The 69,627-nt window shown below is 45.8% G+C and overlaps 4 protein-coding genes and 2 pseudogenes across 5 annotated transcripts; all 6 read right to left on the reverse strand.

The window, feature by feature from the left end:
* Positions 1-12,339: 12,339 nt before the first annotated feature.
* Positions 12,340-15,703, reverse strand: LOC111151207 (C-C motif chemokine ligand 16). Its single transcript, XM_022509004.1, has 3 exons — positions 15,561-15,703; positions 12,880-13,000; positions 12,340-12,472 (listed from the first exon to the last, which is right to left on the reverse strand). The coding sequence occupies exons 1-3, from the start codon at positions 15,631-15,633 to the stop codon at positions 12,340-12,342; spliced, it is 327 nt and encodes a 108-aa protein (XP_022364712.1). The 5' UTR covers positions 15,634-15,703.
* A 2,004-nt stretch (positions 15,704-17,707) lies between these two features.
* LOC111151646 (C-C motif chemokine ligand 14) lies at positions 17,708-20,498 on the reverse strand. Its single transcript, XM_022509774.1, has 3 exons — positions 20,271-20,498; positions 18,381-18,495; positions 17,708-17,934 (listed from the first exon to the last, which is right to left on the reverse strand). Exons 1-3 carry the CDS (start codon positions 20,467-20,469, stop codon positions 17,832-17,834), a joined length of 417 nt encoding a protein of 138 aa, XP_022365482.1. The 5' UTR covers positions 20,470-20,498; the 3' UTR covers positions 17,708-17,831.
* A 3,572-nt stretch (positions 20,499-24,070) lies between these two features.
* On the reverse strand, positions 24,071-24,442 carry LOC111151725 (annotated as a pseudogene).
* A 2,504-nt stretch (positions 24,443-26,946) lies between these two features.
* LOC111151825 lies at positions 26,947-27,138 on the reverse strand (annotated as a pseudogene).
* Positions 27,139-30,841: 3,703 nt separating this feature from the next.
* On the reverse strand, positions 30,842-34,786 carry LOC111151583 (C-C motif chemokine ligand 15). 2 transcript variants are annotated; one of them, XM_022509659.1, is made up of 4 exons: positions 34,663-34,786; positions 32,438-32,476; positions 31,835-31,943; positions 30,842-31,430 (listed from the first exon to the last, which is right to left on the reverse strand). In XM_022509659.1, exons 1-4 carry the CDS (start codon positions 34,736-34,738, stop codon positions 31,295-31,297), a joined length of 360 nt encoding a protein of 119 aa, XP_022365367.1. In that variant the 5' UTR covers positions 34,739-34,786; the 3' UTR covers positions 30,842-31,294. The 2 variants fall into 2 exon arrangements, with proteins under 2 accessions (XP_022365367.1, XP_022365365.1); XM_022509657.1 differs by having other exon boundaries at positions 32,423-32,476.
* Positions 34,787-63,198: 28,412 nt separating this feature from the next.
* Positions 63,199-67,950, reverse strand: LOC111151720 (regakine-1-like). Its single transcript, XM_022509883.1, has 3 exons — positions 67,822-67,950; positions 63,927-64,047; positions 63,199-63,568 (listed from the first exon to the last, which is right to left on the reverse strand). Exons 1-3 carry the CDS (start codon positions 67,889-67,891, stop codon positions 63,436-63,438), a joined length of 324 nt encoding a protein of 107 aa, XP_022365591.1. The 5' UTR covers positions 67,892-67,950; the 3' UTR covers positions 63,199-63,435.
* Between the last annotated feature and the right edge of the window lie 1,677 nt (positions 67,951-69,627).

Below are 69,627 nucleotides of genomic sequence, written 5' to 3' on the forward strand. Positions count from 1 at the left end.
ATTCACTGTGAAGATTTGAAGAAATGTGTGAGGCATCACAACAGTGTTGTTTGAGTAGAGCTGGCTAAAGTTGAGCTGGCTGGTCTAAAATGAGGGCAAAAATCTGAGGGAGGGAATTACTCTTTGGCTTAGGGGGAAACATGCTTCATGGGTACATTTCATTATAAAAGGGGAGACCCCTTACGTTACCCCCACCTTCCCCTGCATTGCCTAGAGAGGGCTAAATTGTTCTGCACAAGAAGGAAACAGGAGTGGGAGTTGTTCCTGGTCAGTGTGAGAGCCGGTGTGGGGTTGCGAGGGAGAAGAGGAGAGATGTGCAGGACCCCAGTCTTGGGGGAAAAGATCAGGCTGGGGGGAGAGGAATTCCTTCTGGCAGGGAATGGCCTGTGAATTTTTAAGGGAGGGATTTTAATGGCTAATATCTTCATTCAAGTCCTCACCTAAATTATTCTGTGCTACGTTCATGCTCCATCTTATTCAGAACTCATCCTCCGCCCAGATTTCCAGTGAACATCTGTTGACACCCAATAGCCATACATCAGTGTTTTTTGGGGGGAATGAAGGGACCAGGGCCCTGACCCATGTGGGGTGAGGCATCATATGAAGAAATGGAGGATCAGTGGCATGGAGGTTGGGGGAAGGGATGCCAAGATCGGACGCATCCCTTCAGTTCTTCCTGGGGATGTGGATTGGGTGGAACTCATGTCTGCTTGTACCATCTGAGATGAGGAACGGAGCAAGTGTTTTTTGATATTCTGGTGAGGCTCCTGATGACCCCATCGCAGCGGCTCCCAAATGGGTGGCTTAGAAAAGGTGGAGGATGTGCTTAGATTCAGGCTGATGAGGGCTGGATGGGGCTGAAGCAGCGAGGGAGGGACCACAGGCCCTGCCACCCCTAGAGAACAATCCACCAGTTCCCCTAGCCGTAGCACCGTGGCAGTCGGGAGGGTTCAGGGGCAAGGCAAGATGAGCCACATCCCCTTGCGGCACCGGCCGAAGCTGGCATGATGCGAACCTCGTCCCTCACCCCCAACCAGGGCCACAAGGCAGCTTCAGTGCCCCCTGCATCCTGAAGTCATCTTGGGAGGTACGAGGCGGCCCTGGCTGTGAGTATTTCCCTAAAGCGTCACTACTCTATTCCAGGGGAAATGGTTTCCCTGAATTGTCATCATTTAAGTGTTTCTTCCACCATTCCAGTGTGATCAGGTACTGAAAATACCGAGAACTTTCTTTTTAAGGGTATGTAAGTTGTAACGTGTACATTTTTGACACCTCCCTGTGACTGACGCTGAAGCAGCGCCACCACCGCCACATAAACACTCACCACGTCCCATAAAGAAACCACCCTCTCATCTCGCAGACTCTGGCTGCTTTGTAACCTCAGCACCGCAGACACTCAGACCCCCAGGATCTCTCTTCAACCCTGTTCACGCTTCCAAAAACAGGGGGGAAATCTCTGACAGTGGTGACTCTCCCTTGTGTCCTGTAGCTGATTTGATTGCTTCAAACCTCTTAAGAAGGCTTGATTTCTCCCCAGGGACCAGGCAGGAAATGCTCAGAAAGTAGGATGTGGAACTGTTTTCTTAGGAAAAGAGAGAGAGAGAGAGGGAGAAGAAGTAGAAAACAGAGGCTGAGGCTAAGTCACAGTGAGGAGGGGCTGGAGCTTGGTCCATGGGTGTCTGACTGTTTGGATTTTTATTTTTTTAATTAACATATAATGTATTATTAGCCCCAGGGGTACAGGTCTGTGAATCGTCAGGCTTACACACTTCCCAGCACTCACCACAGCACATACCCTCCCTAGTGTCCATAACCCAACCACCCTCTCCATACCTCCTTTCCCCCAGCAACCCTCAGTTTGTTTTCTGAGACTGAGAGTCTCTTATGGTTTGTCTCCCTCCCGATCCCATCTTGTTTCATTTTTTCCTTCCCTACCCCCCAAACCCACCACTTTGTCTCTCAAATTCCTCATATCATGGAGATTATATGATAATTGTCTTTCTCTGATTGACTTATTTAGCTCAGCATAATACTCTCTAGTTCCATCCACGTTGTTGCAAATGGCAAGATTTCATTTCTTTTGATGGCTGCATAGTATTCCATTGTATATATATACCACATCTTCTTTATCCATTCATCAGTTGATGGACATCTAGGTTCTTTCCATAGTTTGGCTATTGTGGATATTGCTGCTATAAACATTTGGGTGCACGTGCCCCTTTGGATCACGACATTTGTATCTTTAGGTAAATACCCAGTAGTGCGATTGCTGGGTCATAGGGTAGCTCTATTTTCAACTTTTTGAGGAACCTCCATGCTGTTTTCCAGAGTGGTTGCACCAACTTGCATTCCCACCAACAGTGTAGGAGGGTTGTTTGATTTGGTTCTTAATTGTTCTGTAGAACTCGTCCTTCCCCACTTCTATTAAATGGGTGTAACTTCAGACAATTCTTTCCCCAAGGCTTGTTGGGAAGTGTAAGTCAGATGACATGAAGAATTTACCAGTACCCAGCACATTGTCAGCACTCAGTACAAAATAGCTCTTAATATTTTGATTTTTCTTTCCCACCCTCTGTACTTTTTCTCCCCTTACACCCAATTTTTCCATCAGTGAGAAGGTGAATAATAGGGCCATTAAGGTTCTGTACTCTCAAGAAATGGGAACTTTCCCGGTGGAAGTGAGGGGCTGGCACATGGAAGCAGGGATCCTTCTGAGTAACGCATTTTGGGCAGCTGAATGTCAAAGCAGAATGACCTTTCTACCTACCCCCTGATCCCTTGAAAACCAGCTCCGCCACTTACTAGCTGTCTGACCTGGGCAAATGGCTTCACTCTTCCGAGTGTGTTTCCTTATTGGTAATATAGGGATGGGTACGGTGCTATGACATAATGTGGTGGGGAGAATTAATTGGCACAGTCTGTGTAATGGGCCCTGCAGGATGCTTAGCCCATGGCAAGCTCACAATACTTGGGCCCCCTCCACTGAAATAATGAAGCTTGTCTGGTCAGACCAGCAACCTAGGAGTCCTCTTGACTTTTCTCCCTCTCACACCTTTCCTAGGCCAGGATTCCCCAAAAGCGGCCATGAAATAGGACGTGATGGCAAGTAGTTTATTGAGAGGTAATTCCAGAAAGTTCCAGTAGGAAAAGCTGCAGCCAAGGAAGACCCTGAGGCAGAGTTGCATGTGCTTGCCATAGAGGGTTTGGCCTGGAGTTATGTGGCCTAGATGAAAACACCAGCTGGGCCAGTTAGATTCCTCTGTTGGGGCCTTGGAAATCGGCAGAGAGGCTGGGCAGAGGGAGCATAGGACCCCAGACGCTGAGCCAGGGGTGTAGATTCTAGGAAAATAGCCCACAAAGCCTGAGGGGAGGGCTGGGTCAGCACTGACAGGTCCCATTTGGGTGTTTGGAGCCAGACACACCCTTGAATTCTGGCTTGTTCACTTGCTAGCGGTGTGAGCTGAAGCAAGTTGACTTAAACTCCCTGAGCTCCCTGTGGTTTTTCCTAGGTGTCCTATGGCTATAATCTCTGCCTGCAAAGTGGAAGTTAGGGTAAAGTGACATGTGTAGACTGCCTGACATGTAAAGGATGACCAGTGAGTGTTTTCTTTTTCATTTCCAACCATCCCACCTCTTGCTGGACAGTGACAGGGTTATAGGGTCAGAAATGAGTTGGGGAACAGATGTTCCACAGGAAGTGACAAGGAGAACTCCACTAGAAAAGGGGAAGTGGAGGCCCTTCTCTGATTCAGAGTGTCCACTTTGGGGTTCTGAGGCAGGATTGGGAGGACAGTTCCCTGCCATCGTGAGATGTAAGCAGACAAGCTCAGAGCTTGCACTCAGGAGGGTGGGGGTATTTCTGGGGGGCAAGAGTTCCCCTTCCCCTGGAGGCTGGCAGGGGTTCTGTTCTGCAGTAAGGCAAGAAAGGACTTGTGTAGGCATCTTACCAGTCCTGCAGCCAGCAGCCACAGGCTTCCTGCTGAGCCCAGGAGGGAGGCAGCTAGAGGTCCCACTGTGGTTCAGCCTCGGGATGGGGTGTGGGATGTCTGTGGTCAGACCAGAGTCACAGGGAAGCCACAATGGGAACACCCTCAGCTGAATACTGCTTCCCTCCTAGGTTTCCACTCCAGGGACTCAGGTAACAAACACTTAATGAGGATTATGCAAGGAAAACACTAACCTAGAAAAGATCCGAATCATTATAACAGATTCAATTAATGCAGAAGTACCCAGAGTTGTAGCTGGAATTGAAGTCTACAAACTGAGGTTCATACGAAAGAAAATTTTAATTCTGTGACTTAATTTGATGTATCTTTGTATCCTGCTCTTTTGCTGGTCTGGTGGGAAGCTTTAACGTCAGCCTTTCTGGGGTGCACCTGGGTGTTTGGAGAGCCCATATGATGATCTGTCCCCACAGGTTACTGCTGAGCCTTCCTACCCAGGGTTAGTATGGTCTATGGGTCTGATGGCATGCTGAAGGTATGGGGTTACATTTGAGGACACGGAGAACTTCCCCAGGACTGCTGTGGTCCACCTGCCTGGACATTGTCTGTAGCCCTTTCTCTTGGGGTCTTCCTGCTTCCTGGCATGCTGCTGGGGTACTCATCCCTTCAGACCAAACCAGGACTCTCTTTGGCTGGGAAGAAATCCACAGTCCTTAATAACTCTGGTGGACATTAAAAAAGATCACTTTGAATCCTCTTTTATCCTTTCTACAAAGGGCTTGCTTAGGCTTTTAGAACACAGAGCCAAAGAGACTCATAGTTTAGTCACTGCCTTGTGTCATATCTCCCCTGGGACAGATGGATGAGCCGTGTGGTGTGGCTGGTCTGCCTGAATGAAGAAAGGTAAGAGGAGATAAAAATAGGAAAATACCTCAAAAATGTCCAGAGACTAAAACTTGGAAGGCTGTCTTCCAGCAGTGATTCCTTGGCCAGGGAAATGTCTGTGAGCAGTCTATTCCGCATTTCCATGCATGCATGTTTGGTACTCTGAGTTAGTCTGTAAGGGTGTGATGTCCTCTACACCCAGGGGGATTTCTCTACCTCCTCCCCAATACCCACTTCACCATTTAAAAAATGCTAGGCTAGGGAGCAGTAGAGGAGAGCCTGTCAGTCAGGTCTGGTTCATCCGTCCCCTCTGCACAACCCTGGCTTTTTTCCTGATAGACACGGAGTTCCCAAGGGAGCAGCATAAAATTGCTTTTTAGCTTTGCCACACCCTAGTTCTCCAAACCTCCAGGTCCTTATTAAAACAAACAAACAAACAAACAAACTGGGATGCTTGGGTGGCTCAGTCTGTTAAGTACCCCACTCTTGATTTCAGCTCAGGTCTTGATCTCAGGGTGGTAAGTTCAAGTCCTGCATTGGGCTCCACACTTAAACAAAAAACTATTGAGGATTTTAGTATTATAATGAGGGGAAGATAACCATAGGTTGCTTCTGACCTCAGTGTATAAACCTTCCTGACAAACTGTACAATCTTTGATATATGACCCTGGCCTGAAGGGGTCAATGGCTTGGTCTTTGGTTTTCCTGCAAAGGTTTTCATGGTCAGCCCTGCACCCGACCTCAAACCCAAACCACAGAAATTAGGAACTTACTCCATGCCTGTTGCCAACTCCAATTTTTAACCTCCAACACCTGCACAGTCTCTTGTGCTCGCAACTGAATTTTAAACATTTTGTCTGGAGTTTATAGCTTTTATTTGTAGAATGTGGTATCCGTTTATTAGATGTGTTTGGTGTGCAGTTCTCAAGGCTGGAAGCCGAACCTAAGGTGACAAGTTTACTAAATTAGGTTTCTTGGTGGGTTCTAGCAAATAGTACAAAGTTTCCATTTGCACACCTCACTGTTACTTTTGCTTTGCTTTGTTCTTTGTAGAATTTTTCACTGCCTGATGCTGTGAATATTTGTGTATGGTCTTTCTCCCCACAAACACGTAAGCTCTGTGAGAGTAGGATCTTTATCTGTTGTGCATTCGTGGGGGCCGAGAACCTTTGCTCCCCGCACAAGGGGAGAAATCAGGGAGATGGGAAGGTTTGGGCACCAGGAAGAGCCATCTCAGCAGCTGGGTTTATGCATCATGCACAAGCCGATCTTGCTTCTTAGACGAGACCATGTGTGTGAGCCCTTTAAGGAATCACAGGGTCTAGTCATTGTGGTTCTTAACCACCGGGTGGCACTGCCCACTAATTTTCCCAAGATCAAGTCAGATTAGACCAGTTTTGCAGTGGCTGCAAACCCTCACCCTCCAGGGCCCAGCTTGACATGCCATCTCCATGGTGGAACTTCCTGACCTGATGCCCTGACTGACAGCCTAAAGGGCTCCTCACATGGACTCCGGAACCCACCTTCTGCCCAGCCAGCCCAAGGCATTTGTGTGAATTTCATGCACAGACATTTAGTGAAACCTACTAGGTGCAAACAGTGAATTCAGAGTGGTGGTCCTTGCCTCCAAGGCAGCCTTTTTAAATGGAGTTCAAAGACATGCACTGGATATAACGGATTCACTTCTCTCCTTTGCATCTAGGATGGTGCTAGCTATGCATCACCCTTGGGAGAAATGAGAAAATAGTCCCTCAGATCAGCTATGTTCTGTGGTTCAGATGAGAAGCGTCATGTTACAGAGTCTGGTGGGGAAGGCTCCTTTTTGGGAAGAACACAAGGGGGAGAGGGAGGGAAGTTCTGAGTGTGTGTTTAGGGTGAAAGCAACTATGCTCACAAACAGCTTTTGATCCTGCCCCTTATGACTCGGTCCTTTCCCCCAGCTACTCCTCTGCTATAAGGGGCAATGTGGGAACTGAAAACGGTCCTCTTTTCCTTACCAGTGAGAACCTGCTGCGTGCAAGCATTCTTTCTCTGACACGGGAGCCCTAAGTGCTGACTCTGCTATGAACCAGGCACAGGACTGGACACTTGGCATATGGTGACCGGTGTGATTTTCCTAATAACCTGCAATTGTAGGTGTTTCTTTTGGTCTCTGTTTTATAGAACAGGAAAGTGAAGCTCGGAGAGGTTGATTACTTTTTTAAAGATTTTATTTATTATTTATTTGACAGACAGAGATCACAAGTAGGCAGAGAGGCAGGCAGAGAGAGAGGAAGAGAAGCAGGCTCCCTGCTGAGCAGAGGGCCCGATGTGGGTCTCGATCCCAGGATCCTGGGAACATGACCTGAGCTGAAGGCAGAGGCTTTAACCCACTGAGCCACCCACGTGCCCCGAGTTGAATACTTTGTACATTCATACACAGACACGCTCTAAATTCTTACATTAAAAAAAAAAAAAATCCTCCCTTGAGCCCATTCCTGCTTCTGGTTCCAACCCTAAGTTCTGTTTCCCTTCACAAAATAGCTGTTAGAAGAGTTACCCATGTAGGGTCCTGGTCCCTACTTCTGTAGCCCTGTTCTCTCACCCCCTTCGGTTAGACTTCTATCTGTGCTAGTCCAGGTCACTGGACATTCATGGGTCAAATCCAATGGCCATTTCTCTGTTCTTCTTTTACTTCTGGCTGCACTCATCATGTTTGATTCTTCCCTTTTTCTTGAATTATTTTCTTTTGGCCGGAGGGTCACCACACACTGTCTTGGATCTCCTGCTGCCCTCCTGGCTTCTCCTCCCTCCCATTTCTGTGTGGCTCCTGCTCTGATCTATCTCCAAAGGGACCCCAGAACCCACTGCTCATCACCTTCCTACCTGACCCTGTCTGGTCCCATGGCTTTACATCTCCAGCTTGAGCTTTTTCTGGCATTCCAGACTCACAACCGACTCCCTGCCCAGGATGGCTACATAGAGGCCTAACAAGTGTTTCAAAATTGTCATATCCCTATCCTGATTCCATTCCCTAACTTGCTTGCCCCCCAGACTTCCCCATTTCTAGAACTTGTGCCAACATCCACCTACTTGCTCAAGCCCAAATCTTTCTCAGTATTTCTATTCTGTTCTGACCCCTAAGCATTTCCTTAATCTGCTCCTTTTCGTCTACCTTCACCACTTCCTCCCTGGCCCCCAGGCACCATCATCTGTGGCCTGGATCGCTGCAGGGTTGTCCAGACGGGTCTCCCTTGCCTCCAGGAATCCATGTCTGCAGAGCAGCCAGGTTTCTTTATTTTTTATTTTTTTAAAGATTTATTTATTTATTTGACAGACAGAGATCACAAGTAGGCAGAGAGGCAGGCAGAGAGAGAGAGAGGAAGAGAAGCAGGCCTCCTGCTGAGCAGAGAGCCCTATGTGGGGCTCGATCCCAGGACCCTGGGATCCTGACCTGAGCCAGAAGCAGAGGCTTTAACCCACTGAGCCACCCAGGCACCCCCGGCCAGGTTTCTTTAAACAGATGGATCAGGCAATGCTCTGTGGCTGCTTAACACCATCCCTAATGGCTTTCCCCTCCCCTGATATAAATCACACTCCCCTTACTCTGGCTCCCAAAGAACCCTGTTCTGCTCTCGCCTTCCTGGTTGCTCATCCCGCTGTCCTGGCCATATGCTCCAGCAGCACTGCTCCCACTCCCCCAGCTGGTTCCTGCCCAGTACATTGCACTGGCCATGCCCCCTGCTTGGAAAACTTCATTCCTCATGTGATCATCATTGAGCCATCAGGTTGCATGTCACCTCCTTGGTGAGGCCTTTCCTCACCACCCAGTCTGAAGGAGCCACGCTGGGCACATCCCTGGATCTTGAGAACTGCTGGGGAGTCCTTTCACTACCCCCCCCCCCCCAACTTCTACTGCCTGGGGCAATCCAAAATTTCTGCAAGACTTCGGTGACTTTCCAAGGACTGACTTCACATTTCTCAATCTCTAATTCCTTGTCCTGGGGTGCTGGCCCTGTCTCACTTCCATGTGAACCTCACCAGGGAGTGATCCCCCTTCTCACTTCCCCCCAAATCATTCACATCAAATATTCTGGGAGCTGCATAATTGATGGGACTCTTGAGGGATTCAGGGAGGAAGAAGGTCCCACTGTTCACTGGCCCCAGCTGCTTCCCCAACTGCTCTCCCCAACCCTTTTCTGGCTCTCAAAGGCAACACAGTCCCTCCTCTTGGTTCACCCCTCCCCCTGGTCTTGGCCCCAGTCTGTAGTCCTGTCCTGGGGGACTTTCCTGTCTTAACTGGGGTTACTGACACATTTCCTTACCAGAGGTTGTTTCCTCCATGAAAAGAGTTCTTGCTCTAGCTGTTAAGAGGGTAAAAATTTTCCATTTTATTATAGTGCTTGTGCCAGACCCTGTAACTGGGGATTGTCACAACAGCTTTGTAAGGGGTCAGCTCCATTTTGCAGATGAGGAAACTTGACTCAAAGAGGAAAAGGCCATCACTGGTAAACACCAGGCTCTGGAGAGATGCACCATCCCTCCCTGCGTCTGCCCATTGTTTCCTCAAAACTTCTTGGCAGCAATGACAGGATAACCACATGGAAGTCAGGGTCTCAGGGTCCCAGATCAGGGAAAAGGAGGCTCTCAGGTCTTGAGCTATTGCTTTCTTGGTGAGGTGGATCTAGTTTTCCCTATACTCACACAGTCCTCAGCCTCATGGAGACCAGAAGCTTCTTCTGTTTAAGATATAGCCCCCATTTTTTTTAAAGATTTTTTTTAAGGATTTTATTTATTTATTTGACAGACAGAGATCACAAGTAGGCAGAGAGGCAGGCAGAGAGAGAGAGAGAGAGAGAGAGAGGAGGAAGCAGGCTCCCCACTGAGGAGAGAGCCTGATGTGGGGTTCGATCCCAGGACCCTGGGATCATGACCTGAGCCGAAGGCAGAGGCTTTAACCCACTGAGCCACCCAGGAGCCCTTTAGCCCCCATTTTTAATGCCAGGTCTGCTGATGTCTCATAGTGCAGCCTTGGGCAAGTCGCTCTTTCTTCTCTGAACCGTGGTTCCCTTATCTCACAATGAAAGAAAGCTTCTTTCTGTCCTACATCCTACGGTCTTAAAGGAAAGTCAGATGATGGAATAATAAGGATCATCTACTGAGCACATGCTCTGTGCTAAGCATTCTCCTAACCCTCTCCACATCCGGAAGTAAGTACTGTTATTTGACCTATTTTATAAACGTCAAAACCGAGGCTTGGAAGGATTTCGTAGTTGCCCAAGGTCTCGCAGTAAATAGCAGAGTTGGGATTTGAGCCTAGATTTTGCCTTTCTCAATTTGGAGCCAATGCTTTTAAACCATTGCATCAACCCTGTCCTGCTAATCCTAGTTCAGGCTGCTGACGACTCTCCACTAGTCACTCACACACGCGCATCGAGGTATGTCCCCTCTTGTGGGGAGAAGGCGTGTTCACCCAGCTTATTTTCAAAGGCCGCTCTGGAGCCAAATAACATTTCTTACTGGCCCTGCTGAAGCTGGCCTTAGGACATCCATCATCTGGTTCAAGTCCTCATGGGGCAGTGAATGAATGCACAGAGAGGGGACATGTGGTCAGGCCTCTTACTGCATTTGAATTTTCTTTGTACTACCCAGAATCGCTTCCTCATGTTCATGCCTTCCTGTCTCACCCACTGGTCTCCCCATGTTGCTGTGTGTGGTCGTCACCTGTCCTGAGGCAAAGGCCTTTCTCTGACATAGCAGTGAAAGCAACCCCCCTATTCCAGGCCTTATTTTCCACCCCCTCCCCCGCCCCCCCATCAACCACCTCCATCCCACAAGGCTGACAGTCATGTGAGCTGGTTGGTTTATGTGGGTGAGGTCTTTGCTTTAGGATGGTCAGGGGCGGCAGATCATTGTGTGTCCCCAGTGAGGGGGTCCTTTGTGTTTGTGTGTGTGTGTTTAAAGCCAGGCATCCGTGTACCTTGAAAAGACTAGGAAGAGCCCTCTTTAAAAACAATTGAAAGGTCCGAAGGAAAGTACTTCCAGTGCTGAACTGTTAGGAGTTTCTGGCAAGCTTTATATGATGTGCTAGGATGGGACTTTGACTTTGTATATAGTCTTTCAATTAGGTTTTCAGACTGACATCTCACCTCTGAACTCTGATGGACCCAGAGAGAGAGAGAGAGAGAGAGAGAGAGAGAGAGAGAATAAACATTTCCTTTCCAGCTTGTCAGGATCCTGGCCCTGGCCTGTGCTTCCTGTTTTCAACCCCATCCCCATCCTGTCATTTAGGCTTTGAACTCTGGTTCCCTGACTTTGACCCTGGTGCTGGCTCAGGACTTCGAAACTTCCTGCTGCCTTGGGTGTACATGTTGAACTTGTCCTGGCTCCTGTGTCAGGCTAAGCCCTGCCACCCCTCCATGTCCATGTTGGCCTCTGGAAACAAAGGCCTAGGCCTGATTGCGTTGTATTTGTTAGTGATTCTGGCCTCCCTGGGCTGTGAGCTACTAGAGGGAGGCTTTTACTCATATTCAGCTTTTAACTCCTCAGCTCCGAAGGCAAGAAAGGTGGAGAGAAATCCCTAGATCAAGGAGCAGGAGCTTCCAGGAGGTTCTAACACAGGCTCCCTGTGAGGGACAAGGGCAGGAAGCATGTAGGTCAGAGCCTCGGACCCTTACCTGCCTCTGAACCCCTGGCTGGAGATTGATAACCATACAAGTTAAAGTGCTTGGGGCGCATGTAACAGAAACCAAGATCCACTAACTCTGGCTAATGTGAAGGAAAGGGGCATGGATACTGAGACACCCACTGATGGAGGAAGGAGTGATGTGGTGCATACGCACAATGCCACATTATTTGTCCTCAAGAAGGAATGAAGCCCCTGACAAGTTCTGCAGCCTGGGTAAGCCCTGGAGACATGCAGTGTGACACATGCCAGTGGCTTAGCCGGGAGCTGAGATCCCTACTTCTGTCTCCGGTCTGGCCCTGCCTGGGAAGACCACATATCCGCATGTTGGGGGATCTAGCAAAACCTCTGCGACAAGGACAAAAACTATTAACATGTGAAGTTTCCCACTCTGACCTGCTTTAAAAAAAAAAAAAAAGCGCCGTGTTTTAAAAGAAAAGAAGAAGAGATCTAATAAAGGGATGAAGATGGACGGGGAAAGTCAAGAATTCTGTGTGGGTTTTAATGAGTCAGAGGCCAGAGAGGTTCCGGATGGTTGGAAGCTGAGCATAATTATCTGGGACAGCTTGTGTGGGGGGGTGAGGTGAGGTGATGAAAGAACGAGAAGGATGTGAAATACGTATTTCTGTGTATTAAGAATGCATTTCTCCCCATCTCCCTTAACTTTGGCATTTCCTCCAGAGATTGAGAACATGTTTAAAGTACATTTAATTAGCTTCTCATTCAGACCACATGCCGGCCCCCCACCCCAGATGCTGCATTTTCACAGGCCTGCCCCTTTCTTTACAGAACCTGGACTCCCACCGAGTCCTGATGGTCGTGGAGAGCTGTGGTGTTGTGGCCTTCCTATGGCCTAACACTTCTAGCCTGGGCCAAGTTCCTGGGAGGCAGCAAAGGTATATTGGGATCCTTGATGTACTCTTGGACCCATTCATTTTGGGGGTTGGCACAGATCTCTCGGTTCTTTTTGGTGACAAAGCTGTGGAGGCAAAAGTAGATGGTCAGTGGTCACAGAGTGGGGTGGGGGTTCCAGTCCACGCTCCCCCATTCCTAGCTCGCATGGGGCTTGTCTCCTACTCTTCACGGCCTCTCCGGGCCTCCCTGACCTGAGTTCCCTCAGAAGGCCTCCCTGTCTGGGTTCTAGACCTCATCACCCCTGTTTCAGCCTGTTCCCTGCTCAGCCAAGATGGCTGCCATTTATTGGCCCACACAGCTCCAAGTGGCAAAGTCAAGAATTAAACCCAGGCCTGCCTGTGAGATTCAAAGCCCGGGTCCTTAATCATGACTCTGCTCCTTCTCTCATGGAGACTTCCTGGCTCTGTGCATCTCCTTCCCGCCCCGGGTTCCCCTCTCCCCTCCATGGAAGTGTCTGCAGGGAATGCTTACATGATTGCCGGCAGGTAACAGTTGAGGGCCCTTCTGTATCCCACCACCATTTTCCTTGGCATTACTTTCTCATGATGCTTCAGGCAGCAGGTGTGAGAACTGTTCAACGATGCAGGACTTTCTGAGGGGATCACATTGAAAGCTGAGCCAAGCATGTGTAAAGGGAGCCCATGGTTGCCTACCTTCACCTCCCATCCCTTGCATTCCACACCTCCGATGGCTCAAAGCCATCTGTTAGCAGGGGCTGATGGTAGCTTGATGGGTAACAGAGAAAGTGAAAAAAGGGGTGGGGGAGGACACACATGTAGAACCTCCAGCCTCTGAACTGAGCTTCATTGAGGGCAAATGCCTTGGTTATTCATCTTTGCTGGTGGACCAGGGCTTGGTTTGGCAAACATGTATCGGGCTCCTATTATATGCCAAGCTCTCAGGGGGCAAAAAGCATGAGGAAGCCACAGTCACAACCTCTTGAGTATCTCCCAGTCTAGTCGGGGTGAAAAGGGAAAGTGAAGAGGTAAATACTACAGTGAACGTGGTCTGGGATAGAACAGAATTTGGCACAAGGTGCTTTGGAAACAGAACGAGAGACACCTAACCCAGCCTGGGTGGCTGCGGAAGAAGTCCCATAGCACGCGGGGCCTGGCTTGATTCTTGAAGGCTGAGCAGGACTGAGACAGACAAAGGGGTTGTGGGGTCTGGAAGAAAGAACGGTATGAAGGTCCAAAGGTGGGGGAAACTGTGTGTGGGGGAGCACTGAGCAGTTGCAGGTGGCTGGAATGCAATGTGAGAAGAAAGACATAAGAGATGAAATTGGGGCTCCTGGGTGGCTCAGTCGGTTAAGCGTCTGCCATTGGCTCAGGTCATGATCCTGGGGTCCTGGATGGAGCCCATCAGTCAGGCTCCCTGCTCGGTGGAGCACCTGCTTCTCCCTTTCCTTCTGCCCTTCCCCACCCTGACTCACGCTCTCTCTCTCAAATAAATAATAATAATAATAATAATAAAGAGAGATGAAATTGGGGTGGGGGATGACCAGCACACCTGAGCTGTGGGAGGGGAGTGTGGACTCAATCCAGAGGTATTAGAGGGGCTGATGTCCGGGAGAGGAGGGTGAGACGAGCAATGAGCCAGAGAAGTTAGGGCGGGAAGAAAAGTGTTTGAATTTAGGCTTCGGGTCAGACATCTTGAAGAGGAATATTGACTAAATGATTTGGATCATGGGTAGGTTTTATCTCTCTAGGTCTCCTCATCTATGAAACGAGGGTAAAAAGATGCTTATATCCTAGAATCTGGGTGAGGGTTAGTTGAGAAAATGCTGGTAAAACCCTTAGTTCAGAGCATAGCGCATAGAAAGTATGTCAAGTGTTTGTTATAATTAAGAGCAGATGGTAGGAATGACCATTCTTCTTGCCTGGAAATGCCACTTTCCCGCCTCTCTTTGATGCTGACAGGATACTGGCCTCAGTTGGTTGTTAGGACTGTGTTTCCCTTGAGCTCTGGCTGCTCATCAGTTCGGGATATCACAGAGGATGGCAGGCAGAGACCTTCCCCATCCCCCAAAACTGCAGAGTGCAAAACCTTTTGCAGCCTGACCCCTTGCTTCCAGCCGGTGGCCAAGACGGGAATATCACGAGAGTACCATTTGGCCCATCCATGCTTTGGCTGGTCCATTTTCTCTTTTTGAAAAACTGAACCCATTGCAGTGGTCTGTTCGACCTTCCCTAAGGGCATGGTTGCCTCCTGCCACCCACCAGTTGCAGCTGTGCTCATAGTGATGTCCATGACCCCAGTACTCAAAGCAAAGTTTACAGAGTTCAGGGGCATTTTGAGAGTGTGTGAGCAGATTCCATGGTGTGTGTGACCCTTGCTCCCCTGAGGGCTCATACAGGCAGAGTCCGGCCAGACCACATGCCCGGGGTAGCCTCAGAGAGAAAAGAAGGGCTGGGGCACCTGAAGGTGGAATGTGGTTTCTTTCATAAATGGTGGTTGAGTCAGGGGTAGAAAGTAGGCTAGACAAACCTTGTTTTCCATAGGTCCTAAGCCTCCCGTGGCTCCAAAAGCTTTCTACCCCATCCTCTTTTCCTCTTTTCTATGGGCTTTTCCTCTTTTCTATGTGGACGTTTCTATGGACTTTATGCCCATTCCCCAGACCTGGGCTGAGGAATAAGGATAGAGGCCATGAAATCCTTGCACTGTACACCTGGGCATCCCATTGGGCCTTCTTTTGGCTGCCATGATAGTCCCAGAAATCTGTGCCAGACTCTGCAATGAAGGGGTGTCTAGGTTCAGAGTCCCCACTCCTGGGCACAGCCGCCTCCCCAACACCTTTTGTCCCACTCTCCCAGAGCATCTGCTGCTTTTCTCGTCCACCTGTCTTGCTCTCCTTTCATTGCTCATTTTTATTATCTCTTCGGTTACTTCCTTGGCTCCCCCAAAGGATCATTCCTGTTCTCCATCCTTGGGATGCCTGACGTGACCTTGACCCAGCTTCCTGAAACTGCGCGATGACCCCAGCCCAGCTCTGCTTCTGAAGGGAAGAGTTTGTGAACAGCAGGTGTGCCTGTGGGAGGGGAGGAGGCCCTGTGGCTGATGACAGAGACATGACAGGGCTCTTGGCATCACCTCGCTGCCTGCTGCCCTGTCTCCCTCTCTCATTCCTGCCCTCCAAGGACAGGTGGACTCACTTGACTGGCCGTGCAAAGCAGGAGTGGTGAGGATGAGGATGAGGAGAAAGAGGGCAGCCCCGGAGACCTTCATCCTCTCAGGGGGGCCCTTCAGCTTCGGGAGAAAGGCTGGTCGTCCAGTCTGACTTCACAGCTCTCTGGACTCTGACTGCTCCAGAGCCGGTGGGGGAGAGAGGCGGTGCCTCCCTCCGTGTTTGCTGAAAGAGGGGGGCGGGACCTGGCACAGCTGAATTAGTAAGATGTAAGTTCAGTGGAAGGAGAGGACTGGAGAAAGGGCGCATGTAGTTCGTGTGTGCTGGGTGTCGGCCACTGTGTATGCCTTCTTTTATTTAATCCTTGCAGTAGCAAAGCCGAGATTCTCTGTTTTAAAAATGAGGCCCCTGAGGCTTGGAGAAGTTAAAGAAATTCTCCCAGGTCACACAGGTGGGAGGCAGGCAGTTCTGAAAATCGGATCCATGTGATTTCTCCACCTTACTTGACACCCTTCTTTATTTTGGGGGAGGGGGGAGGGTGGAACCACCCCAGTTCCCCCAGGGGATCCGTCATTGGGAAGGTGACCATAAAGCAGGATTAGAGAGTGCACAGACTGAGGCAAGGGGTAGGGTTTGGGCCTCCGAAAACCATGTCCCCCGTTCCCAGTCTAAGGACACCTGATGGAGCTCGTGCTTGTTCCTGTTACAGATTATGTTACTAATACATAGAGAAAAACAATGTGTTGATCCTTGGATCCTCATTTATTGCTGACGTGTTTGGCTTGTTTGTTGATTTTTTTTTTTTTTTAAACTCTTTGGACCTTGGACTCTGAACCAGTTTTAGGTCTAGCTGGCCATCCCTCCTGCCTACCTGCAATAAGGGTTCACCCACCCCTCCTCTTTGACCAATGATGGCCAGCAGAGGGCGCTCCAACATCATGCACCTGACAACCTGCCTCTGTGTCCCAGACCTCCAGCTTCTGAGTCCTGGCTTTAACCAGGGCTGACCTATCCCTCAGCATCTTCTCTCTTCACACTGCCTCAGGATCCCATACCTGAGGTTGAAGGCAGATTCAGAGAAGAGATGGAAGATCCAGGAGTTTTTGCTGTTGATGGACTGCAAGCTGTAGAGGCCGAGGGGGTAGCGTTTCAGTAAATGAGAGTAGAGGGAGGCAGGGCCAGATTGAGACCCTTATGGGGCTTCCTGTTTCACATGACTGCTCATAAATAGGGAAAAGTTGTATAATGCATTTAGTCCTGCTGGGTTCAAGTTCAGTTAGTGGTGGTGAAGCTGTGGCTTTTTATCAGGGTAGAGAGGGTATGTCTGGGGATACTCCTTCGGGTGCTGTTTATGGAGGCAAGGAGGTCTGGAGAAGCTTGGTTGTACCTTTAGCATACAAGCCTCCTCTTGGCCCTGGTCTTGGAAGGCCGGTGGCTAGGGAAGCATGGCCACAGTGCCTACCCTGGGCATGTTCTTACTCCGGGTACACAGAGCTGCCCCTGGAATTCTGAAGATGGGTATGAGAAACTTTGGGGGCAGCTGGGTGTTATTCATGGAGCACAGCCTCCTCTTGATTCCTGCCCCATCCCTTCCCATCGATCCATCCACTTCCTGAGCACCTGCCATAGGCCAGGCTTTCTGTTAGGCCTTGTGGAGGACACAAAAATGGCTCTAACAATACAGTGCAACCTGATGTATGTAAGTGGAGGGGAAGGGTTGGATTAACATATGTCCCCAAATCATTCTTACCCCAGATGGCTGGGAACAAGGGCCTTGGGAGCAGGACAAAATGAAGGAATTTGAAGATGGGCTGCTATGAAGAAGGCTTTATGAAGATTTACCTGAAAAATCAGGTGATAGCTCTTAGCTTTACACTTGTGTAGCTTATATAAGATAATATACATATTATATAAGATAATACACATATAAGATAATACACATAGGCTACTTAGCAGACAGGAGGATAGAAAGTGCTAAGACAATGGTGTTTGTTACCATCATGATGATTTGTGTAAAGGTGGCCTCAGCTTCCCGCTACCCCCATCACAGGCCTGACCTGTTTTTTGCATTCAGGGCAGACCTCACTTCTGCAGAGTGAAGCCTGATGCTGAGGGTGCCACTCTGGCTGGGCTCCAATGAGGAGATTCCATAGAATTGAGCAAGGGCAGGGAGGGTGTGAATTCAAGGTCTTTAATTCATGGCAAGGCAGCTCCCGAGAGGCGGCTGGGGTGGGGAGTTGGGGCTGGGAAGGGGGCCATGGCCTCTTCTCTTTAAGATGGCCAGCCGTGCCCTCCTCCACTACTTCCGGGTCACTCGTTTCTCCTCCAGGTCCTTGATGTAGTTCTGGACCCAGTCGTCCCTGGGGTTGGCACATACGGAATGGCCCTTTTTGGTGATGAAGCTGTGAAACAAAAGGGAAAAGTGTTGCCAACGGGGCATCCAGCAGCTGGGAAGTGAAAGCCGGTCTGCCCTCCCTAGAAAACACCTCACCCCCTTAGGCTGCTGCTCCTTCCTTTGCTAGAGGCAGCTCAAGGCCAGTCTCCTCTCTGAGACCTGCTCTCCAGCCCCTGGGGACCCCTGGAACAATCAAGTCTCCATGCTCCCCTGCCCCTAGAAGTGCCCTCCTGCCTTCCCTTCCCCGCCCCTGCTGCCTTCCCATCCATGGGGTCTGCTTCCTCCTGGCTCCCTGCAGGCTCAGCCAGGCCAGAAACCCCCCAGGTTGCCCCTCCGCTGCCTGCTGCTGCCCCTGAGAGGCGATCTGGGGAGTCTCCATTCTGCGTCCTCCCTCCCCCCTCCCCCACCTTGTAGGCTCCCTGTCTCCCAGTGGGGTGTGGGGGTTCTACTTACACAACTCCAGGCTTGGAGCACTGGCTGCTGGTCTCATAATAATCTGTGATCCGGTGACGTGTGATTGCCTGGGCAATGTAGCTGACGCAGCACTCGGCCGGGTGGTAAGGTCCTCCTGAGGAGAAAGCAGGGAGGGAAGCTGGGCCTGGGCTCGTTGTCAGAGGCCAGACCTGCTGGCTGCTTTGGCACAACACAGGGTGGAAGAGGGAAGGAAGGAGGAGGTGGCCCCACTGAACTCGGACATGGGATTGTGCAGATTCGTTCCTCTTTCCCTCCTCCTGCCTCAGCAACCACCTTCCTTCCTGCTCTTCCACCGCGCCTAGAAAGACTGGCTGGCGACCTTCAATTCCAGACTGAAGATTAGCAAAACCCAAATCTTCGCAGGGACTACACACCACTCCTGTGGGGCAGGCTCACACAGATGCTCCACACAGGAGGAATATTTGGAAGAAATCCCCATGGGGGACAGGGACACGTGCCAGTTGGGAGTGCAGACCCAGCCCTTCCAATCTGCCCCTTCTGCCTGTGTCCCCACTGAACCCCTGTCCTGCAAAGAGGGAAGGAAGCTGACATGAAGGCCCAAGGACAGGGAGTCAGGACACCCAGGTCCCAACCTCCCCTTGCCTTTGCTAGCTTTGTGCCAATGGCAACTTTATTCCCCGGTTAGTTTCCTCATCTGTCAATGAGGCTGTTGGACTGGATTGGTGGTTTCTGCACTGAGGGGTTTTACTCTCTGAGGGTCTGGGGGCTTTGGGGTCTGTTTCAGAGATACTGATGCACTTAAGAGTAAAGTTTTGGGGATAGTATCCCTTTTGGCTCTTTTTGCTGTTTCACATACTAAATTTCTGAGTAAGAATTTGCTTGAAGAAATGTTCCGCTGTCTAAAAAAATGTTAAACATCTCTGGATTAGGTGAACTTTCCATTTATTTTCTGATTCTGGAATTTCATGGCTCTTCTAGGAGGTGCGGGAGGGGGACAATCACACATACAGTCAAGCTTGACTTATGGAGATAGCAGGAAGGGCATTTCTGACCAAGGGCCCTGGAGAAAAGGAGGCACCGTGGTCATGTAGTGGAGTGATGGGGGTGTGCACGTTATGGACCAACCTGGACAGAACCGGGAGTGTCCGAGCAGTGACCTCCTTGGTCACCAGGGACAGGCGCATGTGTGGGTGGGAGGGCAAGGCCTGTCCTTTCACCCAGTTAGCATCCTCCCTCCCTGAAGAATGCGATAAGGGGTCCGCTGGTCCCTGAGGCCACTCCTACCCTATCCCTCTAAGCTCCAAACGCCTTCTCAGAGAGGCAAATCAAACTGCCCAGATTCCCATTAAGTTAGATCAGATTTATTTCCATAACCTCCTCTGTTTCCTCCCAGTTTCTGAAAAGGAGAAGAGGTAAAATTGAAGGGTGAGGCATAGTTTTGGTTGTGTATGAAGGCAGCTCATCCCAAGTAATAAGCTGGGGAAAGGGTGGTTGAGGTGTGACCCCCCACTGTTATGATTCCCCTAAGCCCACACCTAACTGAAGCTGCTCTCATGGGGTGGGGCTGACTCTGGAACCAGGTGGCTCCCATCTCAAGAGGTAAGCAGACAAGTGGCCTTAAGGGTCTCCCCAAAATCCTCCTCTATCTCCCTGGGGATAATGTCCCCCAAATGGGGTGGGCCACTTTTACTTAATGGCAGAGAGAGATGGACTGAAGGAGTAGTGAGACAGGCTCACTCCATGGCCTTGGAAGGAAGGGGGGCTGGTTCTCGAAGGTGAGGATGAAACCAGTTTCAGAAGACCCCAGACCTCCTTCTAGAACCCCTCCTCCTTATATCCTCAGCAACGTTACTCCTACTTCTTTCCCCAGGGGACCAGGTTGGAAGGAAGACGAGGTGTTGCACTCACGTGAGGACTGTTCAGGCTTTCTCCCCAGAGCGCAGGTGATGAGGAGGATGAGGAAGAGGGAGGTGGCTGCCATGGAGACTTTCATCCTCCTGGCGGTGGAGACCTTTATCCTCTTGTTGGGGAGCTGCTGCAGGGGAAGAGCTGACCTGGTAGGGACTTTGGAGGCTTCTGGGCTGAGGAGGTGTTGAGAAATGATCATCAAGGCAAAATATTTTTTAAAATGAGGGAACTAAGATGACAAAGGAAGTGGGGAGTAGCGATGCCTCAGCAAATTCATATCCTGCACGTTGTTGAGGGTGGAGCAAGGGAAGCCTGGAGAGCCAAGATTTCAGGGAGCAGATTGCCTTCCATGCCTAGTGGGAATAAATTTAACTCCTTTGGTATAAGCTCTTCTTTTGGTGGAGGCCACAGCACAGGGCCTGGGGGTACTATTGCGTACTTTGTCCAAGATCTCAAGGCTGGGAGGTCACTTGCATCCAATTCCAGTTCTGGGCCTGGAATAAGGCCATGTGGGGGGATTCAGGATCTCTTCGTCTAGAGATCAGAGAGGATTTGGGATACCAGGATGAGGCCTGGAACCCCCCAAGTCTGGTCTTACTAATCTGGGCTAGGAACCCCTCACTTAATCACTTAAGCAGAACCTCCAGCTCCCAGACTTCTCACCGCCCTCTCACCATACCCTGGGGTGAAGAAGTGCCACGATGCTCCATAGATAATTAACAAACATTACATAACAGCTATATGCACTAGCCACTGTCCCAAATGTTTTATGAATATTAGCCCATTTAATCTTTAAATCAACAGTTGACTAAACTGAGGCACAGAAAGCATAAATAACTTGCCCAAGCTTTGACAGTTGATAAGAGGAATCAGGGTTCAAACCTGGGCAGGCTAGTTCCCAAGTCTGTGTTCTTAACTGCTATGCCCTGGAGAAACGTGGGACTCTCCCATCCCCACTAAGCTGTCACTGAAAGTGTCTTGGCTAGTGTGGCTTTTCTGCAAAGCCTTTAGTCTGAGCCCTTTCTGAGCTCAGGTGGATCCCTTTGGGACCTTCTCCTGGTTTCTGACTTTTGTTACAGAGAAGCTTGATGGGTACCTAAAAAAATCCTTGTTCAGGGATGGCTAGTAGGCTTCATTGATTAGGAGTGGACCAGAGTTCTGTGTTGGACACCATTCTGAGGCTATATCCACATGCCTGAAAGGGAGTGCTGTGACTAACATGTGGTTCCCATTAGGGTGCAGCTCATAGGCTGTGTATTGCCATCCTTAGATTAGTCTAAACTGGCTATTTATGGAGGAGCATTGGGGCCAGGAAGGGCCAGGGACTTGCTCATTTTTACAGGATAACTGGGATGCAGAAGAGATCCACCTCAGTCCAGTGGCCTTTACCGTGCTCTTCTTGTTGGGGGCCCTTGGCCTGTTTTGCTTGCTGCTCTGATTAGAAGGCTGTTCACATCCTCTTTTCTTGACTGGACTCATCAGGGCAGGGAGCCCCTGTTCTTTATCTTTGCCCATTCACACAGGGCCTAGCATATAGCAGGTGATTTATAAACAAGTGTTTTAGAAGAATCATGAATAAATAAATTGAGCTGGTTGAAGGATGTACATCCCACAGAAAACATGCTGGGGTGCCAAGATAGCCATACATGTTCTGTATTTGTTATCCTCGATAACAATGCTCTCTAAACTCTCCAGATCAAATAACAATCACCATTAGGAACAATCTAAGGAAATAAGTTGTTTTTGGGGAGTACATGAGTTGGAAGGAAACAGTGTTTACTGTGTTTTCCTGGAGACTTAGCCTCCCAGCCAAGTTGTTGCTAGGAAACTTACAGGAAATCCCTTTATTTTCTAAGAAATTATTAAGTTCCTATCTACCTTAGTCTGTATATGCTAATTGCTATAATAACCCCTAAATCTAGGGGATTAATTAAATGAAGGCTTATTTCTTGCTCAACTCGCAGTCCAATGTTTGTGAGCAGTGGGATGACGGTGTGTGTGTTGGGAAGGGCTGTTCATGCACCTGTTCAGGGGCTAAGGCTTCTATCTGTGGTTTCCCCCAGTTTTAACACAAGACCTCCCAATTTGCTACAAAGGGGAGAGGCAGAAGAGAGCTGGGAGATTTTCATGTACCAGTCCTAGAAATGACATAAACAAGTTTCACTTACACTCCATGGCCAGAATGAAGTCACCTGGCTCCAACTTAATGATGAAAATATGGAAAATATTGATCATCTGTGTGCTCAGGAGGACAAGGAATGGGTTTAATGACTACATCACTTCTTTGCCACAATATCAAATGCCAGGTACCGGGCTATGCTCAGAGGGTGGGAACGAAGATGACCCTGACCTCAGAGGACTCCTAGCTTAAGGAGGGACTCAAAAGAGCAAATGAAAATTGCAATACAGTGGGATGAATAGAATTTGCTAGCAACATGGAGACCTTAAATGTTCTATTGCCCACTGGTTAAGTATGTGGAACTTATTTTAAAAATATTAGAAATGTTTTCCAAAGCAACACATACATTGATTAAAAAAAAAAGAGTACAGAAAGAGTGTGTAGGACATATATTTTTGGAGTTCCTGCTTGTCTGAAGAAGTCATTACTCATCCCTCATACTTGATGGATATTTTTGCTGGGTATAGAATTCTACCTTGAGAGTATGAGAATTTTTTTGCAAGGGGGAAGGAACTTCTGTTTGTGTGTGTTTGTTTGTTTTCCAGGTTTTTCCTCTCTAGATTTTTTTTTTAAGTTAATGGTCTTTGTATTGGAAAAAAAGGCTAGCGTTTACAACTTGGAATAGACATAAATTGTAATTTCTTGCACAGCAATGTTGATGGTTGTGTAGAGTCCACAACCACAGCCTATGCTGCTGTCTCCAAGTCATGGTTCAGAAGGGTTTTAAAAACAGAGTCCGAAGATGGTCCCTTCCTTTTTAAAACTTTGTGCGAATGGTGACATCCTGACACCTATTTTTCTCTAGTACAACAAGGACAATGCTAAGCCAACACATGCAGCATGCCACCAGGATGAGTGCCATCATCACCATAGGTCAGGACACATGGAAGTACAAGAGGACCATTCTGCTAAGTGGGGCTATGTCTAGACAGTTAATCCTTCCCCCATTTTTCTGCACAACATTTTGAGGTAAACCAATTTTAAATGTTTGTTTTCAGTAAACCAGCCCTGACAATTTATACTAACAAGTTGAACTAGAATCCATTTGAATAGGTTTTCAATTTTTTTTCATTGATCATTTAAAAAAAAAGATTTTATTTATTTATTTGACAGAGAGAGACCACAAGTAGGCAGGCAGAGGGGTGGGGGAAGCAAGCTCCCTGCTGAGCAGAGACCCTGACTGGATCCCAGGACCCTGAGATCATGACCTGAGTGGGAGACAGAGGCTTAACACACTGAGCCACCCAGGCGCCCTTATCATTTTTAACACAAATGCCTGATGGTGCTCAATTATCAGGCAACATGCAAGAAAAATTGGTCATCTCAGACAGTGTATTAATCATGAGCAAACAGAACTGCAAGGAATCCACTAAATGCTTCTTGATCATTAAGGTAGTACAAGTATTTATATTGTAAAACTGATGACAGCTTGATCTTTAAAGGATAAGACAACCAACCGATACGTGCAGATTTTGTGTGTGTGGACCTAAGGTAGCTTTGACATTCAGTTTTGCTGTAGAGAAACAGAATGAGTAAGTGATTTTTTTTTTTTTTGCAAGAGATAAGTAAAATATTCAATTGGATTCTTCCAGAGGGGGAAAAAGGAGTTGAAAGTAGGTCTTCATTTTGCAGTCATCCTCTATATGAATTCTTCATAGTCGACTTGTCCATCTCCATCAATATCTGGTTCTCTGATCATTTCATTGACTTCTTCTGCCAAGTTTCTTGTGACATGAGGTAGTTTTGCTATACTGATGTAACCAGTGCCATACTTGTCAAAGACTGGGAGTGTCTCATGAATTTCTTCTTCACTGTCTGTATCTTTTATTTTTCTAGCCAACATAGTAAAAAATTCTGGTTAGTCAATGGTGCCATTACCATCAGCACCCACCTCATTGATCAGATCTTGCCATTGGACTTCTGTTGGGTTCTGACCCAGACACCTCATGACAGTTCCAAGTTCCTTTGTTGGGATGATGCCATTGTTGTCTTTGTCAAATTGTTGTCTCTGCTCTTTGTCTCTCAGAGCAGAGAGAGCGAGGGTGGCTGCCTCAGTGCAGGGGTTGTGATGATGGGGGATCTCCCACTACTGCTGCTGTTAAGGTGTGGTGGGCACTCACACTGTGAGTAATGGCCTCCTGCCTGTGAGGCTCCCAGCACTACCACCCCATTCTCTAGAAGATTTTAAGATTTCTGACTTATCCTTTTCTATTTTTTAAAACTTTTTGGCAGAAAACCATGACCCAAGGCTCATCTTATGCTTTGCCCCACCTCTGGGAATCAACCATATCTCCAGTGAGTCCTGGCTCCCATTAGTAAAGGATGGTTTTGAGAAATCTGGGTCCCTAGGGGCTCATTGCTTATGGGAAGGGCATAGCTCTTAGGTCTGAGCTCTTAGTGGACAGGAAACCAAGAAATATATTGAAGCATATATGTGTAAATGTGTATATAAATTTATATCTATTTCTATTATATTATTCTATATATATTACATATAATATGTATTATATTATTCTATTATATGCTAATATATTATTCTATTATATTATATCAATCTCACACATTTATAGCAATTTCTATATCATTAGTCTAGCTATAAGAAAAACCAAAAGTTTATACCAATACATTTAATTCCAAGTGAAGACCACAAGGTTGGTTTTAATCTTCCCTTTCTGTGTGTTTCCCTCTTTGCTTTAACAGTGAGAAATCTGGCTCCCATTAACCTCAATATGTCTACCTCTTTGCATTGTCCTCTGCATATACCAAATCCTCTGGCCATACTGGATGTATCTTCAGTCCCAGTCACACTGGCCTCAACCATGGGGATCATGCCCTCTGCCCCAGTCCTAGCTGAGTGCTCAGGTGAGCCCCCTGGTTCACACCAAGAGAGTGAATACATGAAGGGGAGAAAAAAGGGAGAGAAGGGAATAAGCTATATATTTTAAAATCTTCACTGTGGCTCTAGAAGCAAAAGAGTAAAAATATAGGTGTTTACATTTGTTGTTTTATGCCTTGATTTCTGCACAGCTCTTCGAAGTTTTTGTTTCATTTTTTATTTTTATTTATTTTTAAAAAGATTTTTTTTTTTTAATCAGAGATCACAAGTAGGCAGAGAGGCAGGCAGAGAGAGGGGAAAGCAGGCTCTCTGCTGAGCAGAGAGCCCGATGCTGGGCTCGATCCCAGGACCCTGGAATCATGACCTGAGCCAAAGGCAGAGGCTTTAAATGACTGAGCCACGCAGGCATCCCTTGTTTTATTTTTTAAAAATTTATTTATTTGAAAGAGCGGGGGGGCATGGTGGGGAAGGGCAGAGGGAGAAGGAGAGAAAGAACCTCAAGTAGATTCCATGCCAAGCACAGAGCCCAAGGCAGGCTTGACCCCAGGACCCTAAGATCATGACTCGAGTGGAAATCAAGAGTTGGCTGTTTAGCCAACTGAGCCACCCAGGTGTCCCTGTTTTTTTTTTTTAAAGAGAAGTTTTAGACAATTTTTCTAGATATTTTGCACAACTCCCAAGATTTTTACTTAAAAAAAGTTTTTAAAAAAGATTAAGAAAAATTTTAAAGTAATTTCTACCTGACATGAGACTTAAACTCACAACCCCAAGATCAAAAGCTGCTCACTCTACCAACTGAGCCAGACAGGGGCCCCCCAAGATTTTTGCTTTTGAAAACTGAAAATTGGGGGGGTTCAGTGGGTTAAAGCCTCTGCCTTCAGCTCAGGTCATGATCCCAGGGTCTTGGGATCGTGCCCCGCATGGGGCTCTCTGCTCAGCGGGGAGCCTGCTTCTCCCTCTCTCTCTCTCTCTGCCTGCCTCTCTGCCTACTTGTGATCTCTCTCTGTGTCAAATAAATAAATAAAGACTGAAAATTGGTTGTCAGACTTATTTAGCCATGTTTAAAATTTCTTCAACTGCATATTTATTTTATAATTAAACAGCTCTGATAAGCTTCATCATAAAAACATCAAATATCAGCGCAAGTCAAGAACTGGCTCATTTTGTTGTTTATTCTTAAGAAGACCACAAAGATTTATTTTTTCAATTCTTTGAAATTATTTTTTGGTTACTAAAGAAACATGGGCTTTTTATAAAAGTTGTAAACAATGCTGATATGAAAAGTCAAAAGTGAGAGTTTTTCTTCAAATTTTCATTCCACCCTGTAGCACCAACAATACCTGGGAACTTGTTAGATATTCAGATTTTGGGGGGCTCCACTCAGTCCTACTGAATTAGAATTTCTGGGGATAGGATCCAGCAATCTATATTTTAAACAAGCCTTCCAGGTAATTCTTTTTTTTTTTTCCCCCTACATGCATGGTTAGTGTTTTATTCTTTGAAAAATGTTTCTGAAACATTACACTAAGTCAGGTTGAAAGGTAAAGTTTAAACTAGTTTTATAAGGATATAACATATGACTGTTCACTGCACAAAATTTTGACCATTGAACTTATGATATACCTAGTTGGCCGTAGCACCCAGATTTTTCCAAATAGTCATCATTTTTCTCTTGTCTGCATAGACTTCTCATTAGCTACCTTCTGCTTTTTTTGTATTATCTCAGAGTCCCTCTGCTTTCTCTGAGAGGTGGTTAAGATATCTTCTTTTCTTTTCCACTTGCTGATTTCCTGGTATTACTTCACATTTCTCTGGTGGTTAAGTTCTTGCTGATTTCCTTACTCACGGACCATGCCCACCCGGGACCAAGCTTGGAAGAGTGCCCTCAGGTGATTCTTATGCATACTAAAGTTTCAGATCTGTAGTACACTTCCTAATTGCTGTGCTTCAATATAGAGTTCACCCTTGAACAGCATGGACTTGAACTTTGCCAGTCTACTTACATGTGGATTTTTAAAAAATATATAAATACTGTATATGTATTTTCTATGCCTGATGATTTTTTTCTTTTCTTTTTAAAAAAGATTTTATTTATTTGTCAGAGAAAGAGAGAGCATAAGCTGGGGGAGTGGCAGACAGAGGGAGAAGCAGGCTCCTCGTTGAGCAGGGAGCCCGATGAGGGACTCCATCCTAGGACCCCAGGATCATGACCCAAGCCAAAGGCAGATGCCGAACCAATTGAACCACCCAGGTGTCCCTGCCTGATGGTTTTCTTAATAATGTTTTCTTTTCCCTAGTTTACTTTATTATAAGAATATAGTATATAATACATATAACATATGAAATATGTATGAGTCGACTGTGTTATTAGTGAGGTTTTTAGACAGTTATACTTGGATTTTCAGCTGCATGGAGGTCAGTGCCCCAAACCCTGCACTGTTCAAAGGGTCAGCTTCAACCTTTGGGTGGCCTGCATGGGGCCTGGGAGGTGTAAGGCCCCAGCTGGTTGCCCCTCATATAAACAACCTCATTACTTTAATCCAGCATTGCATAATAACTTGGAATTATGTATATGATTCTTGCACACAGAGGTCATATTTTATGCTTATTTTCAATCTTCTCTGTATCTTGACTACCACAACATGCAATATAAAGTCACCCCTCAGTTGTTGTTTGAATAAAGATAGTAAATGTCTGTTTCAGGGTTCCAGAGAAAGGGAGGTGGGTGCCCTGGCTGGGGAAGCGAGGGAAGGTTTTACAGGGACATCTAAGTCAAATCTTGCAGGCTGGATTGAGTTTTGCCAGGAAGAGTTGAAAGGAGGGGCATTTGTGGCAGAGGCACTGCAGAGAGCAAGGAAGCAAAAATGAGCGTGCGGTTTTTGAGGAACTGTGAAAATAGAGTAATGTATTATGTAATTGACCTAGATGTAACAAGCCATTGTCCACTCCAAGACCTCAAAGACCTTCTATGAGTGAACAGATGCTTGGTCAGAAAGGAAGGTCTCAGTGTCCACCCCCCATTTCTGTTGAGCTGCTCTTGTCATGACCCAAAGCCTTGGCGAGGAGACACCTGGTCTTCTGCTGTCTAGAAGGTTCTGGTGGTCTGTGCTCTCCATTTCATTCTGTTGAGTTAACAGCTTGGCCAGCAGGAGAAACCAATGAAATCACACACCTTCCCCTTGGGTCTAGCACAGTTTCAAACCAACAACGTTTTGAGATTTTCATCGAGGCTCTAAGACAAAATCTTTATGGAGAAGCCAAAAGTTGTGGTTTCTGTCACTCAGTTCTCAGTGGGCTGGTGTTAACTCAGAGCTGCTGAATTCAACAGAATACAGTAAAGTGGACGAGAACAACAGGAGAGATCGTAAGTGGGTTCAAACTATAAGCCAGAGCCCTGAGCATCTCCGTTTGCCTCTTTCAACTCCCCAAATCCCATGGAAATGACAGGAAAAATGCAAAAACAAAAATAAATTTGTAGTAGCAGAGGAAATCAGAAAAGATGACATCAGCTGACTGTAAGATGAGAAATTTCTGTTCTGGATAAAGGACATGGGTCTGCTTGATGACTAGATTAGGAGGCTGAAAAACCTGTTTTCCTCATATTGGTAAAGGAGATCATTGAAAAAATATTTTCTCAGCAGCACCCTGGGTACCACAAAGATCAGAGTCAGTGGTGTTGGGAGAAGAAGCTACAACCTTGCTAGTCCCCACTTCAGGGCAGGCAGGTGTGGGGTTTGCTCCAGAATAAAGCTACAAGGACAGTTCTCCAGGTAAAGAAGGCTGTCTGCTCTTGAGTCTTCCACAGAGGACAATGGATCCAGGAGAGAGCTGGGCAGTGCCCAGGACAACTTCTGGTCAAAGACAAGAAAGAAATCCCACCACCTCCGCCCCCTAGAAACGAAGCTCTCCGACAACCTCAGTGGAAGTCATACCAGTTCCACCCCTCCTCCCTCGTCACCCACCAGGGCTAGGGCCCCCATCCTCATAATCTGGATTCACAACCAGGGAACTTCTGCTGAGAAAAAAAGAGAGGAATCCCCGAAGGAATGAAATTTACCAAGGCAGAGGTCTGCCAGCTAGCCTGCCTACCTTTTTTACCTGCACCTCCTAAAAGGGTATCTCTAAGTGAGGTTCTTCCTAGGACAACCTGCATAATAACTCCCTGGAATGCTGGGCTAAACTGTGTACATCTGTGCTCTACCTCCTACTCCCCAGTCATGCTGTCCACCCCCTACTCCCAAATGATGGCGCGAGCATTGGTGGTTCAGTGGTAGAATTCTCGCCTGCCAAATGATGGCACGAAAGAAGCTTTTTTTTTTTTTTTTAAAGATTTTATTTATTTATTTGACAGACAGAGATCACAAGTAGGCAGAGAGGCAGGCAGAGAGAGAGAGAGGAGGAAGCAGGCTCCCTGCTGAGCAGAGAGCCCGGATGCGGGGCTTGATCCCAGGACCCTGGGATCATGACCTGAGCCAAAGGCAGAGGCTTTAACCCACTGAGCCACCCAGGTGCCCCCAAAGAAGCTTTTCTACACTGTAGTCAAACCTCCAGAGATTAGCTATTTTTAGTAGAGGGGAAGATGAGACATAGTGTGGATGTGTATTTAACCTGTTTAGAGCTGTAATAATTCCCAGCTTTCATCATTGTCTCAGGTTTCTTCTTCTAATAGTGTTTATTATTATGACAGATATTTGGTAATCAGTTTTTTCCTTATAACTCTTTAGGACAAAGCACCCAAGAAGCAAGATAGGTTTTAAATTTGCTTTGAATTTAAAATTTTTTTGTTGTTTAGAATTTTAGTGCTTTCTTCTGAATTTTGAGACAGTTGACCAAGATTTACTAATTACGAATATAAACGTACATGCTTGAATAGATATGAATGTAAAATTGATATCCACTCCAACTTTTTTTTTAAAGGTTTATTTATTTATTAGAGGAAGAAAGCACTCAGTGGGGGAGGGGCAGAGGGAGAGGGAGGCCCTCATGAAGACTCCGTGCTGAGTGTGGAGCCCGATGCAGGGCTCGATCTCACCACCCATGTTCAGTCCAACTTTAAACATTTTTCTTAATGTCCCTTAACTTTAAAGAGGGGAGGTTATATCCATTGAGAGAAAATATCCAAAATGTGGAAATAATGCAGAAGGATGACTGCAGGCAGGTCTTCCAATGTCATCTGGAAGATTGTCCAAAAAGCCCACCCCAGGGTTCCTGTAGGGGGAACGTCCTCTCCAGTGGTGTTCTATTTACTACTGATGGGCTCCTGACTTTGTGAAATTATGTTAACTTGCAAATTTTTTATCTAGCATAGATGTAAATGATTTTTGTCCAGTAGAAAAGAGAATCCCCAGGGCCACCTGGGTGGTTCAGTTGATTAAACATCTAACTCTTGATTTCGGCTCAGGTCATGATCTCAGTGTCATGACTTCAAGGTCATGTGATTGAGCGCCGTGTTGGTCTCTGCACTAGACGTGCTTAAGATTCTCTCCCTCTCCCTCTGCCCCATTCCCCCCCTCTAAAAGAAAAAAAAGAGAAGAAAAGAAAAAAGAAAAGATAATCCCCAGAGTTACAATATTATTTTTCAATAGGATATTAATCTCTTTTTCTCTGACTTAACATTTCAGAATGCCATCCCCAATTAACTATATAAATCTCTGTTCCTCAGATAATCTTTGACTCTGTTTTATGGTTCCCTTTTTGAATGGGTTAAGTACATTTTTGACACAGGTTCAATCTATGTTTGAATGAGTTTGAATGTGTTTAGGTTTTACAAAATTCTGTTATGACATATCATTTGGGAAAAAACCATAGAATCCAAATTTCAGCAATTCCTATAGTTTATTTTTCCTCCTAAAGCTCAAGGAAAGTTATATCAGATACTCTTTATTCATGCATAGCTTTTATAACCAGAACAGAAAGAATGGTAGTTGTTGCTTTTTGAAAAATAATTCAGGCCAAGAAAATCCCAGGAGGGAGTTGGGGCAAGACAAGTGGATGTGGGGTAGCTGGCCCCTAGTACCATTTCTTCTCAAGAAAGTCTCCTCTTTCTCCTGTCAGTATCATTAGGTTTTTCAGGGACCTCATGCAGTTCTGAACTTCCAAGACATGGGGGTCAGCACAGATACGCCGCTCCTTCTTGGTGAGGAAGCTGGGGTGAAGGTGGAGAAAGATTACAGACTAAGGAGCGTTCAGCAAATGGGGATGGAGACCCCCACCCTCCCTGGCCCAGGGATCTCCCACTTGGACCAGCCTGTTTTTTTCCTTCTCTGCTGCAGGGGCTCAGGACACCTCCTCTCTGAGACCCTGCCTCAGCCTCCAAGACTTCCTAAGTGACCATGGACCTTTCCTCTGGCAGCCTTTCTTCTGCTCCCTCCATCTGCCCCCCAGTTTCCCTCTTCCCTGGGAGCATCTCTTATCTGATGCCCTGCAGGACCCTATTAAGGACATAAGCCTCTCAGGACCTGGCAGGATCCAGAGCGTAGGACTTTAGTTCTAGACACCCTCCATCAGGTCCTCTCCTCTCAAGACATGGCTAGGGAGCTTGGCACTTACATGACACCTGGCCGGGAGCATGAACTGCTTGTTCTAAAAAAATCTTTCATTTTTGCACATCGAATTTGTTGTATGTAGCTGGAGCAGCAGTCAGCAGGATGGTGTAAACCTGCAGCAAGGGGAAAGAGACACATTTAAGGACTGGGTCTCTTTTTAAGAAAGACTAGATCCTTCCCCGCTTTCCTCCAAAGTGCCAGGGAGGGTGAGAAGGCACAGGACTCCAGAGGGATGTTCTCCTCCTCTGTCTGCACTTGCTTCACTCTCCTCAGGGCTGAGCTATGTGTCTGAGGGCACCCAGGCAGGGCCAATACAGGCCCAAGACCATTTCTGATAGAAGAGGGAGCATCTGAGGCCTGCAGGGGGGTGTCAGTGAGCACCTCTGCCCCCAGGAGAGCCAACTCTAGAGACAGCTGGGGGGAACAGAGGTTACCTTTAAGGGCCTATTCCGGTCCTCTGTGGGATATTCACCACCTTCAGGACCCTCCCCACCTGCCCCTCACCCCCAGCCTGTACATGAGGTGTTTGGAAGCCATTGAGCAGATCTGTGCAGCTGCTGCTTTTAAACATACGCTATAATAGAACACATACCATTAATGTGCTTACTTATTGAGGGTTCTTGCCGGAGTTTCACCACCACGGGTTCTATTTGGGAGAAACCGATAAGGAGGGAGAGAAATCACTGAGGCAGCCTTGTCTCGGTGTCTCCGCTGGTCTCATGCTGGACCACCGGACACCTGTCTGGGTTCTAGGTCTCTCTCCAGGGCCCTTTTCTCTCTCAGGGCTCGGGGATGTTTCAGGAAACTCTTGAAACTGTTTGGGACATGACACCATCTGATTGACTTTGAAATACAGAAAGCAAAATGAATCAATCAGTTGAATGCGTACATAACGTGATACATACCACAATACTTTCTGTACGTTTCTGAAATCCACAAGGGCTCAGGAAACAGAAGAATGTTTCATTAACCCATTTGGTGGCACAATGTCACCCAAAGTGATGAGTGGCTTTTTTCACAATCATTAATTTATCCCAGTAGTATGATTATTTGTGTTTGCTGCAGAAAAACTACCTTGTTTGATTGAAGTACACTTCTCAGACCCTGTAATCAATGTTAAGTAATATCCAGGAATGTGTTACCTTTTAAGAAATGTCATTTATTTTCTTGAAAATGTAAAATAGACATAATAAACACAACTGTAAGCATGTTTAAAAACGTGTGGTTCAGTAGAACAAAGCCCATTCACATATTGTGCAACAATCACCACAACCCATCCACAGAACGTTTTTCATCTTTCAAAACTGAAAACTCTGTACCCGTTGGGCAATAACTCCTGTTTTTCCCTCCCCCAACCCCCCAGGCCATCACCATTCTTCTTTCTGTCCCTGAATTCAACTACTTTAAGTGCCTCATAGGGATGGAAGGACGCAGTGTTTGTCCTTTGGTTACTGGTTTATCTCACCTAACATAATGTCTTCAATATTCATCCGTTTTGTAGCACATGTCAGAATTTCCTTCCTTTTTAAGGCTGAATAATATATTGTGTGTATATGCCCCATTAAAAAAAAAATCTACTCATTTGTTGGTGGACACTTGGGTGGCTCTTGCCTTTTGGCTATTGTGAGTCATACTATGATTAGCATGGGTTTACACATATCTCTTCATGTGCCTGCTTTCAGTTCTTTTGGGTGTATATCCAGAGTGGACCTGCTGGATCATATTGTGTTACCTTTTATAAAAACTGAGGGGTGCCTGGGTGGCTCAGTCATTAAGCGTCTGCCTTTGGCTCAGGTCATGATCCCGGGGTCCCGGGATCAAGCCCCGCATTGGGCTCCTTGCTCAGTGGGGAGGCTGCATTCCCCCACTCCCACTCCCCCTGCTTGTGTTCCCTCTCTCGATGTATCCCTTTCTGTCAAATAAATAAATAGAATCTTAAAACAAATAAAAACTGAATATTTCTGCATTCCAAAACACATCCAGCCCTGAAGTTTTGGAAAAGGGATTACGGACCTGTATTATGCTAATTAGGCAAATGCAACTAAACTTTTAGATCATTTCTTGTAGAGTTACACATGAATTCTATTTAAGGAGGCATATGTGTATACTTGATATGCTTGCAAAGATGTGTGTGGGGCTTGCAAAATAAATTCTTCAGTGGCCTTGCCTTTCCATAGCAGCTTCCTAACCAGCTCCCATCCTCATTTACACCACTTAATATCTATATGATCTTGAGCAAGTTGTCTAAGTTTTTCTCATTTGTAAAATAAGAATAATCTAATATGCAAAACTATACAAGTTGCTGATAGTCTACCCCACAGGGCTGTTAGGAGGGTCTAATGTATTAAGTCCATAAGACAGAACAGTGCCGGCCTGCACATAGGAAGTACGAGGTATTTGTTAAATAAATAGAGCGGTTAGCTGGGCTTGGATGAGGCACTTTCCTGGCTTGTTCCATTTCCTCTCCAAAATGAGAGTTTTACACTAACATTGTAGAATTCTATGCTTCTTCCTGCAAATTTACAGTTTTACTAATAGTTCTTTTGATTTAGCACTTAACAGTCCTATGTCAGCTAAGAGAAGGCATCAAATAATTCTGGTCATGAAAAGGGAGAGAGTTCTTTCCCCAAGGGGGACCAGTCATTTGTACAGTTTTCCCCAGGGACCAAAGCCTGCAGAAAGAGAGAGGTCTATAGCCAATCGCTGCTGCTTTTCAAGCAAGTGCCAATTTCTTATCCCTGTCTGGGACAGAGAACTATCTCAGGAGGACAAGTTGTCCTGTGTCTTCTCCCCGTGGACCTTGTCAGAAGTGAAAAGGTTCACTGAACTCACCATGAGGGACCTGGACCTGGGATCCAAGGGCAGTAGCAAGAATGAGGAAGGGGAGAGCACCCACGAAGACCTTCATCTTCCCAGTAGCAGGCAGAGCTGAGGACTCCTGGCTCTCTGCTCTCTGACTGTCTGGGATCCCAGCTCTGCCCTCATATTTATAAGAGAGGAGGGTCAGGAAGTCACAGGGCAGAGGCTCAGAGTGCTGTTCTTTGGCTATACAGTAGATAACATGCTATTTCTGAAAAAAGGGAACAAGGCTGGGAATGCAACAGGAAGTAGATGGTAAAGGAGACTTCATGCTTTCCCAACTGCCCAATGGATACAGGCTCAGAAAGAGACTATTTCATGAAGGATCCTTCTTCTAGGAGGTTAATTTCACCCTCTGAGTCAGAGTGTTTTCCTCAAGAGCTAAGCACCTTCAAGTTCAGGAATAGCCTGTAAACCAGGCATGTGATTCCTCACACAGACCCCTGACCCTTGATGCTTTGCTTTGTTTCACACCGCAGATCCAATCCATTAATAAATACTGTCTGCTCTCCTTGTAAAAATGTATCCAGAGCGTCATTATTCCTCAGCACCTCTCTGCTGGGAGTTATTGAAGAGCCTTATGAATGTATCTCAGAATATTTTGCCAAGGAGAAGAGAGCGGAAGCATTTACCTTTGGCTTTTATCCCTGGGGCACTTTTAAAATATGGCCACAGATTTTTTTTTTACACTCCTCTCACCCAGTGGGGGAGTCTATGTTCTCTGCCATAGAAATGGAGAGGGGCTTGTGGCTGGTTCACTCAATAGCCTATGTCATGTGACCTCGGAGTCTGGGTTGTGAAAATCATGGATTTCAACCTTAGTCACTGGAACGTTCACTCTTGGAGTCTTGAGGCACCAGATAAGAAGACTGACTAGCTTGAGGCTGCCGGGCTGTGAGGAAGCCCAAACGACAGGCAACATTCTGGCCAACAGTCCCTAAATAGCATAGCCCTCAGGTTGTCCCAGCCTAGGTCCAAGATAATCAACCAATTTGTTTCCATACGGCTGTCTTTTCTCCTTGAGGGTAGGTAGCCCTCAGGTCATTCCAGCCTAAGTGCCAGACATGGGCATGAGGAAGCCTCCAGATTTGCACTGGTCCATCTAGCAAGCACTAGCCACATGTGGCTACTGAGCACTTCAAATGGGGCTAGTCCACATTGGGATGTTCTGGAAGTAGAAACTTCACACCAGGTTTTAAAGATCTAATTACATAACCCCCCAACCCACTCCCCACTATGTGAAATATCTGGATAGATTTTTACATTGATGTCAACATGAAAATATTTTGGATGTATTGTGTTAAAGAAAATATATTCTTTCAATTCATTTCATCTGTTGCTTTTTGCTTTCTTAACATGGCAACTAAAAAATTTAAAATTATGTACATGATTTGCACGATATCTCTATTGGACAGCACTGTTCTAGATTTGAGTCCCTCCTTGCTATTTGTGTCCTCCCAGCTGAGATCTCAGGCATCGTGGAGCAGAGACAACCCAGCCCTGCTCTGCCTTGTCTGAGTTTCTGACTCGTAGAATTTGTGAGTGGAACAAAATAGTTGTTGTTTTGTACCATTAAACTTTGGGTGCTCAGGATCAGAGAAGCCCCCGGTCAGGAAGCTAGAGTTCTCAAAGGCAGGCTGAGACATGATGCCTGCATGAAGCTTATGTAAAACTGGGAAAAGTGAGAACTGACCAGTGGCTGAGGTAAGCAGCAGGACAAAAGGACGTGAAGTAGTACAGGGTATGGTCCACCCATGCTTCCTCTGCTAGGTTTGTGGCTTGATTGTGTTGAATCTGTCACAAAGCCTCCTTTAAGGTGGTTGTATTTGTTCTTTCAGTTTTGGTGGAATCCACCCTGTGTACCCATGCTAAATCATCTCCACTGCCTCCAGGATTCCTGCGAAGCTGAATCCAGTCTAATCCAGCAGAGCCTAATGTCATAGCGACGGGAACCACAAATACATCATCCATCACCAGGAATCATGAAGACAGGGCTAATCCTACATCAGTCTCTTGGTTCCTATGTGTTTTAGGTGTTGGGGACATAGAATCATCTATCGGCGTTTGGTTCAGTGGATATAGTGCATTCTGGAAAGTCTCAACCCTGAGTTTGTTGTCCCCTTAGCAAAATTATTAACACCCCACATTCTTCTGGTCTGGCTGCTCCTGCAATATTATGTATATGCTATTGCCAGTGGGTCTCCTATGCCTTCTGACTCACATTACTGCCTCTAAAATGGATCCCTTGGCTGGAGGCAATGTTGTATATCTCATGAGACATTCTGTAAGTCTTTGGATGTTTGGGATGCAGGAAGGTGGGTCTGAGGACCCAGAGGGGGTCCCGCAGGACCAGCAAGAGCGTCCTTGGGTTTGCACAGGAAAGAAATCAAATGCAAACCAAGAGGAAGTAAGAACAGAGTTTGCTGAAGACACCGAGAGAGCAGATACAGACCGAGCGTCTGGGAAACTCAGAAAGATGAATGAGTCTCATCCATCTTAATGTCTGGGGTTTTTATGGAAGTTAGTGGTCTGGTGTATGTGTCCTCTCAGGCATTTGGGAACTGGTCAAAACAAGGAGGTGTGCTCAGGCATCCTCCGTAAGTCCTTAGCTCCTTATGCCCTGGAGCCTGGGGTCTTGGTGTCAAGGTGTCTGGAGTGTTGGGAAACACGCATGATGATCTCTCCCAGTATCTCCTTAGATGTTACCTAGCACGCTGGAAGACTCCAAAGAAATCATTAACTCCTTGACCTTTTCGAGGAAGACTTATATTATCTGAACTGTAAGGGTGTGTATAGGGTGGGGTTGTAGGTCCTAGTGAAAACAGAAGCAGGAAGAGGAACAAAAAAAGCACTCCTTTATGGGGTCCCTTGTTTCCCTATCTCAATTGTGCTGGCAAATTTGCTACTGGCACAGAAAGAAAATCCATATCTGGAGTGGGTGATGGTTTGCTAAGGCCAGATTGTTCTGGCTTGCCAGAGAGCAGGGGTCCAAGGTAATCAACCAACATGTTTCCATATGACTATATTTTCTCCTTGAGGGTAGGTGCCATATTGAAACTTGACATCTAGATGTCAGCAGGATGGTAGCTGCTGGTCATGGGCGGCTGACACTCGATGTTGAAGCTGTTCTTGCTCTGTCTCTTCTCCATGCGAGGAAAGTGTTGTTCCATCTGCAGCTGAGTAAGGAGTGTTATTCATAGCAGCCCTGACGCCTACAAACCACTCAGGAAGTTGACTTCCCAGAACTGCTGCTCCTGGTGCTAGACAGCAAGCATCACTTGCTGAGCACATCTCAACTTTCAAAGCTCCAAGACTGATACTACTTTTTAAGACCCAGGCAAGAGGGGACTGGACCCTGGACCCCATGCTTTTGAGGACCTCTCATTCACAGACACACACAAAACAATTTTTGTCAGAGTACACAAAGACACCTCTGTCTCTTGGGAGGTGGTACTCAGGGCTGGCCCAACATGACCTGCAACTCTCCACATTCGTTCTTGGGACATGCATGTACACGTGTGCACATGCACGCACACACGCACACACACTTCATTCCTCAAGGTAAAATGATTCTCCATCTCTCTTGTCCTATGTCCTCGAAATGGGACACTCCTGAGTTTAAAGGCTATGAAGGCTCGTGAGAGGTGCTGCTGCCAAGCAAGGACAAAGATACTCTTTTAGACCGTGGGAAGATTTGAGTTGTAGAAGCTTAAGGTCAGAGGAAAGCTAAACCAATTAGCTTGTTAAAATCTTTCCTCTCAGCAGGTGTGCCACCATATTCTTGCATTCCTGGGTTGTTCTCATGTAGTGCCTAGGGTTCATTTTCTTGCATTGTTTTGTGTTCTGATCTGGCAGATAAATGACCAGATTAGGGCTGTAAATGTAGTAGCTTCACATGATTGCAATATAGCAATTCATTTTACTTTATATTTTTTGTTAGCTCATTTATAATTTTAAATATTGGCACACTTAATGTGGGGACCTCGTTATGGATTCTTGCCTTGAGCCCTACAAATATTAGGAGCAGTCTTGACCAGGACCCACAGGGGCATGGTGGTTGCTGAGGTGACTCTGTGGGCTACCCACGGTCCCCATGTTCTTACTCTAAATATCTGTGACTAGAAAGAATCTGTGTATGTCTCTTCCTTCCTTGTTTATGATCTTAAACATCCTCATTCTTGCTTATGGAAAACCTCTCTCTCTCTCTCTCTCTCTCTTTTAATGATTTTATTTATTTATTTGACACAGAGAGAGAGATCATAAGTATGCAGAGAGGCAGGCAGAGAGAGGAGGGAAGCAGGCTCCCTGCCAAGCACAGAGCCTGATGTGGGGCTTGATTCCAGGACCCCAGGATCATGACCTGAGCCGAAGGCAGAGGCTTTAACCCACTGAGCCACCCAGGCACCCCAGAAAACCTTTCTCTTTAATAAGGAGAATAACTGATCCTACCAACTCATTTTGTTTCTCCTGATGTCTTTCTGTTCGTAAGTCTGAGCCCAGGCTCTCCTTAGAGAAAGAAAAATTTCAACAATAATATCCCCTTAAAGAATCTCATGGCTAAAGTCGATTCTATGTTGTAGAATTGAAACTGCTCCATGGTCATAAATGGTTTGATGTCTCTGAGATAGATATCTTCCAACCACTTCCTACATGCCTTGGTGATATCAAGTCAAGTAAAGACATTTCAATTGGGGACCAAATACTTCAACAAATTCTAGCTCAGAGATTAGGTCTTGTTTTACTTTATTTTATTTTATTTTATTTTATTTTATTTTATTTTTAAATTTATCTGTTTGAGAGAGAGAGAGAGAGAGAGGGAGAGAGAGAGATGAGAGGGGAGAAGGTCAGAGGGAGAAGCAGACTCCCCGTGGAGCTGGGAGCCTGATGCGGGTCTTGCTCCTGGGACTCCAGGATCATGTAGGTCTTGTTTTAAATATTTGACTTATTCCTTCCTTTAGTAGATTATTTACAAAAATGGCTGTAATAATTCATCCCATCCAGTATGTACGCACTTGGAAAGTCCCTTCCCATACGGACTCTGGTCTTGGCTCTGTGACTCACTTTGATAAGTGGAATAATAGAAAATGGGATGCAGAGACTTGGAAAATGCTGACATATTGAGACTTGTGTGTCATTTTTCTGCTGAGAGTCTTTATACTGTTGTGTGTACCAGCCCATGCTAGCCTTTAGAAGGTTGAAAGACCACATGGAAAGAAAGATCCCAAGATACCCCCACTGTCCCAGCTGAGAGGTCATGCTAGACCACTGAACCCCAGCTAAGTTAGCTCAGGCCAGGAGAATTACCCATTTAACCCATTAGAATTGTGAGGAATAAAAAAATTCTTGCTTTTTAAAAGTTTTCATTTTTTATTTTTTATTTTTATTTTTTTAAAAATATTTTATTTATTTATTTGACAGAGATAGAGAGAGAGAGATCACAAGTAGAGAGGCAGGCAGAGAGAGAGAGGGAAGCAGGCTCCCCACTGAGCAGAGAGCCCAATTCGGGGCTTGATCCCAGGATCCTGAGATCATGACCTAAGCTGAATGCAGAGGCTTAACCCACTGAGCCACCCAGGTGCCCCCAAATTTTTCATTTTTTAAATTAAGACTCTACTTTTGAAAAATTAACATATAATGTATTATTAGTCCCAGGGGTACAGGTCTGTGAATCACCAGGTTTACACACTTCACAGCACTCACCATAGCACATGCCTTCCCCAGTGTCCATAACCCTACTACCCTCTCCCTATCCCCTCCCTGGCAACCCTCAGTTTGTTTTGTGAGCTTAAGAGTCTCTTATGGTTTGCCTCCCTCCCGATCCCATCTTGTTTCATTTTTTCCTTCCCTACTCCCCAACCCCCCCACTTTGCCTCTCAACTTTCTCATATAAGGGAGATCATATGATAATTGTCTTTCACTGATTGACTTACTTCACTCAGCTTAATACCCTCTAGTTCTATCCACATAGTCACAAATGGCAAGATTTCATTTCTTTTGATGGCTGCATAGTATTCCATTGTATATATGTACCACATCTTCTTTATCCATTCATCTGTTGGTGGACATCTAGGTTCTTTCCATAGTTTGGCTATTGTGGACATTGCTGCTATAAACACTCGGGTGCATGTGCCCTTCGGATCACTACACTTGTATCTTTAGGGTAAGTATCCACTAGTGTGATTGCTGGGTCGTAGGGTAGCTCTATTTTCAACTTTTTGAGGAAACTTCATGCTGTTTTCCACAGCGGCTGCATCAGCTTGCATTCCACCAACAGTGTAGGAGGGTTCCCCTTTCTCCGCATCCTTGCCAACATCTGTCGTTTCTTGACTTGTTAATTTTAGCCATTCTGATTGGTGTGAGGTGGTATCTCATTGTGGTTTTGATTTGTATTTCCGTGATGCTGAGTGAGGTTGGGCACTGTTTCATGGGTCTGTTGGACATTTGGATGTCTGCTTTGCAGAAATATCTGTTCATGTCTTCTGCCCATTTCTTGACTGGATTATTTGTTCTTTGGGTGTTGAGTTTGAAAGTTCTTTATAGATTTTGGATACTAGCCCTTTATCTGATATGTCATTTGCAAATATCTTCTCCCATTCTGTCAGTTGTCTTTTGGTTTTGCTGACTGTTTCCTTTGCTGTGCGAAAGCTTTTGATCTTGATGAAGTCCTAATAGTTCATTTTTGTCCTTGTTTTCTTTGCCTTTGGCGATGTTTCTAGGAAGAAGTTGCTGCAGCTGAGGTTGAAGAGGTTGCTGCCTGTGCTCTCCTCAAGGATTTTAATGGATTCCTGTCTCACACTGAGGTCTTTCATCCATTTTGAGTCTATTTTTGTGTGTGGTATAAGGAAGTGGTCCAGTTTTATTCTTATGCATGTGGCTGTCCAATCTTCCCAACACATTTGTTGAAAAAACTGTCTTTTTTCCATTGGACATTCTTTCCTGCTTTGTCAAAGATTAGTTGACCATAGAGTTGAGGGTCCATCTCTGAGCTCTCTATTCTGTTCCATTGATCTATGTGTCAGTTTTTGTGCCAGTACCATACTGTCTTTATGATGACAGCTTTGTAATAGAGCTTGAAGCCTGGAATTGTGATGCCACTAACTTTGTTTTTCTTTTTCAACATTCCTCTGGCTATTCAGGGTCTTTTCTGATTCCATAGAAACTTTAGGGTTATTTGTTCCATTTCTTTGAAAAAAATGCATGGGATTTTGATAGGGATTGCATTAAATGTGTAGATTGCTTTAGGTAGCATAGATATTTTCATGATATTTGTTCTTCTAACCCATGAGCATGGAACATTTTTCCATTTCATTGTGTCTTCTTCAGTTTCTTTCATGAGTACTTTATAATCTTCTGAGTACAGATTCTTTGCCTCTTTGATTAGGTTTATTCCTAGGTATCTTATGGTTTTGGTGCAATTGTAAATGGGATCAATTCCTTACTTTCTCTTTCTCTGTCTTGCTGTTGGTTTGTAGAAATGCAACAGATTTCTGTGCATTGATTTTATATCCTGACACTTTACTGAGTTCCTGTACAAGTTCTAGCAGATTTGGAGTAGAGTCTTTTGGGTTTTCCACATAAAATATCATATCATCTGCAAAGAGTGATAGTTTGACTTCTTTGCCAGTTTGAATGCCTTTAATTTCTTTTTGTTGTCTGATTGCTGAGGCTAGGACTTCTAGTACTATGTTGAATAGCAGTGGTGATAGTGGCCATCCCTGCCGTGTTTCTGACCTTAGGGGAAAAGCTCTCAGTTTTTCTCCATTGAGAATGATATTCACTGTGGGTTTTTCATAGATGGCTTTGATGATATTGAGGTATGTACCCTCTATCCCTACACTTTAAAGAATTTTGATCAAGAAAGTATGCTGTACTTTGTCAAATGCTTTTTCAGCATCTATTGAGAGTATCATATGGTTCTTGTTCTTTCTTTTGTTAGTGTATTGTGTCACATTGATTGATTTGTGGATGTTGAACCAACCATGATGTCCAGGAATAAATCCCACTGGTCATGATGAATAATGCTTTTAATGTACTGTTAACTCCTATTGGCTAGTATTTTGGTGGAAATGTTTGCATCTGTGTTCATCAAGGGTAATGGTCTGTAATTCTCCTTTTTGATGGGGTCTTTGTCTGGTTTGGGGATCAAGATGATGCTGGCCTCATAAAATGAGTTTGAAAGCTTTCCTTCCATTTCTATTTTTTTGGAACAGTTTCAGGGGAATAGTATTAATTCTTCTTTAAATGTTTGGTAGAATTCCCCTGGGAAGCCATCTGGCCCTGGGCTCTTGCTTTTTGGGAGATTTTTGATGACTGCTTCAATCTCCTTACTGGTTATAGGTCTGCTCAGGTTTTCTATTTCTTCCTGATTCAGTTTTGGTAGTTTATATGTCTTTAGGAATGCATCCATTTCTTCCAGATTACCAAATTTGCTGGTGTATAGTTGCTCATAATATGTTCTTATAATTGTTTGTATTTCTTTGGTGTTGGTTGTGATGTCTTCCCTTTCATTCATGATTTTATTAATTTGGGTCTTTTCTCTTTTCTTTTTGTTAAGTCTGGCCAAGGGTTTATCAATCTTATTCTTTCAAAGAAGCAGCTTCTAGTTTCATTGGTCTGTTCTACTGTTCTTTTGGTTTCTATTTCATTGATTTTTGCTCTGATCTTTATTATTTCTCATCACCTGCTGAGTTTAGGATTTATTTGCTGTTCTTTCTCCAGCTCCTTTAGGTGTAGGGTTAGATTGTGTACTTGAGACCTTTCTTGTTTCTTAAGAAAAGTCTTGTATTGTTATATACTTTCCTCCCAGGACTGCCTTTGCTGTGTCCCACAGATTTTGAATAGTTGTGTTTTCATTTTGTTTCCACGAATTTTTTCAATTCTTTTTTAATTCTCTGGTTGACCCATTCATTCTTTAGTAGGATGCTCTTTAGCCTCCATGTATTTGGGTTCTTTCCAACTTTCCTCTTGTGATTCAGTTCTAGTTTCAAAGCATCATGGTCTGAAAATATGCAGGGAATGATCCCAATCTTTTGGTACCAGTTGAGACCTGATTTGTGACCCAGGATGTGATCTATTCTGGAGAATGTTCCATGTGCACTAGAGAAGAATGTGTATTCTGTTGCTTTGGGATGGAATGTTCTGAATATATCTGTGATGTCCATCTGATCCAGTGTGTCATTTAGAGCCTTTATTTCCTTGTTGATCTATTGCTTCGATGATCTGTGCATTTCAGTAAGGGGGTTGTTAAAGTCCCCTTCTATTATTATATTATTGTTGATGTGTTTCTTTGATTTTGTTATTAATTGGTTTATATAATTGGCTGCTCCCATGTTAGGGGCATAGATATTTAAAATTGTTAGATCTTCTTGTTGGACAGATCCTTTAAGTATGATATAGTGTCCTTCCTCATCTCTTATTATAATCTTTGGCTTAAAATCTAATTTATCTGATAGAAGGATTGCCACCCCAGCTTTCTTTTGATATTCATTAGCATGGTAAATTGTTTTCCACCCCCTCACTTTAAATCTGGAGGTGTCTTTGGGTCTAAAATGAGTTTCTTGATTCTAAAAAAGGAATTGATATGATAAGAAGTTGGATGAAAAAAGAAAGAAAAAAAAGGAGGAAAGAATGTAATCAGGCTGGAGACTAGAACAAAGCCATGCACTAGATTTAGGGTATATTTTGATCTGTTAGAAGAAACTGTATCCCATAATTTTAATGAAAGAAAAACTTATATGTATGCAAAAAATAAGGTTAAATACAATGAGGGATAGAATATGACTATAACAATGAAAATTAAGGATTTTAAAAAAGGTATTGATAAGACAAAATAGTTTAAAAACGTTAAAATGGGAAAGAGGAAAAATAAAAATATAGAATTAAAAAAAGTAAAATTTAAAAATTTTAACTTTGAAAGACTAAAGAATCAAGGGGCGGAAAAAAGCCATGAATTCTATGTGCTGTATTCCGGTGGCCCTGAAGTTTTGCAGTTTCCATTGATCGGTGAACTTGGCTGGATGTTCTTGTGGATCTCCTGGGGGAGGGGCCTGTTGCCGTGATTCTCAAATGTCTTTGCCAGAGGCAGAATTGCACCGCCTTTGCCAGGGGCCAGGCTAAGCAAACTGTACGTTTTGGTCTTTTGTTCCCTGATGGCTTTCCATACAGCGTTGGAGGTGGAAAATAAAGATGGCGGCCTCTCAATATCCGGTCCAGAGGAGTCAAGAGTTTGGGGCCTCGCTCCTCAGTGAGCCTTCAGAGAAAAGCAGTCAGTCCCTCCCGTCTCCATCATCTCTGGCTGCACTCTGTGCTCACCCGGCCTGTGACCAAACATTTCTTTCTCTGGCACATGCCCCGTTTGGAGTCTCCAAACCCAGCAGATTCCTGCCGCGTACTCCTATGCTGCTCCTCCCCAGGGAGGAAGGAGGAAAGAAGGGGTCTCCCCGGATCTGCTGCTTGTGGGGTCCTTGCTGGAAGAGCAATGGTCTGACTGTGCCTTGGATCATGGTTTAAGGTAAGCCCAAGCTGAGAACTGACTCCTCGGTTCCGTCTTTGGAAATGGCTTCCCCGCTCCAATACCAGGGAGCTCTGCCACACTCAGACAACCCTGGTCTATCTGTGACCCAGTGGGTCCTGAGACTACACTGTCCCCTCAAGGGCTCTGTCCCCACTTAGCCTCTGGAGCAACATCCTTCAGTGGAACAGATTTCCAAAAGTTCTGAGTTTGCGCTGTGGGGCTCTACCACTTGCCAGGAGCCAGCCCCTCTTCCCACAGTCTCTCCTCCCAAATATCACTTCAGATTCACTTCTCTGCATGTCCTACCTTCTGGTAAGTGGTCGATTTTCTGTTCCTGGAATTGCTGCTCTTCTTCTCTTTGATCTCCTGTTGAGTTTGCAGGTGTTCAGAATGGTTTGACAACTATCTAGCTGAACTCCTGGGACCTGATGATATCTCTGTCTCCTGCTCCTCCGCCATCTTGCTCTTCCCTGCTATACACATTTGTGTGCAAGTTTTTGGGTGGACAAAAGTTTTCAACTCCTTGGGTGAATATAGAAGAGGGCAGTTGCCGGATCACGTGATAAGGGTATGTGTAGTTTTGTAAGAAACTGCCAAACCGTCCTGTGAAATAGCTGAGCCATTTTGTATTCCTGCCGGCAATGTATGAAATTTCCCATTGCTCACATCCTTGCTGCACTTGGTCCTGTCAGTGTTCTGGATTTTAGTCCAGTCTCATAGGTGTGTAGTGGTATCTCATTGTTAACGATTGTCTTAATCTACTAAATTTTAGGGTGATTGTGATGGAGCAAAAGCTAATTGATAATTTCTCCTTAAGGCTGTAAAAACTGCCTCATCTTCTTCATACATTTGCTGAAAACAAAAGTAACAGTCCCTCATTCAAAAGCAGTCTTGCTATTGTGATTGAAGCTAAGATCACGTGACATAATAGTAACCCTTGACCATTTTACAGTGTGCAATTAATTTAGTGGCAGCTAGTACACTCGCAATATGTGTAGCTATCACCTCCATCTGGTACCAGCACATTTCCATCACCCCAGAAGGAGTCCCTGTACCCATGAAGGAGTCCCTGTACCCATGAAGTAGTCACCTTGCTTCTCCCCTCCGCCAACCCCTGGCAACCACTAGTCTGTGTTCTGTTTGTGGATTTACCTATTGTGGGTAATATAGAAATGGAATCATACTGCATGTTGCCTTTTGTGTTTGGTTCCTTTCACTGAATGTAACATTTTCAAGGTGCATCCATGTTGTAAGAGCCATCAGTACTTCATTCCTTTTTACGGGTGAGTGATACCCTGTTGTATGGCTGGAGCATGTGGTGTTTATCCACTCATTGGTTGATTGACATTTGGGTTGTTTCTAATTTGTGGATATTATGAATACACTGCTATGAGCATTCATGTACAAGTTTTTGTGTGAACAGATGTTCGTACATCAGGGTAATGCTGGCTTCCTCAGATAAGTTAGAAAGGACTGCTTTCGCTTTTATTTCTTGGAAGAGTTTGGTATGTTCCTCCTTCTTTATTTTTAATTTTTTAAAAAAGATTATTTATTTATTTATTTGACAGAGAGAGAGAGCTCACAAGTAGGCAGAGAGGCAGGCAGAGAGAGAGAGAGGAGGAAGCAGGCTCCTTGCTGAGCAGAGAGCCCGATGCAGGACTCAATCCCAGGACCCTGAGATCATGACCTGAGCTGAAGGCAGAGGCTTAACCCACTGAGCCACCCAGGTGCTCCCCTCCTTCTTTAGATATTTGGTACGTTTCATCAGTGAAGCTATCTGGCATAGAGCTCTGTTTTCTTTTTTGGGAGCTTTAGGTTTATTGCTTTTGCTTAGACTAGGACTTGTTAAGAAGGACTAGTGTAAGTATTGGTAAAGATGCTTTTATTCTAGTTGGGGTAGAGAAGGAGAGGACTGGAAAACCCTGCTGTCCAGAGCTGTGGGGCCCTGGTGCCCGTGGAGGACTTCAGAGGAAGAAGAGAGAGATCCTTTTGAATTAGAATGATGAGAAAAAGTCATGGAAGAGATAGTGTTTGAAGGGGGTTTCAAAAATTGGAACGAGACTCTATAATCATTTTAAAGTGCAGCGAAAGGAGGAAGAATATTCTAGTTAGAGGTAACTGAAAATAGTGTTCATAACCAGTAGTTGCAAGACACGAGCCACTTATTATTTTAAATATTTTGCAAATATTTTATCATTCTATCCTCACTACACTGTGAAATGGGTATAGTTGTCACCCTCTCTTACAGATCAGGGCACAGAGGCACAAAGCAGTGTATAATTTGTGTACATAGCTAGAGGGAGGCAAGGCTGGAATACAAATCCAGGTCTTCTGAGACTAGAGCTCACCCTTTAAGACAAAGGCATGGAAATGATAACATTTGGGGCATGTTTTGGGTGTGTCCGTACCATATATGTAATGTGTAAGTGAGCACAGACATTTAACATGATAATCAGTACTTAAAGACAAGTCCTTAAAGTAAATCAATACTTTAAGACCAAGAGGCTTTTTTTTTTTTTTTTTTTTTTTTTTTAATAAAAGGCAAAGTAGTGGGGTACCTGGGTGGCTCAGTTGGTTAAGCATCAGCCTTTAGCTCAGTTCAGGATCTCAGGGTCCTGGGATTGAGCCCTACATTGTGCTCCCTGCTCAGCAGAGAGCCTACTTCTCCCTTTCCCTCTGCCACTCTCCCTGTTTGTGCACACGTGTTCTCTCTCTCTCTGTCAAATAAATAAATAAATAAATAAATAAATAAATAAAATATCTTAAACAAAAAAAGCAAATAGGGGCTTTACATACATTTATTGTTTCCAACACCCTTCTTTCTTCTGGAAACTATGCCCTCCCTTCTCTGAGGGAACTTCTCTGCTGGTTCAGTTATGAGGTTTTCTGGGCTCAGTAAACCCTTTGTCACAAGGGTAGAGCCATCCCCTCAAGCCTGGCAGGCGGAATCCTTCCCCAGTAGTTCTCTGCTTATAAGGGGAGCAGCAGCCCCATCCCATCACACCTGCAAAAGGGCTAGAGAGTCCTTTGCCCTGGGGTCAGTTTTCCCTGAGCCACACCCCTGGTATTTGCTTTTTTTAAGTCCCTAAACCCAGAAACGATTTTTGTTTTCCCATAGCTCCCCTCTTCCATCTTCTGCCTCCCAGACTCAGGCCCCTTCTCCCCCCGGGATAGGAACTCCCACCCCCCTGTTTCTGTGGGTTCAGCCCAGGCCAGAAGGCCCCAGTCTCTCCTGGTGTCTGTGCCGCTGACAGGTGTTCAGAAGTCTACACCTCCCCTGGAAAGTTCCCGCACTTGTCACCTGGTCTTGCTGGCTTCTTACCACCCCTGGAGGTTAACTCCTTCAGGGCAGCAAGGATGGATCTTAAAAGAACTTGTCACAAACCGTGTGGGATTTTCTAAGAGACAGAAGAGAGACCGTATGGGCAACCTCTGCTTCTACCAGGAGAAGGGTGGTGTGAAACTGGGGGCTGTGTCCACTTGGACCTGCTTCTCTGTTCCCAAGAGCATCTGGGTGGGGGAAGGAGGAGGCAGCAAGACCATGGAGAGGGTATGGCCTGGCCTCCTTTTGGATGCCTCTTCCTCCTTCCATTTTGAAATTTATCCTTTTCTGATACTTCTCTTCCTCCTCTACTAAACCCCCCTGTCCACCCCTTCCCTCAGATCCTCCCCAAGGCTGGACTAGGCCTCTGTGGGTGCCCAGGACAGGTCACAACAGGTCAGGACTGTCCTCACTACCATTTCCCCTGAGGTCTCAGGAAGATGCTGGGTTGGGAAGGGGAGGTTTGTCCACTCCCAGCAGAGCAGAGCCTTGACTATGAAACAGGAAGACTAGATTTGTCTTCTTTTCTGCAGCTGTTGGCGGTGTGACCCTAGATGGGATACCCACCCTCTGTCCTTGAAACTGCGAATCACACCAGATGGGGCATTGTGTTGGGTATTGGGGTGTGGGTTTGTGTCTGTTGACACAACTAATTGCTATAATTCCCAGCCTTTGTGCAATCCAGGCAGATAGGATCAATATTACCCAGTTACAGATGAGGTTTGGGAAGCCCAAGTGACCCATGGAAGGTCACAAGCTGGTTAGCACCAGGGTGTCTAGAGTGGAAGCTCCCTGAAAGCAGAGACAGGGTGTTTATGCCCACTGCTGTGTTCCAGCATGTTCTGAAAATGGGTGGGAACAGAAGAGGCTTTCAAAAAAATCATTGACCACGTTGAGATACCATCTTTCACCAGTTATAATAGCAAAAATTAACAAGGCAGGAAACAACGAGTGTTGGTGAGGATGTGGAGAAAGGGGAACCCTCTTACACTGTTGGTGGGAATGCAAGCTGGTGCAGCCACTCTGGAAAACAGTGTGGAGGTTCTTCAAGATGTTATAACCCAGTGATACAGATGTAGTAAAAAGAAGGGGCATATGCACCCCAATGTTCATAGCAGCAATGTCCATGATAGCCAAACTGTGGAAGGAGCCGAGATGCCCTTCAACAGATGAATGGATAAAGATGTGGTCCCTATACACAATGGATATTCCTCAGCCATCAGAAAGGATGAATACCCACCTTTTGCACGGATAGAATTGGAGGGGGTTACGCTAAGTGAAATAAGTCAAGCAGAGAAAGACAATTATCATATTGTTTCACTCATATGTGGAACATAAGGAATAGCAGAGAGGACATTAGGAGACTCTGAAGAAGGTTAATCACAGGGGGAGAGGAACCATGAAAGACTATGGACCCTGGGAAACAATCTGAGGGTTTCAGAGGGGAGGGGGTGGGGCGATGGGGAAGCCAGATGATGGGTATTAAGGAGGGCACGTATTGTAATGAGCACTAGGTGTTACATGCAAATAATGAATCACTGAACACTACATCAAAAACTAATGGTGTACTCTATGGTCAGTAACATAACATAATAATAAAAAAATTGACTTCCTGTATAAACAAATGAATGATTGACTGATCAATGAATGGCCAGGTTGGAACCTTAATCTGACTAAAGCCTGTAATTGTCCTTTTATGTCTTATCTATACAACAGTAATAATTTTAACAATAGTTACCATTTATTAATTCCTTACTGTGGGCAGGGCTGCAACTAGGGTGTGGTGCGTGAGGCACTGGTTTTGGGTACAAAACTTAAGAGGGCACCAAAAACCTTGATAAATTGAGATCAATAATATTCTAATAAAATATTTTAAACCTCAAAATTAATGCTGGGGCTGGCTCAATCAGTTGGGCATCTAACTCTTGGTTTTGGCTCAGGTCAGGATTTTAGGGTTGTGAGATCAAGTTTAGCTTCTGGCTCTGTGCTCAGTGCAGAGTCTGCTCAAAACTCTTTCCCTCTCCTTCTCCCCCTCCCTCTTGCTCTTTCTCTCTCTTGCTCAGCTAAATAAATCTTTTAGAAAATGCCAAAAAAATCCACAGTGAATAAGAAATCAAAATCTTAATAAAGACAGGATTAGTAACGGTACTATGCTATACCATACTGGAGCCTGAGGCAAAAATAGAAATCAGTGGGAGCTTCCTCTTAGGGTATTCACCCACCCACTCATCCATCCATTCATCCTTCTGTTTATCTTTATAACATGTACTAACTAAGTGCCTACTATGTGTCTGGCCTTCTGCTTGGCACCAAGAATACCAGGGAGAGGCAAGAGATCATGTCCCTGTTCCATCCTTCCTGGAAGGCTTGGGTGACCCCAAATTCCAGAAGCCACCTGCTGTTCCCCAACTCACATCTGATTCCTGATTTCTGGTTTTGGCCTTTCAAAACCTGTTAAAGCCTTGGTTAGTCATTCACACTTTAGTATGAAAAGAGAGGCAGAGAGCTAATTTTAGGATGGCACCCGAGGAGAATACAGTTGAGGACACTGAGCAATTAAGGACTGAGGCTGTGGGAATGCCTTAAAGAGGGCTAAATGGGGAAGCTGAGGGACACAGAGACAGATTCTACTGATTTCCCAACTTTTCCCATTACCAGAGTGGCAACTTCCCTTCCCTTTCCAAAAGATGTGAAAAAAGATGGTAAATACCACTTGTCCAGGTGTGATGCCACCTTGATGCAGATTCACAAAGAAGGCTGCTTGTGATTTTTAACCCTTGAACTCACATTGAAGTTATTAAAGGTGGAAGGGAGTGGGAGATTAGGGAAGAAGGTTTTGGAGAGGCTATGGTAATGCCAAAAATTCTGCTTTTCATAGGGAAGGCTGGGGATGTTTTTTCTCTACACCTAATGTTGGAAAGAGGGGCTTCAACCCAATGACTCAACATCTGAGATGTTTTCACTTGAAGTGATCTTTTGAAAATATTTTTAAAATATTTAATTAATTTAAATTAATTAATTAATTAAGAGTGCAAATTGGGGGAGGGACAGAGCGGGAGAGAGAATCCCAGAGTGTAGAGCCTGATGGGAGAACTGATCCCATGACCCTGGGATCATGACCTGAGTCTAAATCAAGTCAACTGCCCAACTGACTGAGCCACCCAGGAGCCCCTAAAGTCATCGTTATACCATAACTGGCAGGTCATGGGTCCTTTCTACCCTAAAAGAAGCCCTGTACCTCTTAGCACTCACCTTTATTTCCCCACCCCGCCATTCTTGGCAACCATGAATCTATTTTCTGTCTCTGTGGATTTACCTCTTCTGGGCATCTGATATAAATGGGACCATACGAGGCCTCACCTTTTCTATCTTCCAGCACCCCAATCCCAAAAAGGTCAGAAATGCAAGGGCAGGGGAAGTCCAAGGACTGGGTGGGGAAAGCCCTCCATCCCTGACTGCAGGCATTCTGCTTGCAAGGGGCCCAAGAGAGTCACTGAGGCCACATCAGAGTGGAACTTCCCCACGAGATTGTAGATGTCATTCATTTATTTATATTGATACTGTGTTTTGTGACTTAAGTGACTGCAGAATGGTTGGTATTATTTGAGCAATAGGAAAATCGTGGGGACTGCTATGAGTTTTATCCAGGAGCGGAGGACAAACCAGCCCCCAGAATTCAAGACCGAGCAGGAGTCTGCTGTGTGTTTTGCTCCCCAAAATTGCTCCCATTCAAGGTATCCGTGACACACAGGGGCTCTAATCTGTGTACATCATGGGGCAGCTGACTCTTCCTGGGAATGGCCAGCAAGTGTCCCCTCCAGGGCTGCTCCTGGACACACGCTGGACACAGAAGCCCCTTCAAGGTCCCCGAGACCCTTTTTTGGGGCTTCACCCGGACCTTAGCACCACCTAAAGAGCCTCAGGCCAACCTGTTCTCTTCCCACCAAACTTTTTTTACTGTGCCGTCCCTTCCCCTGATATCTGACACAGCACTTTCTGTCTTTGGACCTCTGGAGGCTCAAAGAGGAACAGAGCAGTGTCTCTGACTCATCCAGCTCCATCCCTGCCCAGGAATTCTTTTTCTCTGAGCTCTTGGTAACACGCCCTTCCAGTTAAAATTACTAAACCTCAAGACACTTAATTGCTTATTGCTTCTGCTTTTTGCAATGCTGTAGAGTGAAAGCCAAACCCCAGGGTCTAGAGAGGAGGCATGAAGTTGGATTTTATGATCTGGGCCCTCAGCCAGGCAGGACTCAGGGAGAGGAGGACCCTGTTATAGAACAGGTACCCCACCCCAGAGCTGGAAAGAGTATGTGACCATCTGGACACACAGACACACCGTCTGTGCCTGGTTTAACTTTAGTTGGGGTTGGAATCTACAAAACATCCTTGAGTCTCTGCCATATCCACAGTGAGGGACAGATGACATCATTACAACCCTTTGGGTTTGGTACTGTCACATTTTATAGGGAAGAAGACTGCAAGTTTGGGAGATTAACTTGCTCCTGATCCAAAAAGGAAAAAAAAAGGGGGGGTGTAGTTAAAATGACAAGCCAGGGTGCCTGGCTCCTTACCTTGTTATTTGAATTTCTCCATTGCCATTACTAGCTGGGTGGCATGGGGCAAGTCACTTAACCTCTCTGAACCTCAGTTTCCATGCCTATACATGGGATAATATTTGCTGTTTTGGCAAATTGTTGAAGTGATCAAATTAAAATAGCTTGCACAGTGCCTTAATGTGGTCCTCGCTCACTGGAGGCCTTCTTAATACCATCACCTGGTGCTTTTCCTGCTTTTCCAACCAGAAGTGGTTTTTTTTTAAGAGGTAAAGAGCAGTCCAATGTCATGCCCTCCTCTCTTGCTTTTCCCCCAGTCCTTGTGCTCATTCCTTTTCTCCTTGACACAGACTCAGGGCACCATCCTTCATTCCCTGTGTCTTGTCGAGCATCATGTGACAGCACCAAACATTCCTGGCCAGGTCGCCTCCCCGCTGTGGCTGCCCCTCTGTGGCTCTGGACCCCTCAGCTAGGAGGGATGAAGACTAGTACCTGAGGAGCTTGTTCCTTAGACATTATTAGAGGCGGGCAGACAGCTGCTCACCTGTTACCACTGCCTTGGAGATGTCAAAGCAGCTTAGGGCAGAGCACTCACAAGAAAAGTAGATACTGAATTTTCTCCCTTTCTTCCTTCCTCCTTCCCTCCCTTCTTCTTTTTCTTCCTTGCCTCCTTAAACATCAGAGGTTCACCCCGAGTTAATCCTGCCCTTCAGCTCATGACGCCTCACCGGCACCAGCTGAGTCCAGGTCACTATGGAATTTTATTGTTTTCCTCCTCTATCCTATGGTCTGTGCCCACTCTCCTTCCCCCATGGGCTCTCACTCTGATGTATTCAATGTATACCTTTGTTTAGACATGTACTCTTGAACACTCAATAATGCTTTGTGTGATTTTAATGTACGTAGATGGTGAAGTGTGATAACTCGCTCTTTCTGTCCCCTTTTATATTTATTTTTTATTTTATTTTTAAAAAGATTGTATTTATTTACTTGCCAGAGAGAGAGCGAGAGAGCAAGAGCGAACACAAGCTGGGGGAGGGGCAGGCAGAGGGAGAAGCAGGCAAGCAGGCTCCCTGCAGAGCTAGGACCCTGATGCGGAACTCTATCCCAGGACCCCGGGATCACGACCTGAGCCAAAGGCAGGCACTTAACAGGCTGAGCCACCCAGGCATCCACCTCTGTCTCCTTTAAAACAACTCAGCAGCGGCTCGGTAGAAATCCAGTGTACTGGTTTGGATACCTGCCCACTTTCCTTTGGATGCGTACACTTTTCTGTTCTGGTTGTTTCTAATTTTTTACCATCTCAAACCACATTTGATGACTCTCCTGGCACAAGCATGCTCTGGGACCTTTGGAAGAGTTTCTCAGGGGTTTAGATGCAGAGATAGTCCTCTGGGCCATCGAAATCCCTTAAGTGCGAATATACTTTCCAAAGTTGTCTTTTGTTCACTTTTGGTATTTTGTTTCAAAATTTCTCTAGACTAATAAAATTTCAGTAAATATATGAGTGAAATCAACTCCCTTTTCATACTTAGTATTAAGGAAAGATGATCTCAAGGAAGAGCCAAGGAAAATATGTACCAAGCATTGCTTTAGCCGTGTCATTTGGTTTGATCCCTTCCCAGAGGCCAACAACACTAGTGTGAGGCCCAAACAGACATTCCATTTGTTCAGAAGATTGTCTCTGGTGATGTCGCCTTGGGGATGATGGGGTAGTGTGTTCATCAGCCCCTGCCTCATTTATGGACTACCTGACTCATGTACTCTCAGCCATTCAGACACTCAACAGGTGTGTACTCTGAACCCGCAATACTGTTGATACAGTGCCCAGCAATGTGGGCTGGGGGGAGGGGGGTTGGCGGTGTTACACAATGCTATCTACCCTGGTGGATTGTAAAAGCAGGGGGAGACAGACTTTATGCATAACCACACAGTCTTTCATTGCAAATTATTATATATACTATAAAGGAAAATCAGGTCATCCTGTAAACAGGGCTGGCTTTGTTGGCATGTGGTCTGTGTAGTTACATGGAGTCCTATGGGCAGAAGGGCCCTGTGCTTGATTAAATGCTTCGCTGTTGTCTTCTTAGTCACTGTTGGACAAGGAGTCCTGAGTTTTCATTTTCTGCTGGTACCTGCAAAGCATGTCACTGGTCCTGGCGGTGAGAGGGTACGAAAGGAGACTTTGATGGGTTGAGGATGTCAGTGAGGGTCCCCCCGATGAGACTGCTCAGGTGGTTTCTGGTCAGCCTTGTGTAGACTGGAGGGAAGGGAGATTTAGTGGAGAAGTAACATTTGTGAAGACCTTCAGTCCAGAAAGAAGTTGTGTTTGAGGAACACAGAGGAAGGTCCTGTGGTTAGATCACAGAGAGCAAGGAGCAGAGAGGCAGCAGAAACCCTGGTATGGAAGACAGGTGCCAAAATACACAGATTCTCAGGGGCTATGTAAAGATGTTCCTCCCTCCAGGTCTGTGAATCCTCATTCTTTTGTTCATGTTTGGAAGGGCAGGTTGACTAATCTGGCATGGGCCTGCCTCTGCTCAGATATAGGTAGGTCTGCTGTCCTAGTAGGGTTCTCCTCCAAATGGGGGGGCCAACCGAGCGCTGAATGTACCTGAGTGGGTCACATTAGCTGGCAGGTGGGGGCAGAATGGGACCCTTCCCAAACTACAGTGTGGGGGGCTTTACTAGGTTATCAACCCACTGAGAGCCTGTACTCTCCCTTTAGTACAATTTAGTATAATTCTTAGGGATAAACTCTGATCTGTGACTGAGGTGACCGTAAATGTTTCCCTCAGCTTTACCAAATCTGGGGGTTCTTTCTGCTTATAATCCCTGACCTCCCCTTCTTCGAGCATTTTCTTTAGAAAACTTGAAATTGTAAAGTCTTTCTCTGCCCCTTTGAAATAGATAAAAATCTCCCAGACCCTTGCCAGTTTTACTATCCAGGAAGGACCTGGTAGGACCAAGTCTCAAGGACCTAGAAGCCATTCATGTGCAATGTTATCATCCAGGAAGACCGCACCCTTACACCCCAGTCTCTGTGGGGCAGGAGGAGCCTAGCTTTAATAGCTGTCAGTCAGCTGGACTGATGTGCTGGGCATATCCTATAGATCCTTTGATACTTTTCTTAGCTCACCCTAGCATTTAAGAGTCCCCCTGCATTTTGCTTCAGTGGGGTTGAGCTCATTCTCTCTTCCCTATTGCAACAGTCTTGAGTAAAATCTTGTTTGCTTATTTTAACCTTGGGGTGGGTTTTTATCTTGACACTGCTGGGAATGGGTAAGGACAAAGGCATCTGCCTATAGCTGCTTCGAGACACATCTTCAGAACTCCCACCCACAACCCACTCCTGCCATCCCTATCCACCACTTAGAGCCCAGAGCCTCCACTGCTGATTCCTCCTGTGGCTGCCCTGGATTTTGGCCTCCTCTGCTATGTTTGATCTGTTTATAGCATTCTGTTTGTTTTGCATCTTCCAGAAATTCAATGAAAACTCTAGACTATTGATCTTCCTGCCATGAACTCCTTCTCTTTGGTTTCTTCAAAATTATTATTTCAGAGGGGTTTGGGCAGGAGGCATTCTAAAGTTAGGAGTTCTACCTGCCCCCTTGAGCTGAATATGCTGTTAATTTCCAACTTGGCTCCAAGTGTTCTCTCTCTTTGTAAAGAGATCTTTGAGCCCAGATTCCTGCCCAGTTAATAAGAACCTATCAAAAATATCAGAAAAAGCAAATAATTACCTACTTCTACAAGTAATGAAATAAACTCATAGCAAAAGAAAATAAGAATGGGAAATTCAGTTTGTACTGCTTTTCTCAAAAAATGCATGTATTAACTTCCATAATGCAAGAAGAAGTCTAAACCCTCAATGCAATCCCAATCGGCCTCATTTGATGAGTCACTGGTGAAGTCCTAGAACCTACTTACTCATTTCTTCCTTCCTTAGTAGTTGTTGAGTTAAGAGGGTGGGAAGACATATTGGATAGCAATAGGCTTATGGAGCAAAAACTTACAGCAGCAGCCCCCACCCCCCACCCCATCCCTCTTTGTCTCATGGAGAAGCATTCTTGGACCAGTCACCATTGGATGCACCCTGGGGAGTGCTCCTGAAGAGCTATTCTGCTGCTGAGTTTCTCCACCAATTTATAGGGAAGTTAGGAGAGGGCATGGAGAACCAGCTGGGCATGGGAGCTGTCTGAACTGGTCTTGCTGGGGAGACAAACATCTGGAGCTTAAAGGTGACTGGCATACGTATCATCTTATCCTAGAAAGTAAATGTTTCAAGTTTTGTGGGCCACACAAAGCCTCTGTCACATCTGTCCAGTTCTGTACTTGTACAGCAAAAGCAGCCATAAGCAATATGTAAATATATAGGCAGGATGGTGTTCCAATAAAACTTTATTTGTAAAAACAGGCAGCAGGCTGGATTTGGCCCCTGATCCCTAGGCAGAATCCTGGTAGAATCCAGCTCATTTTTTAGAGTAAAGTTGGGGGTGGAGAGATGCTTCTTCCTAGGCCATCAGCAAAGGGTTTGCCACTCCTAATTCACCCATCCAATACTACCTGGTGTCATGGAACTGAGAGTCTTGTGAGGGAGAAAAACATTAAAGAAATAATCATGTATAATAAGTATGCAATTAAAAATATGATAAGAGCTATGACAGATTAGTTATAGGATTTTATGAACCAGGATGACTGCAGGTCAAACTTACGCTCTGGTTTAATGCAAGTCCACCCTAAGGAAGGGCTGGCTAACTGAGACCTAAAGGATGAGTGGGAATTGGCCAGCTAAGGGTGGGTGAAATGGAAACCCTAGGAGAGGGAGTAACATATGCAAAAGCCCTGAGGCAGAAATGAGGATCACGCCTTTGAGGTAACAAAAGAAAATCCATGTGGCTAGAGCACTGAGACAAGGTAGAAAGTGGTGCAGGATGATCTGAGCAAAAAGGCAGGGACCCTGTTATGGGGACATCTGGCAAGACATGTAAGGATTTTTGGATTTCATTCTAGTTATCATGGGAAGCTCTTGGAGGGTTTTCAGGTGGCTGCAGTGGAGAATGGAGAGGAGGGGGAAAGAATGGAAATGGAGAGCCCAAGCCTTGATGGCAAGGCTATTGTCATCAGGGTGAGAGATGGGGATGACTTCTGTTGGTGTGAGTTGTTCATGTCTGGAGCTGAAGTTCTGTGTAGGAAGCCATTTGAAGTTCCTTTGATTTTTATTTACTTATTTACTTACTTTTATTTATTTTTAAGATTTTACTTATTTATTCGACAGACAGAGATCACAAGTAGGCAGAGAGGCAAGCAGAGAGAGAGAAGGAAGCAGGCTCCCTGCTGAGCAGAGAGCCCTGACGTGGGACTTGATCCCAGGACCCTGAGATCATGACCTGAGGCGAAGGCAGAGGCTTAACCCACTGAGCCACCCAGGTGCCCCTTACTTATTTATTTTTAAGATTATTTATTTGTTTTAGAGAAAGAGTGCACCTATGCATGAGTGGGGGGAGGGGCAGAGGAAGAGGGAGGCGAAGCTCTCCAGCAGACCCCCTGTTGAGTGCAGAGCCCAACACGGGCTTGAGCCCACGATCCCGAGATCATGAGCTGAGGCAAAATCAAGAGTTGAACTAACCGACAGCAACCCAGGAGCCCCTCCTTCTATTTGTAATGAATGTTAGTCCAGCAGCACAACAAATTAAAAGATTAGTTTCCCATCAGCCTTTTTGCTTCACTCATCCTACTTATAAAGTTAGCAAAATTTAAGAGGTCCTTACTTAATGCTTAATGAAGTAGAAAATACTGCCCTTAAGTAATCAATCCCATCTATCTACTTTGTTGATTAAGTTTTTGTAGACAATTTAAGCTGCTTTTATTAATTTAATATATTAAATTTCTAGAGGTACTCTACATGCCTGAGATAACACTCAGAACCTTCCAAAGTACTTCACTCTTGTAAATACAACAAATTAAGCTTACAAATATAGGAAAATCAAGTTGTGTTAAACAGGGGCACCTGGGTGGCTCAGTGGGTTAAGCCTTTGTCTTTGGCTCAGGTCATGATCCCAGGGTCCTGGGATTGAGCCCCGCATCGGGCTCTCTGCTCAGCAGGGAGCCTGCTTCCCCCTGTCTCTCTGCCTGCTTCTCAGCCTACTCATGATTTCTCTCTCTGTCAAATAAATAAATAAGATCTTTTTAAAAAGTTGTGTTAAACATTCCCACATTCTCTGCTAACTTAGCCAAATCCTCTTTCATCTCTCAACTCAAAATCACAAGTACAAAATAAATTACTTAATTACACACTTAATATGGCAGCCACAAGGGTAATCTGTTGTGGACTTTAATAAGCCCTATTAAAAATATAAACACTTGAACTTCCAAATAATATGGATGATTCTGGTGATTACAAACATATTGCAAATCTTTGAAGGATTGAGTATTAATATTTTGTGCTTGATTTATAGCTTCCTATCTATGTTTAATTATAACCATTCTGTGGTTCACCCACTAGGGTACAGCATTATTATCGTAAACACATTGAGATTATTAGGCCATTTACTGATGATCTTCCCCAGGTCACCATCCCTGCAGTGGGGGTGTTGCTTATTGGCCAAATGGGACTTGAGACCTAGGCCTGCACACCTTACGGGTGACTCCGCTCCACCATGACTGGGTCCGTGGGGCTCTATTTTCATAGTCGAGATGACAGCAGGAGGCTTGGAGTTTACTTCCTATAAAATGGGTTGGTGGCTAAGTTCTAAATATACCTTCAAATGATTCTTCTATGCTACTCGTGTAGACAGAAGCCAGCACCTTCACCAAGGGCATAGCAAACAATTTTCATGGCTAGGCCAGATTTTGTCATTTCTTTCATTCTTTAGGACATCTATTACCATCCGCTCTGGCACTGAAGATGCTTCAATGCCTGTCTGTCAGTCCTTTAGATCTTTCTGTAATTCTTTTCTATGATCTGTGTGGATGGAATTCTGCACCCCCCTGCTAAGGTGATGGCTGACTTTCTTTAGCCACTTACTTTGCACAATTGAATTCTGAATTTTCATGATTTTCCTGACTGGCCCCTTTCTCAGATGCCTGATTAATTCTTATACCTTCCAAACCCTCATCTGCTTCTGAGACACATCATGAGGTCATGTGGATGGGGGCTTGGTTTGGGGCGGTGGTGGAGGAGCCAACATAGGTGCATTTGAGAGGGATTTTGGCAGAGTAAAGGAATTTGTTGATGGATTGGATGGAGTGTGTGTGATGAGGGTGAGAGGCTTTAAGGATGACTTACTGTTTTCAGCTTAAGTAGCTTTGAGTGTGGAGATTCTATTTCCTGAGGAGAGAAACTTGAGGAAGGAACACATCCCATGGCAATTACAGTTTCACATTCCCAGGACACTCTGTATCCATTTCAGCTCCCCACATGGCCAAGAAACCCAGATAACTAAAGAGAATGGCACCTGAATGGCAGTGAGAATTAAGTGTCATTGTGCTCTACTTTTGGAACCTCTTCTGTGAAGGTCATTAGTGGTTATCTCCTCACTGGGAAGAAGTGCTCTTCAAGATGGAGTTGTTCCAAAAATTCTCTACTGGAAACCCTCTCCTCTGTAGGCTTGTTTCTGAGCCTAAGTGACTCCATTCATCTATCCATCCATCCATCCATCCATCCATCCATCCATCCATTCTTCCATTCATCTATCTATCCATTCAACAGTGCCTGCTCTGTACCAGGTCCTCTCTAGGCACTGAGTGTAGAGCAGTGAATAAATATTTTAAAAATCTCTGCTTTCATGAAGCTTACACTCTAATTACAAGGAGAGAGATAAACATAAATAAGTAAATATATAATATAATACAAGCTGGCAGGTACTACAGAGGTAATGACAAGTGGGGAAGGAGGATAAGGAATTTGTGTGTGGGGGGGTGGGTGCAAGCATGCACACAGAAATGTTACATATTATAGGATGTTCAAGGCAGGCTTTCCTGATATGGTGGCATTTCAGCACGACCTAAAGGAAGCTGACCAGATGTGGAGGAGGAGGATTTCAGCAGAGGAACAGGCACAAAACCCTGGGGGTAAATCCTGCCTGTTGTGTTTGAGGAACCACATGGAAGGCATTGAAGGTGAGTGGAGGAAACTAGGGAGAAAGTAAGAGATGAGGTCAGGTGGTATAGGGCTGGTGGGCAAATCATGCAGGACCTTGTAGGTACTGTAAGGAATTTGACTTTGACTCTGAGATAGGAAATCATTGAGGGCGTCAGTTTGAACAGGAGAATGGAATGATCTGACTTATTTTTGAAAGGATCATTGGCTGTTATGTTGAGATTACAAGCAGGGAGACTCTTAAAAGGCTACTTTGGTCATCTTGGGGAAAGATGGTGGCGGAGTAAGAGCAGAGGTGGCAGAGAGGGCTCAGGTTTTGGATATAGGAAGTACCAGAGAGGTGGGGGGTGAGGGGATAAAGAAGCAGAATTTTGGATGACTACAGAATTTTGTTCAGAACCACTGGAAGGATGTTGCTACTGTTTACTGAGACAGAAAGACAAAGGAGGAGAAGATTTGGGGACATTCAGGAGTTCAGTATGGACCAGCTAATTTTGAGAAGCTATTAGACTCGTAAGTGGAGACGCCAGGGCTGGAGAAGTACAAATTTGGAACTTGCCAACATATAGGCGAATATAGAAGCTGTGAGTCTGGCTGAGATCACCTAGAGAGAGGGATGAATCAAGAAGGGTTAGGAGGACTTTGCCCTAAATGGACTTTATAGCAAAATAGGAGTAATGAGCTTGACACCACAGGGAAGTGAGGATGGTTAAATGATTTGTGTATGTAGAGCACTTTGCACAATTCTTGACACATAATAGGTGCTTCCCTAAGCTCCTTCCTTCCCTCCGGTAGGCAGATTGTTTCACTTTGTCGGGAGCCAGATGGCTGTGCTTACTTGTAGGACTGTGAGTAGCTTGGAGAGAGGGATTCTATTTACCCCTGTACTCCTTCACATCCTTCCCAGAGACCCCAGGCCCTCCTCACTGATTCTTGTCCCTTTGGTTTTGGGATTTGAACACTCTCAAAGATACAGCCACATTTTAGTGTGAATGGAGGTGTAGAGAACTGGTTTCCAGACGGGATTTGAGTGAGAGTAAGCCCAGGTGTGTTAGGGCTCTAAGGGTTGGAATTTGGAAGAGTGAGGAGCAGGAAAGTGAGGAAATGGGCCTTGATGGGGGAATGTGAGGACACCTAAGATAGACTGTTAGTTAGTTTCCTAACTTTGCCCCTGATGGCAAATGGCCCCCACACCCCACGGACATACATAGATTTCTGACCTGTGGTGTCCAACAGTATCCTTCCACAGGAGTTGAGGCAGAAATCTGTAGCATGCCCTCCCTAAGACCTGAGTCTGGGGGCATGGATTGAACAACACCAGCATCCCTGAGCCCCTTCTCTGGTCTGTGTCTGTTGAGGCATGGCCAGGCTGGCGTCAGCCTCAGCATCCCCCAGAACAGAGCTGAATACCTCCTACCTCCCTCCCTTTCCCTCCTTGTACCCTATGAAGGACTGCCTTGTACCTGGCTCTGTCTTTAATTGGAGTGGCGCTGGGGGCATGGTCAAATGTCCAAAGTCACTTCCACACCAGGCATCAGGGATGAGGGCCAAGGGACCAATGGAAGAGACTGCAGGATCTCAGGGTTTGGGGCATGTGGCTTTGGGCACAGAGAACGAGGTGTTACTTATACTAGGTCTTGAGGGGTGATCCCAGAAGTAAATGTTTAAATGGCAGAGGTTTGGGGAAGAGCATCCAGGGAACGGTGAGCTGCAGCCCCCAGTAGGGGTGATGGGAATAATGAGATGGGTTACGTGTGCACCTCAATGAGCTACTTTCCATGCAAATGAGTGATTTTTCTAGATTCTCACACTATTGCGTGATGTAAGGCCCCAAACTAAGGGTCACTTGTGTTTGGTACTCCTGATCCTAAGTCTGCCCCCATCATCCCACTATTTAAATTAATTCACACAGAAGAGGCCAGAACAGCACCCAATACAGAGTCAATACTGTAGAAGTGTGTATAAAAGAAAAGAAATGACCAGCTGTCAGTGAGCGAACCAGTCCAAACTACGCAGGTTCCTTTCAGTAGTGCTGCTTTATTTCAACAATTGGCTGCCTGCAAAGGGGAGACCGAGGCGTCTGGGGATCACAGTGTCCTCAGGTCCCAGAAGGCAGTGTCAAAGCAAAGCTTCAGGAAAGAGCAGGACTCGTCAGAGAATGGGAGCACAGAAAAGCAAGAAAGAGCTTCAGTTTGGGCCAGGGACCTTCTGGGGCTCAGAGAGTTGAGCAAGAAGGGGGTTCCGTGGCGTCTCCTCAAGCTTCCTCAGCCACGTGGGCCCCTCTGCTCTCGGATCTCTGAGACTTGTGGTCTAGGTATCTGATGAGCTTCTGCACCCAGGCAACATTGGGGTATGCGCAGACCTGTCGGCCCTTTCGGGTAAGGAAGCTGTGGAACAAGGAGAGAGAGGGGAAACTGAGTCAGCAGACAACAAGGAGCCCAGCTCTTTCTCTACCCAGCTGGAGCTTCCCCACCTCTCTCTCTGCTGGATGTGGGGCCCTCACACAGAGAAGGACATCCCCACTCTCTGTTGCTCTCTGAGGAGTCTGTGAAGACCCCACCACCAGCTCCCCTGACCTCCTTGCAGGCCAAGCTCAGGCTAGTGAAGTCCCCAGGCTGCTGCTCAGCTCGTCTCCCTGAGCTCCCCCCACTTCCTAGCTAGTCCCACCCCACTGCTTCCCTCTCCCAGACCCTACTGGTTCTCACATTTGTACCCCCTTCCACCCCCTAGTGTGGCCAAACTTACATGACCCCTGGGGTGGAGCACTGGTCGCTGGTTCTATTATAACTTTCCACAAGCCGGAATGGGACTTTCCTTGAGACATAGGTGAAACAGCACTTAATGAAGGTTAATTTATTCACTGGTTCTGCAAGGTAGAGGGCCATATGATGCTGAGAGCTTTGCCACAAGGAAGTGTAGACCTGTAACTCTATCACCCAGAGTATGGAGGAGGAGACCAGACCAGCGCACCTGGGAGGGAGGCAGGCCTGACCTCTCCCTGGCAGCTCTTCCTCCTCCCCCTCTTAAATTATCCTCATCCAGGGGCCCTTGGCTGGCTCGGTCAGTAGGGCGTGTGGTTTTGGATCTCAGGGTTGTGAGTTTGAGCCCCACATTGTGTGTAGATATTACTTTAAAAAATTATCCTCCGCTAAAACCTCTCTTCCCTCCCCACTGCTGACCCCTCCTGACTTCTCTCTGACCCTTCCCTTGGGCTGGGATGTGACTCTGGATGAAGTGTTTCAAATTTCTGACAGTTTTCAGGATTTGGGAATAAGAAACCAGAATTCCTGGGAATGCTCAACTCATAAATTATTCATTTTCTTAAAAAAATGGAGATATAATTAACAGTATAACATTGTATTCTTTTTAGGTATACTCTATATTTTCCTTAACATTTTATTTTCATGTTTCTAAATAATAATGCGTGACTCTATGCTAAACAATGAATCGTTTTTCTGTGATAAGATTGTCCTGAAAATTTCAAGGGTTTTGTGTTAAAAAAAAAAAGTAAGGTAATAAATGGTGTCTCTAAGTGTTATGACGAGATTATATACTCAATAACATATGGAGTGTTCTCTGGCAGATAACAGTCGATAACAGAAAATACAGAAAAAAGGGAATATCAATACAAAATAAATGGCCAAGAAAAATTATTTAAAAAGTGGAAAAAATACTGTAGCTGTTTAATATTTAAAATACTTAAAAATTATCATTCATAAGGGAATTTCTGAAACACAGAAAACATTAATTGCCCCATTTGTAGCCTTTATCTTTGTGTTGTAACAAATATTGCAGACGTAGAAACATTTTTTCTGTTCTGCAAGGCTGTTGGCCTGATTGTTCAAAAATGCGTCCAAGTGCATCTTCCCATTGGGTGTTAGAGTCTATAATCTTTCATACAAGCTCATTTCCTTTTTTTTAATTTTTTTTTTTTAATTTATTTGACAGAGATCACAAGTAGGCAGAGAGGCAGACAGAGAGAGAGGGGGAGCAGGCTCCCCGCTGAGCAGAGAGCCCGATGCAGGGCTCGATCCCAGGACCCTGGGATCATGACCTGAGCCGAAGGCAGAGGCCTTAACCCACTGAACCACCCAGGCGCCCCGCTCATTTCCTTTTTTAACAATGAGCATATCTTGTCTGCTTGTACTGACTTTGGTTCAAGTCGATACTGCTTTTGCTAATTTAGATTTTATCTGTGAATTAGCAAACGTTTCTGGTGTCACATCCTAGTAGTCTATAACATTTACGTATTTTCTCTTTGTATTTCTTCTGTAAAAGCATTTATAAAGAACTAGAGCCTGCACTGGTTATTCAAACACTGGGTAATGTCAACGAACATTATTGTTTAAACAACAGAATATTCACTTCTAGCAGGAATCACAGTTGAAATGGCCCATTGAAGGATGTATTTTACTCTTAAAAGTTATTTCTTGAAACACCACTTATATGATTTATGCTTAATGTATTAGGTATACAAACACATTAGTGTTCACCCAGAGCAGACAGGGCCATGGACACGTACTTGTGACATGGCTACAGTTCCAAGTTGTTGGGTCCTGGTCACTTACCCTCACCATGCTCCTGTCCCAGTTTCCTGAAACGCTGATCTTACTAACTAACTAACTTACTAACTAACGTGCTGTGTGTTTCCTGCTTTTGCTCTACATGTCGATGGAATCCTTTAAATCAGTAATACCTCCGTATTGATTGTTAAGTTTTAATTCTTGCAAGAAAATTCTACCTTTCCACCTTCTCCCAGTTTCTCAACTGAGTTTTCTTAGGACTTGGGATTTGGAGAAACAAGATTTCCTTAGAAGGAGTTGCCATATGGAATTGCTAGGGGATGCCCAGGGTGGGGTACAGCAGGGCAGGACTGGTCCCCTCCGTATGAGAGGGATCTCCTTCACAGGGCTCTGGAGAATGACAGATGGGGGAGGCTTGTGGTGTTTTGATGAGCAGAGCCTTGGCTACAAAGCGGGAAAGCTATACTTGTCCTTGTCTCTGTTCCTGAAACCTATGTGACTCCAGACAGGACACCCGCCCTTTCCGAACCTGTCTCCTTAAAACAGCAAATATCAACGGGGGCAAGTACTGTGTATTGATTTACATATTGATGACTGTTCAAATCAGAGCCTCATTACCCCTGGGTAGCAGATGGAAAACCTGAGGCTCAGGAGGCCTGAAAGAGACAAGGAAGGCCCATCAGCTGACCTGGGCAGAGCTTCTAGGCTGAGGCTCCCTGGGAGCAGAGACAGTGTCTACCTCTGTCCCTCACCGTAGCCCAGCGTGTCTACTGAAAGGGTGGCAGGAGTAGGCTTTTCATATATATTTGTGGAAAGGGTGGCAGGAGTAGGCTTTTCATATATATTTGTGGAATGAATGAATACATTCAACTTGACTGTATGTCTCCCTGACTGTAAAGCTGACTATTTCTCCATTCTGGGTTGCTGTTCTCTGAAGAAGAAGAAGAAAAAAAGAAGCTTCCCTTGACCGAGTCTCTGCCATAGGCCTGGTGTCTGGCTTAGTTCCAGACATGGCTTCTCTCCATCCCTCACAGCAGCCTTTTGAGAAAGTACCCCTCATCCCACCTGCTGGTGAGAAGCCCCACGACGATAATGGGAATGACGGGAAGCATCACGGAGCTCTATAGCTAGCTGTAGTCACAGTTCCTGGAAAACCAGCCATCATTCCTTGGACTAGCTTGGATGCCGAATCGGAGTCCTAGGACCAAGTGTATTTCTGTCTCTGGTTTTGGTTGAAATTCAGCTCTGGAGAACAGTTTCCTGGGAAATATCCCCAACCCCCCACCCTGGCCCCAGGGACCCGCTATGCCACCTTCTCCCCTGGCTGCAGCCCCCTGCAGAGAGGCAACTGTGCCTGTTTAGGGTGGAAAGGGCAGTGAGCTGGGAGTCAGGACACCTGGGGTCTAGCTGAGCCCTTTTCAGTCACCTGCTGCTGCTGCTCGGAGTACCTCACAAGTATTTACCAAGAGCTTGCCGAACGCCGGGAGCAGCTCTATGCCATAGACACACTAGAGAAATCTTAAAGGGAAAGGGGGAAGGCTGATATGGGGGTCTCAGGCTCAGTACCCCCACAGGCCAGGGGCCCTGGCAGTAGGGGCCCCGAGACCTGGGAGTACACCCCCTGTCTAAAGGGATGGCACCCACCACCTCAGTCCCAGCGAAAGCTTGTGGGAACTTGGGCTCCTGTCTGCTTGGTCTGCCATAGTTGCAAAAGAAACAAGAAATACAGATTTTTAAACATGTAAAACCCCATCTACGCCATGGAGACAGTTTGATCCTTTGCAGGTTTCTCTGTCCCAGCCTGTGCTTATGGGTGGGCTCCTGTGTATCTGCAAGAGGGGCCTAAGCAGAGGGTCCAGAGGGTGCAGGGTCAGCTTCTTTCTGTTGGGTACCCTAGAGCCAGGGAGGCTGTATTCAGAGGCAGGATTTCCTCTCCCCAGAGGAGGCAGAAATGAGTCCCAACCAGGAGTGGGGGGACACCCTTGGTAAAATGCTACCTGTCTTGCAGGGACCTGGGTGAGGGGAGCCTATTTTGGATCACCCCCATCTCCCCACACTCCCCTTCCTCCAGCCACTGTACTATCTCTATTCAGAGGACGAGGAGTAATGGGTCTCACCTTCATTGGCCTCAGAGTGGAGGGCAGCAAGAATGAGGAAGAAGGCCAGGGTAGCCAGGATGACCTTCATCCTGCTGGTGGCTGACCAGCTGCGGGAGCAGGTTGGGGCTGAAAACTCCTGGATTCTCTGATGCTCTGAAATCTGGGCTCCGACCCTCCTTTATAAGGGGTTGCTGGTGAGGAAGTCATGAGATATAAAAATCCACGATTGCATGGGAGTTTCGTTTCTTTGGAATTGTGACTAATGACTTATCTGAAATAAGAGAACCGAGTCAATTTATTCAAAGAGAAGCAGAGGCAGAGAATGATCCCAGAATTCACATTTGGCTTGCATCTTTAGGGTGGTAGTGGGGGAAGCCCAGAGGCGAAGGGCTTTACAAGTAGAAACTGCCCTCCTTTTCTGCTCCTCCCCAGGGAGCCTGGGAAGCCTCCGTGGTGGTGAGCCCATGTGGACCATGAGTTCAAAGGCCCAGGCAGCAGTCTCAGGCTCAGGGATTCCAGAACCCGCCAGGATGAGGATTTGGGGGCCCTGTTCTGTGTCTACCTCCAGCACCAGACCCGGACTCAAGCCTGATGGGGGCTGGGAGTGGGGAGCTGGACTTGGAGGGGATCCTGGGGTGTCTGGGCCTCACCAGCAGGATTGGACTGGAACCCCTCATCTAGGGAGAGCTGGAGGCCCTGTGCTGTGCCCAGAACAGGGAGCTTGAGTGGGTCCTTAGCAATCAAGGAAGCTGTACAGAGCTCTCTGCCTAGTCAGTGCTGCCTCCGGGACTGAGGCTGAGGGGTGAACTCCTTCTGGGTCAGGCTGGGGGAGCTGGGGACAGGGCAATGCATCCCACAGAATCCAGTTGCATTTCATCAGCCTTAAATCTGTGCTGCAGGGTCCCTGCACAGTGACATCACCATAGTCTGTATGGGAGTGGGAGATAGGGTGGCCGGCCATCCTGGTTTCCCTGGGATGAGGGGTATACCTGGGATGTGGGACTTCAGTGCTAACACAGGGATGAGTTGGTCACCCTGCTCAGAGGTCAGGCAGATGTGGCTGTCCCCTACCTCCACTCCCGCCGAGATCAGATTAAGCACCAGTCGGATTTTTTTTTTAACATTTTTATTGTAAAATTTATGTAACATAATACTTGCCATTGTCAACATTTTTTAAGTGTGCAGTTCAGTGGGATTAGGTACATTCATATATTGTGCAATCATCACCACCATCCAAGCACAGAACTTTTTTTTTTATCTTGCAAAACCAGAACTCTGCACCCATCAAACAATAACTTCCCTCTCCCCCTCCCCGTGCCACTGGAATCGCCATTCTACATTGTCTCAATGATTCTGACTATTCTAACCTCATATATTAGTGGAATCATACAGTATTTATTGCTGGTGACTGGCTTATTTCTCCTAGCATGTCCTCAAGGATCATCCATTTTGTAGCATGTGCCATAATTTTCTTTCTAAGGCCAAATGAATGTCCGTGGTATGGATCTACCACATTGTGCTTCTCCATTCATCTGTTGAAGGACCCTTGGGTTGCTTCCACATTTTAGCTATTGTGAATCGTGTTGCTGTGAACATGGGTGAACACATGGTTCTTTGAGACGTTGTTTTCAGTTCTTTGGGGTATATACCCAGAAGAGGAATTGCTGGATCCTATAGTAAATCCATTTTTCATTTTTTGAGAAACCGCCGTACTGTTTTCCACAGCCTTTGTACCATTTTATATTCTCCATGACAACACACAAGCCCTCCAGTTTCTTTATACCTTTGCCAATATTTGTTATTTTCTATTTTTGTTTTGTTTTG

Source organism: Enhydra lutris, unplaced genomic scaffold (assembly GCF_002288905.1).
Source record: "Enhydra lutris kenyoni isolate GAN:26980312 unplaced genomic scaffold, ASM228890v2 scaffoldscaffold26, whole genome shotgun sequence".
Lineage (NCBI taxonomy): Eukaryota > Metazoa > Chordata > Mammalia > Carnivora > Mustelidae > Enhydra > Enhydra lutris.

Bases quoted from the DNA above. Each gene is read 5' to 3' on its own strand.
- LOC111151207 (XM_022509004.1), bottom strand. From the start codon at position 15,633: ATGAAGGTCTCCGGGGCTGCCCTCTTTCTCCTCATCCTCATCCTCACC. The intron at 13,001-15,560 runs GTGAGTCCACCT...TGATCCCCTCAG, and splicing joins TGCTTTGCACGGCCAGTCAA to AAAGTCCTGCATCGTTGAAC. The intron at 12,473-12,879 runs GTAAGCATTCCC...TTGCCTCCACAG, and splicing joins TGTTACCTGCCGGCAATCAT to CTTTGTCACCAAAAAGAACC.
- LOC111151646 (XM_022509774.1), bottom strand. From the start codon at position 20,469: ATGATCATTTCTCAACACCTCCTCAGCCCAGAAGCCTCCAAAGTCCCT. The intron at 18,496-20,270 runs GTGAGTGCAACA...CTTTCTCCTCAG, and splicing joins AAAGCCTGAACAGTCCTCAC to GAGGACCTTACCACCCGGCC. The intron at 17,935-18,380 runs GTAAGTAGAACC...TTTGTTTCACAG, and splicing joins TGCTCCAAGCCTGGAGTTGT to CTTCATCACCAAAAAGGGCC.
- LOC111151583 (XM_022509657.1), bottom strand. From the start codon at position 34,738: ATGAAGGTCTTCGTGGGTGCTCTCCCCTTCCTCATTCTTGCTACTGCC. The intron at 32,477-34,662 runs GTGAGTTCAGTG...TCTCCCAAATAG, and splicing joins CCAGGTCCAGGTCCCTCATG to AACCCGTGGTGGTGAAACTC. The intron at 31,944-32,422 runs GTATGTGTTCTA...CCCTTGCTGCAG, and splicing joins AATAAGTAAGCACATTAATG to GTTTACACCATCCTGCTGAC.
- LOC111151720 (XM_022509883.1), bottom strand. From the start codon at position 67,891: ATGAAGGTCATCCTGGCTACCCTGGCCTTCTTCCTCATTCTTGCTGCC. The intron at 64,048-67,821 runs GTGAGACCCATT...TCTACCTTGCAG, and splicing joins CCACTCTGAGGCCAATGAAG to AACCAGTGAATAAATTAACC. The intron at 63,569-63,926 runs GTAAGTTTGGCC...CTTGTTCCACAG, and splicing joins TGCTCCACCCCAGGGGTCAT to CTTCCTTACCCGAAAGGGCC.